The following is a 72089-nucleotide window of genomic DNA, read 5'->3' as shown; positions in this document are numbered from 1 at the left end:
TTGTTTCAAATGTGTATCTTTCCTGGTTTCTTGCGTTCTGCGTGGTTCTTTGATCTCTTATTTGAGAAGGGTTCTCTGATTCTTTGATTATTCTCAATGCACATTGCATATCTTTGTGTAACGTTCACTTTCCTAGTCGTGACTGCTCAATATTCTCAATCAAGTGGAGAATTTTCTGCCCGAGAATTGGATTCTTTACTTCAAGACCATGCTTTCAAGTCATTAATTAGGCCAAGAACCGGCATTGTTTATGATGGGAAATTGCCCACCAACTTCACCGGCATCGGAGTGACGGCGCTACGGCTGAGGAGCGGCAGCCTGCGGCGGAGAGGGGTGAGTGGTTTCAAGGAGTTTCGTGTACCAGTCGGGGTTATTGAGCAACCATATTGTGAAAGGCTTGTTTTGGTGTATCATAACTTGGGTAATTGGTCATCTTCATACTACCCTATACCTGGCTACACTTATTTAGCACCAGTTTTAGGACTTTTAGCTTATGATGCCACAGATTTATCTGCTTCAAGTTTATCCGAACTCGACATTCGGGCTTCCGAGAGTCCGATTTCGATCGAGTTCCCGGATGTCAATTACAGGGCAAATGGATCCTCGCCCATGTGTGTCAACTTCGGCTTGGATGGCTCTGTTGGATTTGACAATCTGGTGAGGGAAAACACTTGTTTGACAACTAATCAAGGCCACTTTTCAATTGTGGTGGAGTCTTTAGTAGCTCCGGCACCTTCGCCAACCAGCGAAGGTGTCGTCGGCGGTGGCGAAAAAGGTGGGATTAGGAAAACAGTGTGGATCATTATCGGGTGTGTGGTGGGAGCAATGCTTATATTGATTTTCTTGGGCATGCTCTTTGGTCACTTTAAAAGGTGCCGGAGCCGGAGAAGGATACGACGAATGGAGGAGGAGGCCGAGGAGGGCGTAGCGTTACCCATGAAGAACGTTGGGTACGCGAAGGCGCCCGCGGCATTGGAGACTCGGACTAGGCCATTTTTAGAGAATGAGTTTGTGCCTTAGCTTTTTGTTACAAGTTACGTGGACAACTACATTTTCTTCGTTTTTACTCACATTCAATTGGATATTTATTACTTTGTTTTGAAGAATTGATTATTCTTTCCTGGATTCCAAATTTATTTATATGTAAGCTTTTGGGAAAAAAATTATATTGGTTATTCGACTACGATAAATGGCATTTTGATCCCTTTAAATTATATAAAAATTTTATTATTAAATTTATTTTATATTGTTTATTTTATTTTTAAATTATAAAAAAAAATTTATTTTAATTTCGCTTTTAAAAACATGTGTTCCGAATTTTAGTCTCTTGAATTAATTAATTCCTATAAAATGAATAAAAATAATAATCAGTTTCGATATATCAAAATTTTAGCACGCATAATTAGCATATCGATAAATTTTAAAATAATTATATATATTAATTTATTATTAAATTTATTTTATATGAAATCATATGTACAGTTATAAAGTTAAAAATCAATATTTTTAAAAGCAAATATTATTATATTAATAATAATATTTTTATCAGTTAACAATTTAGGTATGATAAATGTATCAAATTTAAAAATTTTGGTACATACCTAAATACAAAAATATATATGTAAATAAAAAAATATATAATATTTTTAAACAATATATTTTAATTTAAAAAATATACAAGTTTGTTTTTCAATATAGAATTGTATATACTTCAAAAATTACAGTCTTAATCCGTTTCTTGATCTGATCAACAACATCTGTTGTCTGCTAGACTAACTCCGGTCCCTCAGTCTGTCTCTCCTCCACTTCTTCCCAGAAGAGTGGAGTACGACAACGTCGCCCGTACAACGCCTCAAAAGATGTCATCCCAATGCTGTTATGATAGCTGTTGTTGTACGCAAACTCAATCAATGGAAAATGATCCTGCCAGGCTGAACCAAAATCCATAGTGCAAGCTCGAAGCATATCCTCCAAAGTACGGATAGTACGCTCTGACTGACCATCTGTCTCCGGATGATAGACAGTACTCAAACTGAGAGTAGTGCACATCGCACGCTGAACACTCCCCCGAAACCTAGAAGTAAACCTGGAGTCTCGATCACTAACAATGCTCACAGGCACTCCATGAAGTCGAACGATCTCCTGGATGTACAAACGAGCCATACGATCTACAGAATACTCTCGGCTATAGGCAATGAAATGCGCTGACTTGGTGAGTCGGTCCACCACAACCCAGATAGCATCACAATTCCTCGAGGATACCAGCAAATCGGTCACAAAATCCATCGTGATAAGCTCCCATTTCCAATCAGGAATAGGCAGACTGTGAAGCAAACCTCCAGGTCGTCGGTGTTCTGCCTTGACCTGCTGACAAACCAAGCATTTCGAAACTTACTGATACACGCTGCGTTTCATCCCCTTCCACCAAAACCGATACGTAGATCCTTGTACATCTTGTTGCTTCCCGGATGAATACTCAACTTAGTGCGATGTGCCTGAGACAAGATCTCTTCTCGCAACTCTTCATCCTCCGGAATCACAAGCTTACCAGACAAACACAGAAAACCATCTGACTGATAGTGAAATCCAGAAGTGCAACCCTCGTTAGCTAGATGCGCAAAACGCTGGGTCTTCGAATCAGTCATCTGAGCATCCCGAATCCACGAATACAAAGTTGGATCAGATAGTATTGGAAACATCTGGATACTCTGCATACCTTTCTTGTGCTTGAAGGTATACCCTGAAGAACAATACTCCCCGATTGCACTAGACATCGAATAAGTCTGAAGTGCGGATAGTCGCACCTTGCGACTCAAGGCATCAGCGGTGAGATTAGCAGCTCCCGGATGGTACTTAATCTCGCAATCATAGTCCTTAAGCAAGTCCATCCAATGTCTCTGCCTCATGTTCAACTCCGTCTGAGTGAACAAATACTTGAGACTCTTGTGGTCGGTGAAGATCTCAAATTTCTCGCCATATAGATAATGACGCCAGATCTTTAAAACAAACACAATAGCTGTCAAGTCCAAATCATGAACTGGATAATTGTCTTCGTAAAACTTCAACTGTCTAGAAGCGTATGCGATCACATGCCCATTCTGAGTCAGAATACAACCTAACCCCTGAAGAAAAACATCTGTGTACACCACATACCCTCCAGATCCCGATGGTAATGCCACACTGGCGCAGAAGTCAACCGCCGTTGAAGCTCACAAAAATTCTCCTCGCACTCTGAGGACCACTCGAAATCAACACCCTTGCTGGTAAACTGCGTCAATGGTTGAGCTAGGTGTGAAAAGTTCGGAATGAAGCGACGATAATATTCTACTAGACCTAGAAAACTACGGATCTCAGCGACCGTCGTCGGACGCGACCAATTAAGCACAGCCTCGATCTTGCTCGGATCAACAGAAATCCCCTTCATGGATATGATGTGGCCAAGAAATACCACTCGATCCATCCAGAATTCGCACTTACTCAGTTTGGCGTACAACTGCTCATCCCGAAGATTCTGCAGTACCAACCGCAAGTGAGAAACATGCTTGTCCGCATCGCGCGAATACACCATAATGTCGTCAATGAAAACCACAACAAACTTATCCAGAAACTCCCTGAAAATGCGGTTCATCATATCCATAAATATAGCCGAAGCATTAGTCAAACCGAAAGGCATCACTAGAAACTCGTAATGCCCATAGCGAGTATAGAATGCAGTCTTAGCTATGTCCTGGTCTCGGACTCTTATATGATGATACCCTGATCTCAAGTCAATCTTGGAGTAAACCAAAGTACCCTGCAGCTGATCAAACAAGTCATCAATATGAGGCAAAGGATACTTGTTCTTCATAGTAACTCGGTTCAGCTGCCGATAATCAATGCACAACTGCATAGACCCATCCTTCTTCTTCACAAAGAGAACAGGAGCTCCCCAAGGAGATACACTAGGACGAATGTACCCCTTGTCCAAAAGATCCTGTAACTGATTCTTCAACTCTCGCATCTCTGACAGAGCCAGATGATACGATGCTCGAGAAATAGGCGAAGTACCCGGCATCAACTCTATGCCAAACTCGACTTCCCTAGCAGGAGAAAAACCCGGAATCTCATCAGGAAATACATCTAGGAATTCATTCACAACCGGAATACTCTCTATCCCAACGCTCTCAGCGGACAAATCAACTGTATAGATGAGGTAACCTTCCCCGCCAGAGTCTAGAGCTCGACAGGCTCTCAAAGCTGATACCAATGGCATCGGGGGTCGCGCTCCCTCACCATAGAAAAACCAGCTATCACTCCCATCCGGATGAAAGCGTACTAATCTCTGGTAGAAGTCCATTGAAGCTCGATAGGTAGTCAATATGTCTATCCCCAAAATACAATAGAAGTCATCCATCGCAAGAACCATGAGATTCGCTATCAGAATGTTCCCTTCGAACTCCAAAGGGTGTTGGAACACGGTCGTTCTCCGGATCGAAAAAGAAAATGATACCCGGTGCAGCGAAAGTTTTAAAATTTTATATGGAACGATTCCATATGGGTATCAAATTCCTACGATTAAAATTAATAACATAAAATTTAAACAATATAAATTTTACCTTAAAATCTCAAAGCGAGATTATGGACACCAACAGATTAATCTGCTCTTGTTGTATATCCCAGAATCTGATGAACGAACATTTCTTCAATCAGGTCCACGAACGGAAATTTAATCCCTCTGATAGACTGCACTAGAAAGTCTATCAGAAGTTTCAACGAAGAGAAAATTAACAGATTTGATCCGTTAAACCAGACTGCAAATTCGAAATTCACAGGCTGGATTTTTCGAACAGAGAGAGGAGAGGGGGCGGCCACACCTAGAGAGAAAAACTAGGGTTTTCAAAAATTTTGTGACCAGTTATCTCAATTTCTATACTGCAATAACTTATTTATAATGTGGGCTGCTAACAGCTTAGGACCCATTAGTCATAAGTTCAAGCCTGACAAGCAAAGCCCGCATGTTTAGAAATTAATATAAAATTCATCGTGACTCAGATTGATAAACCAATTTCACCAATGTGCACAGAAACCATTTCTGCATCTTTTAAAGTCAAGACAAATTTTCTGAATCCGAATTCAGTGGTTTCCAAAAAATGTCCATCAATATGTCATTTTAGGAAATCTTATTCCCTCTACTTTTAAATAAGAAGTCCTACTTCTTTATCCACTAAATTTAACTCTTTAAATTTAATTATCTCAACGGGGATTAGAAATTCATTACTTGTGTGACCCTCAATGGTTCAGGGATACAGCTAGCCGTGGGCTCACAAATCCTTGTGACTCGGAACAACAATTTCCGACTTGCCCATCGAATCATGGTAAGAGCGTCTAGCAACATCGCTCCATGATTCCCTAGGTATCACTGATAGTGCTTGCAAGAACCAGTAGATTTTGGTTAGTGTACAGTACGGTCCCTTCATCCATATATTCCGATCGAATCAACAACCATTGGTAAATCGAGAGTCGTTCGAGATTCGATAACTATGCAATGCATCTTGAAGATCAAATAGTGACATCGCATGTGCTACTAAGAAACCATTTCTTAAAACACATCATGTACTCTGGCCAGAGATTCGTCACACTAATATCTCCTCAAATTGCATAGGATATCCATACTCGCAAGTATGTGATGAATCCTTGACAACAAAACATCGACTCCTATATGCGTCGTAACTGCACCCAATCCCGACACCTGATGACCCTAATAGATTCGGTAAACGAGTCAAAGCACAGTACTAGAATATAGAGTCTCAATGATGTTTTAAGTAATAAGGACTAATGGTGTACAACCAAAACCGCGAACTATATCCACTCGATAAGTGATAACCACTTGGAAAGTCCGAATAGGGTAGTTTGATCATTCATCATATGAATATTCATTTGCATGCTTTGAACATCTCTATGTTCCATACCAATGAAACGTGGTACTCGGCATCGCAAATGCTAGTCTCAATCTCGAGCGATCCTTATCCTTATTTGTGGACGGCTCAATTGACTAGGAACTGTTTAGAATATACATTGAACATAAGATGTGTTTCATGACAGTGATCTCTCTATATTCACTATCTCATCTTACTTTAGTATATTCAAGGTCTTTATCAAAATAACAATAGTATATCATTATATAATAATAAGATAAAGTGAACGCCATTAATGAATGTAAATTATATTAAACAAAGATTGTTTATACATAGAGTCATAAAAGCCCTTAGCCACAAGTTGGCTAACCGGGCACCCACTCTTTAAATCTCCCACTTGCCCTAAAGCCAACTAGTCATACTACGTAGTCCCATTGCTTCGCGATGTTTGTCAAATAATGGTCCTGGCAAGGGCTTAGTAAGTGGATCAGCGATATTATCTGCAAAGGCCACTCTCTCGACAGTGATGTCTCCTCTTTCCATGATCTCCCGGATGATGTGGTATTTCCTCAGTACGTGTTTGGATCTTTGATGAGACCTTGGTTTCTTTGCCTGAGCAAAGGCACCCGTGTTGTCACAGTACACCGGGACTGGACCAACAGCTTCAGGAATAACGCCCAACTCTTGGACGAAATTCCTCATCCAAACGGCCTCTTTAGCAGCAGCTGATGCCGCAATGTATTCTGCCTCAGTGGTGGAATCCGCTGTGGTGTCCTGCTTGGAACTCTTCCAAGAGACAGCACCGCCATTGAGCATGAACACAAATCCAGAGGTTGACTTCGAGTCATCCACGTCACTTTGGAAGCTAGAGTCGGTATAGCCTTCCAATTTCAGTTCTCTTCCTCCATAAACCATGAATACATTCTTAGTTCTTCTCAAGTACTTAAGAATATCCTTCACGGCTTTCCAATGCATTTGACCGGGATTGGCTTGATATCTGCTCGTGACACTCAGAGCAAATGCCACATCCGGTCTGGTAGATATCATCCCATACATGATACTCCCTATGGCTGACGCATATGGTATGTGTGTCATTTTCTCTATCTCTTCGTCAGTCTTGGGACACATAGACTTGGATAGAGAGACTCCATGACACATAGGTAGATGTCCTCTCTTGGACTCATCCATTGAAAACCTTTTCAATATAGTGTCGATGTAGGTAGCTTGAGTAAGTCCTATCATTCTCTTAGATCTATCTCTATAGATCTGTATCCCTAGAATATAGGACGCCTCACCCAAATCCTTCATCGAGAATCTACCTGACAACCTTATGTTTGTTGACTGAAACATCCCTACATCATTCCCAATGAGTAAGATGTCATCAACATAAAGTACTAAGAATGTCACAACATCCTTAACTACTTTCTTGTACACGCACGGTTCCTCCGGGTTCTTGATGAAACCAAAATCCTTTATTGTTTCATCAAATTTCTGGTTCCAACTTCTTGATGCTTGTTTGAGACCATAAATTGATCTCTGAAGCTTACATACCTTATGCTCGCTTCCCATGGATATGAATCCCTCAGGCTGCATCATATAGATCTCTTCCTTAATGTTTCCATTAAGGAATACAGTCTTCACATCCATTTGCCATATCTCATAGTCATACCATGCAGCAATGGCAATAAGGATTCTTATGGACTTGAACATTGCGACTGGTGAAAAAGTTTCATCATAGTCAACTCCTTGTCTTTGAGTATAACCTTTTGCCACCAATCGTGCCTTATAGGTCAGTACATTTCCATCAGGCCTAAGTTTTTTCTTGTAGATCCATTTACACCCTATTGAAACAATTCCATCGGGAGGATCTACTAAAGACCAAACTTGGTTTGTATGCATCGAATCTATTTTCGACTGCATAGCTTCAAGCCATAAATTCGAATCCGCATCATAAATTGATTCCTTGAAGTTTCTTGGATCACATCCAATGTCGGGTTCACTTTGATCCCCTTCAAGAAAAAGACCATATCTAATAGGAGGCCTAGAAGTCCTCTCGGATCTTCTAGTAATAGGCGTGTCTTGTGATGATTCTTGAGGTATAGGATCGTTATTTTGTATCTCGGGTTCTTCTCGAATTTCTTCGAGTTCCATCATCTTGTCTTTCTTATCCAATAAGAACTCCTTCTCCAAGAAGGTGTCATTCCTTGAAACAAACACTTTTGTTTCAGTAGGATGATAGAAATAATATCCGATTGAATTCTTCGGATACCCTACAAAATAACATAAGGTGGATCGACTATCCAACTTATCTCCCACTGTCTGCTTCATGTAAGCAGGACATCCCCAAATCCTCAAGAACGAATACTTATGAGCTTTGCCATTCCATAACTCGTATGGTGTTTTGTCCACTGCTTTAGTGTGGACTTTGTTCAACAACAATACCGCCGTTTCAAGAGCATAGCCCCAAAACAAAGGTGGGAGCTCAGTGAAGCTCATCATAGATCGAACCATGTCTAACAAGGTTCGATTGCGACGCTCCGAAACACCATTCAGCTGAGGTGTCATAGGAGGAGTCCACTGAGAGAGAATCCCATTCTCTTTTAGATAAAACAAGAACTCGGTACTTAAGTATTCTCCACCTCGATCTGATCGAAGTGCTTTAATACTCTTACCTAGTTTGTTTTCTACTTCAGCCTTGAATTCTTTGAACTTTTCAAATGATTCAGACTTATATTTCATCAAATATAAGTACCCATACCTAGAATAATCATCAGTAAAGGTAATGAAGTAGGTGTGACCAAATTTTGTACCAATACTAAATGGTACGCAAACATCTGTATGGATCAAATCCAATAGATTTTGACTACGCTCTGGCTTCCCTTTGAAAGGAGATTTAGTCATTTTTCCTTTGAGGCAGGACTCACAAGTAGGTAGAGAGTTAATATCAGACATATCAAACATGCCCTCTCCCACTAGCTTGTTCATCCTCCTTGAAGAAATATGACCTAGCCTAGCATGTCAAAGGTTTGCCGGGTTTTGATTATCAATTTTCCTTTTATTTTTTGTTACCGGTTTATCAACATAATTAATTGGAACGTCTTTTAATTTTAAGTTATATAGATCATTTTCAAGTTGTCCACATCCAATTAAACATTCATTCTTTTAAATATTGCAAATCCCATTCACAAAATTGCAAGAAAAACCATCTCTATCAAGCATAGAAATAGAAATAATGTTTTTAACCAAATCTGGCACATATAAAACATCTCTCAAAAATAACTTAAAATCATTCTGCAAAATTAAACAAATGTCTCCCATAGCTTTGGCTTCAACTCGAGAACCATTTCCGAGCCTCAGCTGGGTCTCACCCATCCTAAGCTTGCGACTTCTTGTCATCACCTGCAAATCATTGCAAATGTGAGATCCACATCCGGTATCCAATACCCAAGAAGTAGTATTAAGTGAAACATTTATTTCAATATAAAACATACCCTTCGCAGTTCGCAACTGCTCGAGATATTCCTTGCAGTTATGTTTCCAATGACCGGGTTTCTTGTAGTGATGGCAAACATCCTTGGATTTTTCCATGTTTGAAGCCTTTGTCTTGTTCTTCTTCTCGGGTCCGGTTTTCTTGAATGGGGCAGAACGTTTCTTACCCTTTGTACTTGGCCCCTTCTTAGCAGAAGAAGAGGAGCCCACCAAGAGAACCGGTTTATCCTTCTTTAAAGTGGCTTCATAAGTTACAAGCATATTGACCATCTCTTCAAGGGAGGCCTCTATCGTGTTCATATTGAAATTCACCACAAAACCGTCAAACGATGAAGGAAGAGAGAGAAGTAATAAGTCCACATTGAGTTCATGCTCCAATACCAATTCAAGCGTTACCAACTTCTGAATGAGCCGAATCACGCATACCCCATGATCACGGACCGAAGTCCCTTCACGCATGCGACACGTCATTAACTCTTTTACAGTAGCGAACCTCTCAGCTCTCGATTGAGCCCCAAAAAGTTCCTTGAGTTGTGCGTGAATGTCAGCAGCATTCACGGTATCCTCAAATCGCCTCTGGAGTTCATCAGACATCGAAGCTTGCATATAGCATTTGGCCTTGATATCATGGTCCCACCATTTATCAAGTTTGGCCAACTCTTCCGGACTTATATCAGCTGGTGCTTCCTTCGGAGGAGATTTTTCTAACACGTAGAACATCTTCTCCGAGGTCAAGACAATCTTCAACTTACGGAACCATTCCGTATAGTTTGCGCCAGTCAGTTTGTTTTGTTCGAGAATAGAGAATAGTGTATTGCGCGAATTCATCTTAATGAAATACTGAAAAGAAACAGACAATAATCAGTGATTGTTTAATTAATTTACTAAGACATAAAATAAGGCAAATTTATTTTATGAATCTCACTTCCACTATTTTAACGATTTCACTACCCTCTAGTGAAAACGAGAAACATTTTCTTTAGTGGGAACATGGAGTCCAATTGACAAACTATAGTCCCGAATAATATCAGCCAACCATAATTTTCAAATGGTAGAGCCCAATTGCTTCCAAAGCAACCTCCATGTTTTTACCTCATGTCCAATAAGGGCCCAATAATATGACGCCGTTTATTGTGACACGTCAAGATGACCCATCAATATTATGTTGTGATGGACGGTCGTCATGTGGATCCCCAATAATATGAGCCAATCCCATGGGAGTTCCATCCAACTTACAACATGTGTCGATCCAATGTACAACTTTCCGACGAACGGGCCCCCCCAATAATATAAGCCGGACCGTATCCGCGGGTAGCATCTCATACATTGATCGTTGATGGAAGGTAGGAACATTTAAACAATATTTAAATGCCCTTTTGTTTATCTTGATATCAATTTTAAATCATATTTAAAATGAGGGATTTTAATTTCGAAAATTTGTCTCATTATTTAAAATTTGTATGCTTGCGGGATTCATACAATTTAGTCTAAACAGGCATACAACAATAATATCATATATTATTTTAGGATGATCGATTCCATTACTAATCGACCCGTGGTTGCCAATCACGAGTCTAAGTCCAATCCTAGGTAATATGCAAGTATGCAATGCAATCCTATTACATTGAGCTTCCAATTTACATTTTTTCGGTCTTTATTGTCTGCTGGGCCCACCTTTGTCTTCAAATCTTCATCTCCCACTAAGTCTAAAATTTACAATAAATTTCGATGACAAGCAGGGGATACATATTTAAGGGGTGGGAACGGGCCATAAATTAGGCCCACTTTTATTACATATGACAATTCATATTGGGCCATAAACCAGGCCCATTAATAAACCCAACAACAATTAAAACCAAATGTAAACAACCTAACATACACCTATAATATTGGTCATGGCAATCGATCATCCTTATCCAATAATATTTAATTCAAATTAATTCATTGGATATCATGCAATGACAATAAATTTAAATAGATAAAATCATATTTCATATATAAAATCTTATTTTATACATAAAATCATATTTTATCTAATTTATCCATAAAATTATATTTTACATATAAAATCCAATTTTATACATAAAATCATATTTTATTATCAATTGTACCAAAGTTATTAATTTTATAGATTTAATTTATTGGATTAAATTTATAAATTTCCAAAATTCATTTATCCAAAAATTAATTTTCTTAAAAATTTTGGGCTCAAACAATTTTGACCCATTGCCTCGTGGGCCAACTGAAACAATTTTCAATCGGGCCAAAAACTGGGCCCAAAACCATTTTGGGCTAGAATTCATAATTCAAGGAAAAATTTATTTTTAATAAAAAAAAAATTCTGGGCAGCCCGGGCTGGGCTGCACTCGTCCAGCCCAGCCGCTCCATGCGGCCCAGCTGCGCGGGCTAGAGCAACGCTTGCCCTAGCTCGCGTAGGGCTGCTGCGTGCAGCCAAGCTGCGCGCAGGGCTGCGCGTGGCGCTGCTCGCTGCCTTCGGGCAGCGGGCAGCCCCGAAAATAATTTTTTTTCCCTTTTTTTTCGTTTTATTTTTCTGAAAAATCGAGGCTTTGTACAATCGATAAAATTTTAATCGTAAAATCCGAGAACAACCTGGCTTTGATACCACTGTTGGAACACGGTCGTTCTCCGGATCGAAAAAGAAAATGATACCCGGTGCAGCGGAAGTTTTAAAATTTTATATGGAACGATTCCATATGGGTATCAAATTCCTACGATTAAAATTAATAACATAAAATTTAAACAATATAAATTTTACCTTAAAATCTCGAAGCGAGATTATGGACACCAACAGATTAATCTGCTCTTGTTGTATATCCTAGAAACTGATGAACGAACGTTTCTTCAATCAGGTCCACGAACAGAAATTTAATCCCTCTGATAGACTGCACTAGAAAGTCTATCAGAAGTTTCTACGAAGAGAAAATTAATAGATTTGATCCGTTAAACCAGACTGCAAATTCGAAATTCACAGGCTGGATTTTTCGAACAGAGAGAGGAGAGGGGGCGGCCACACCTAGAGAGAAAAACTAGGGTTTTCGAAAATTTTGTGACCAGTTATCTCAATTTTTATACTGCAATAACTTATTTATAATGTGGGCTGCTAACAGCTTAGGACCCATTAGTCATAAGTTCAAGCCTGACAAGCAAAGCCCGCATGTTCAGAAATTAATATAAAATTCATCGTGACTCAGATTGATAAACCAATTTCACCAATGTGCACAGAAACCATTTCTGCATCTTTTAAAGTCAAGACAAATTTTCTGAATCCGAATTCAGTGGTTTCCAAAAAATGTCCATCAATATGTCATTTTAGGAAATCTTACTCCCTCTATTTTTAAATAAAAAGTCCTACTTCTTTATCCACTAAATTTAACTCTTTAAATTTAATTATCTCAACGGGGATTAGAAATCCATTACTTGTGTGACCCTCAATGGTCCAGGGATACAGCTAGCCGTGGGCTCACAACTCCTTGTGACTCGGAACAACAATTTCCGACTTGCCCATCGAATCATGGTAAGAGCGTCTAGCAACATCGCCCCATGATTCCCTAGGTATCACTGATAGTGCCTGCAAGAACCAGTAGATTTTGGTTAGCGTACAGTACGGTCCCTTCATCCATATATCCCTATCGAATCTACAACCATTGGTAAATCGAGAGTCGTTCGAGATTCGATAACTATGCAATGCATCTTGAAGATCAAATAGTGACATCGCATGTGCTACTAAGAAACCATTTATTAAAACACATCATGTACTCTGGCCAGAGATTCGTCACATTAATATCTCCTCAGATTGCATAGGATATCCACACTCGCAAGTGTGTGATGAATCCTTGACAACAAAACATCGACTCCTATATGCGTCGTAACTGCACCCAATCCCGACACCTGATGACCCTAATAGATTCGGTAAACGAGTCAAAGCACAGTACTAGCATATAGAGTCTCAATGATGTTTCAAGTAATAAGGACTAATGGTGTACAACCAAAACCGCGGACTATATCTACTCGATAAGTGATAACCACTTGAAAAGTCCGAATAGGGTAGTTCGATCATTCATCATATGAATATCCATTTGCATGCTTTGAACATCTCTATGTTCCATACCAATGAAACGTGGTACTCGGCATCGCAAATGCTAGTCTCAATCTCGAGCGATCCTTATCCTTATTTGTGGACGGCTCAATTGACTAGGAACTGTTTAGAATATACATTGAACATAAGATGTGTTTCATGACAGTGATCTCTCTATATTCACTATCTCATCTTACTTTAGTATATTCAAGGTCTTTATCAAAATAACAATAGTATATCATTATATAATAATAAGATAAAGTGAATGTCATTAATGAATGTAAATTATATTAAACAAAGATTGTTTATACATAGAGTCATAAAAGCCCTTAGCCACAAGTTGGCTAACCGGGCACCCACTCTTTCAAAGGGCAATCCATCACTAGACGCTTAGCCAAAGCAGACTGGCCCGTCGGAGTAGAAACATAAACCACTATGTCTAGTGCAATGCATGGTAACTTATGTCTCTTAACAAAACATGCAAAAATTAAGGAATGAGATGCACCAGTGTCAATGAGTACAAGAGAAGGTATACCATATAGCAGAAATGTACCTACGATGACCTTCTCATTCTCCTCCACTGCCTGATCGTGCCTCAAGGCAAACACCTGGCCAGAAGTCCGTGGCTTCAAATGAGAACTCCCAGCAGACTGTCCCTGCGACCTCTGCTGAACGGTAGTCTGAGAACCCGATCCAGAACCAGAACCAGAACTGCCTCCCCCAGCTAATGGACAATCCCTCCAGAGATGACCAACCTCTCCACAACGGAAATATGCTTCAGAAGCTCTACGGCATTTGTCTGACGGATGGTTCTTCCCACAATGGTCGCACTTCTCCTTTTTTCCAAAACGAACAACACCACCGGAACTAGAGGAAGAAGAAGTAGATCCGGACTTTTTGAAAGACTTAGCACGGGGACCCAAAGAACTCGCAGGTCTAGAGAAAGACCTGTTATGCCGAATGCTATCCTCCGCTTGGTGACAACGGCTCACCAAACCCTCATAGGTCATATCATCACCGACCGCCACCCTGTCATGAATCTCCGGGTTAAGGCCCTAAAGGAACAGATTGCACTTCATCTCACAGCTGTCAGCAATCTTGGGGCAATAGGATAACAGATCAAAGACTTTCTGTTGATACTCATCAATCGTCATAGATCCCTGTCGTAAACTCAGTAACTTACCCGCCTTCGCCTGACAGAGTGCAGGAGGAAAATACAGCTTCTGAAAAGCTGTGCGGAACTCGGCCCAAGTAGCAACTCCTCTCATCGCAACGAATGATGCAAAAGTGAATCTCCACCACTTACGGGCTCGCCCATCCAGAAGATAACCAAGAGTCTCCATCTTCTGCTCCTCAGTACAGTGAAATGTTTGAAAACAAGTCTCCATGCGATCTAGCTAGTTCTTCGAATCCTCCGGAGTCTCGCCTTCGACCAAGGGCTTAGGACCCATCTGTAAGAATCGGCGTACACTGAAACGGTTCTCATCATGACGACGATGATGGCATTCCCGACGACGCTCCCGTTCACCATCGCCCCAACGTCCACCTCCACTACCATGGCTACTCTGATCATCGCGATCCGCCATCTCAAATACTATGCATGCTCTGATACCATAAATGTAGTGACCTTTACCGAGATCACCTACTAAACAGAACTTAAGCATGCAATTAACTTAATTAAACAGTAAACCAGAATTAAACTGCGGAAGCAATAACAATAAAATACAATTCCAAGGAAAGGAATCTGCAAATACCCAAATAGTTATACAACCATATCGAATACTATATCAACCCAATACAATACAACCCTAGGCAAAGCTCCAGCTGGACAATCCACTGCCTAGCCCCTCTTGGATCCGCCCGCCTCATCCAAACGCAAACCTGCCCCATGAAATAGGGTGTCCAAATACACAAAGTACGAGACGTGAGCATAAAATGCTCAGCACTAGAGTATGAATATACATGCATGCTAGTGTACCTCCTACTGACTAGAGGCCAAGAATCAGATAACAAAGACAGACCGGGCCCTGGTATGTAGCACTTTGTGCCGTCGCTTCAGGAGGTGGCTCACATACCGATAACCAGTGGATACTCCGGACACAAATCGATGGAAGTCCATCCACTAACAGGATAGGGTAAAACCCTAATAACAGACATCTCAAAGAGATAGCTCAAGATGCAAATGTATGCAGCATATAATCATGTCATATAAATCATGCAATCACATAATACATGCATACTCAGTCAGGATATCTCGAACAGTACTTTCGTACCTCAAATACTAGGCAAGCTCTACCAGCTCTAGGTCCACGCCTATAATCCGCACTACACTGCCAAATGATACTAATATCATTATAGTGCTCTAAAAGCCTTAACTAAGCTATTGCATACTCCTAAATATCTTTAGGAAGCAAAAGCTATACATGCGTCCGTCGTCAGCCCGTTGCTGTCGCTTGCCTCAAAACTAAGCCACAACTCTGCTACGATGCCTGGATCGCTACGCCACTATCGGATTCCCAATGGGATGCCTAGAATTTCCTAGATCTAAGCTAGAAGACTAAGGAATCGAGAAAAGATAGGTGAATGGTACATCTGAAAATGAATCTCGGCACCTATATTTATAGACACGGAACGGAACGTCTGTTCCTCATCGTTGCGTCCATTCGTCCGACAAACGTTGCTTCCGTTCCCCTTCGTTGCTTCCGATGTCCCATCAAGTGCATAAGCAATGACACATTCTAATGGCACGAACGTTACGTCCGATCCGCGGACGTTGCGTCCGTTCCTCATGACCCTCCGGACCATTTCTGATCATTCTGGGTCTATTCCCGGACTCCGTTTATCCATTAGAAGTCTCCTTAATCACGTTTAACTTAACTACATGATTTATTGGAGTGATTAACTCTTAATCACCAATTTCGGGTACGGGACACTACACTACCGTTCTAAAGAAACAATCTAAAACAAAGCCCAAAGTTCCAAACCGAAAAAAATTCCCATTTCTCTAGATGAATCGCCTCATCACTGGCACTAACCAAGTCAAATGAATAATTAGGTTAATCCTAGGAAAACACCGAGATTAACCCCATGTCAATCAGTTACAATCAGCTTAATCAAAACCTATGAGTGATAACAGTTGAACACTAATCAACTAACATCATGCCAAACTTTAGCAAAATCACTTGCAATCATTCACGATTTGTTGGATAAATAATACACGTATCATTACTACAAGTTATGTAAAATTTCTTTATTACAATCCCATGTAATACATACAGTATTCAAAATACAACAAAATGTACAACAGACATCTTGAAATGATACAACCGGAGTCTGATGATTCATACCAACTGAAATACTGTTTACAATTACAACAATACAATATTTCAGATCATCGTTCTCGTCTTTGTTTCTTGAGCATGAAGCTTCAAATTGACATACGCAGCCATACAAGCATCCTCCTTCCCAAATCTCTCTACCCGTCCTCCTGCAAAGACATCCGGAGAAATGGTACGTGCTGGCTAACCAGCTATGCTCTGCATCAATGCATGTCAGCTGACCTCTTCTGGTCATGATCTACCGTCATCGTTCTTCTTGTATTCATATCATGCTTTTGATCATGAAGTTTCCCGTGTGCCTACCGAACGCATCGATACAATCATACCGATAAAATCATGTCCTGCATGAATTTAATGACCTTACTCTCGAACTCAGTCATGCCTTAGCCACTTGAGGCATTCCCTGGTGAAGGTCTAACTGACAATCTCTCTAACTACGATTGGAGAATCTTCAGAGTAGTGTCATCATGGTAAGGACGGTACAGACGCAAGCTTCAAGTGTGTCCCAACCAATCCAATGCCACTGCCTTTGGCATCCGGTACTTGATCTAAGGCTGGGATCCACATGAGTATAAGTTTTGAAAACTTGGACACGATCTCCTGTCCGTACTTGATGAAATCTCATAAACCAAATCTTCAGAAATCCTGCCGATGATGATAGCCCTCGGGCAACCTAATCTCCACATCATCATCTCTTCCATGGTCTCATCCATCCTACAAGGATAACCCAAAGTTTCAATACTATATCCCAAGTCTCATGCATGCAGCTCTGATACCATAAATGTAGCGACCCGACCCGGATCCGCTACCTAATCAGATTTTAGAGCATAATTAAGCATGCATTAAATAAATTGCTGCAGAAGACTGAAATACAAGCAGACCGGCAGAATACAACCGTTTAAACAAATTCAATTATACAACCCAATCGAATAAACTTAAATAAAGCTACAGCTAATCCTGTTGTCTTCAAGGGTCACTAGCTTCTTCAAGCTCCGGATGCTCAATCCTGCACCTACACCTGCCCCGTCGAATAGGGTGTCCAGATACACAAAAAAAAATGGACGTGAGCTCTAAGCTCAATACGCAAATACGGATAAACATACAAATATGATGCATGCGAATGACAGGATATCCATATCTGGGATAACTATATACAAACTGCTCAGACTGGAGCCTGGGATATGGCTCGTCACATCGGGGTCGCTAACCACTGTGCGCGACCACTCACTCCCAAAACTCGGACGCGGACCACGGAGTCCTCTAGATACCAGTACCTAAGGGTACTCGATATCAAAACGTCCAAATAGGGTTGAGCAACCCTAACTGACTCATCTCAAAAGATATACAGGTACAAGATGATATGCACATGCCATATAACCATAATAACATGCAAACACATAAATGCAACATATAAGCATGCATATCCGCTGGCAATCTCAGTCAGTACCTACGTACCTTACTACAGGCAGTCCTAGCAGTCCCACTCTAGGTTCCAAGCCTATCACCAACTCTACAATGAAAATACCCATGCATCATTCAATAAGCTCTAAAAGCATTAACTAAGCTATTGCATACTCCTAAATAATTTAACGAGACCATAGCTATACCTGCGTCCGTCGTCAGCCCACTGATGGCGACTGCCTCAAAACTTAGGCACAGCTCTGCTAAGATGCCGGGATCGCCCTGCTACTTTCGGATTCCCAATAAGATGCCTAGAATTTCCTAGATCTAAGTTAGAAGGCTAAGAAATGAGAGAGAAGAGATGAGTGAGGAGAGTTGAAAATGAGCCTCGGAACCTCTATTTATAGACAAAGTTCGGAGCCTCCGAACTCGACTTCGGAGCCTCCAATCCGGTTCGGATCCTCTGTTCCAGACTTCGGAGCCTCCGATCCTGTTCGGAGCCTCCTATCCTGACTTCGGATCCTCCTAAGTCCCATTAGTGACGTCACCAATGACGTATTTTTCTCGGACAGCTGGCCATGCAAGTTCGGATCCTCCGATCTCATGTTCAGAGGATCCGAACCAGGTTAGGAGACTCCAAACTGGTTCGGAGTAAGGGACCCTCAAAACCTTCCCGGCCATTTTGAGTGTCCTGGATCCATTTCTGAACTCCGTTAATCCATTTGAAATTTCTTTAATCATGTTTTGCTTAATCTAACATGATCTCATGATTAAATACTCATTAATCATCAGTTTTGGATACGGTTCACTACAGAACAAATGCATACCAAGTTCTCAACATCTGGAAAATCTAACAAGATATCCACTCCCAAGAAAGAGATGAAATTGGAGTGCCAACTTATTGCTGATATTTTTGCTAAGTGTTTGTTGGCCACTGCTGGTTCATTGGCTGCTATCACTATTGAGAAGTTCCAGCTTATGGCTGCTATAGTGAAAGGGATGAAGGTCAAGTGGTCATCTATTATGTTCTAGACCTTGAAGGCAATGGTTTAGTCGGGTAAGCTATTTTTTGGATTTGGTATTCCTCTTAGCAGACTGTTTGAGGAAGCAGGAGTTCCTCTCAATGAACCTGTCAATCTACATAAGTTCAAAGTTTTGAATGCTCCCAACATCTTATCTCTGAGGCCCAAAGGACAGCCCCTCAACATTTCAACAACTTGTATGTTGGCTGTCAAGAAGGAAGTATGGGAAGAACTAAGTAAATCAACCAAGTCCTCTAAATCCAAGGCTTGTCAGGTATGGTTCCCAAGCCAAAACCAAAGAGAAAACAAGTCACGCAGTAGAGTGATTATGAGAAAACTCCATATCCCCCTCAAACAAGCCAATAAACACCAAAACCAGACTATTTTCCACCCCCATCAAGGCCTCAACTGTCCCATAAAATCCAAAGGAGAAGGAAACTGAGATCAAGGTCACCACACAACTACCTCCCAAATTCAAACTGATTGTAGTTGCTCCTCCTCCTCACACAATTCTCATGCCAACTGTTCTCCCACATCCTCAACCATCTAAAGGAGTGGTGATTCGAGAACCATTTGAGTATACCAGGTCAGGACTGTAATCAAAATTCTCAACCAAAGAAGTTGAAGGAAAAGATAAAGTTGTGATGTCAAAGGAAACTGAACCTATATGTGCTTTCAAAACTTAAATTGATTTACTTATGAATGAAGTCAATGATTATGCGGAGACAAGGTTGAATTATTTGATGAATGGGTAGAATTTCGAACAATTATATCTGTTAAGAAACTGAGAAAGAATATTGTTCTTGATAGATTTGTTTCACTTAGGAATGCAGTTTCGAAACAAGTGAAAAGTGTTGTAATTGCATGAAGCACTCCAGCGCAAGGAATATCTATTTGATCTTATGCGACGCTTGTTGTAATCTGTAAAAAACTAAGAGCAAACTACAATCCACTCCGTCCAACTGCATTCGATGATATTGCTATAGTCAACCAGTTGGACATGGATCTAGTGTCTCTGAAGATGAAGGTTAAAGTTTGGGAAGACGATCATCAGTTGCACGTGATAGTGTATCAAACTTCTAAAAACACTTCTTCAAATTAGGTCCACGACTAGTCAAACTAAATCCACTCTAAATATGCACTAGAATATTTGGAGCATTTTTTATTGAGAATTTCTTTTCCTTTTCTCCCAAGATGAAAAACAAAAATTGGAAAATATTGTGTGTGTAGTGTTTGGCCATATCCTTGAATGAGAGAAGGAATATTGCTTGTCTTGGTACTTAAAAAATATGTTATGACAAAAGACAAAGTATGCATGGAAAAAGTTAAAATATATATATATATATATATATATATATATATTTACATGATCCATGAACTTAATATTTAATTAATTATCAAACTCAAACCCATTTAAGTTCAATCAATTAATTAAATCTAACTTGAACACATTCAAGCCCACTAGTAGAATAAATATTTAACACTATTTCTATTTGGGCTCTACAAGACCCAATAGTTTTTAATTAATTCAACACTTGAATTAATTTAATTATTTGAACTCTACAAGGCCCACTAGTGTACAATTAATTCAACACTTGAATTAATGTAATTAAGTTCATAATAATAATTTTGAAAATCACAATTTTCAAAAATAATCATTTTTTCAAGTCAACTTTTAATCTTGAAACACATTCACAAATTAAAAGTTACTTTCCCATTTATTCTCCGTTAGAAGTCATACTTCTAATTTATCTCACTTATAAACTCCTTTATAAGCCGTTCAACACATTAAACTAATTTTATTCTCAACGGGATCTAGAAATCTAGTACTTGTGTGACCCTCAATGGTTCAATGATACTACTAGCAGTGGGTTCACATCTCCATGTGATTCGGGATCAAAAAGTCTCTTATATGAGCATACCCTAAATAGCTTCATTCTTATTTATCAACTTCTTGATAATAAAAACGTCAGAAAACTCAAGTCTGATGGTACTCAACCAATCATGTTAAACGTCTAGAAGCATCGCTTACATGACTCCCTAGGTATCAAATGATAGTATCTGCAAGAACCATTCAATTATGGTTAGCGTACAGTATGGTCCCTTCAACTCATATATCCCGACCGATTCGACAACCATTGGTTTATCGAGAGTTGTCATTGAATCGATAACTATGTGTCATGTCGTAGTTGCATCGAAGGTGTAATTCAAGAAACCCTTTTTTAATTATCACCTACTCTGATCAGATATTTCAAGCTACATATGCATGAGATCACATACGATATCCATACCCGAAGGTAACCGGTGAATCCCCGACTACAATGCATCAACTCCTTTATGTTTCGACACAACATCCAACATTGCCACCTGATGACCCCAGTTGAGTCGGTAAACAAGTCAAAGTGAAGCTCTAACATATAGAGTCTTCATGTTGTCCCGGGTCATAAGGACTAATGGTGTACAACCATAAACTAGAACATTTCCACTCGATAACTGAGAACCACTTGGAAAGTTCTTTAGGGAGGGTTGTTCAGTGCACTCTACAAGGAGCAACTATTTTCATGCTTGGACATCACCATGTCCCCTACCAATGGAACGTGGTACTCACATCGCAAATACTAGTCTCAAGCTCGAGCGACCTTTATCTTTTTTGTGGCGGCTGAATCGATTAGGAACGGTTTAGAATATACAATATTCCAAATTTGAGTTTCATGATAGTCATCACATGACGATCTCATATTCTTTCTACTATTTGTATATTCAAGGGCTTTATCTATGCAACTAGCATGAGTATACAGATAAAGGTGTGCCAAATTAAATAATGTCAAATATTATTAAAATAAATATTGTCATACAAGAGTTCTCTCAAAGACCATCGGCTTACACTTGGCTCGACGGGCACCTACTCTAAAAATATCCCACTTGCACTAGAGCCAACTACCAATATGTTTCAAACTCATTGATTCGCGATGATTTTCGAACAATGATCCTAGTAAAAGGCTTAGTTAGTGGATCAGCAACACTATCTGCGGAGGCGAATCTGTCTAACGACACCTCTCCTCTTTCCACAATCTCCCGGATGATGTGGTATTTTCTCAGTACACATTTGGATTTTTGATGAGACCTGGAGCAAATACATTAGGAATAACGTCCAACTCTTGGATGAAATTCCTCATCCAAACACCCTCCTTTGCTGCATATGATGTAGCAATGTATTCGGACTCAGTGGTGGAATCCGCATTGTTGTCTTGCTTGAAACTCTTCCAACAGACAGCAATATCATTGAGCATGAATACAAACACCCTCTTTTGTAACATTAAACAAATATCTTCTCGTGAAGAGTTAACTATTGCACGAAAACTAACATGGACTTAATATCCTCATAGTTCTTTGACAGGAGGAAGAACGTAGTGATCCGTCCCGGAATCACTAACTAAACAATGCTTAAGCATGCAAAATAACTTAAAATAAAATAATCAATTAAACTAGTGAAAACTTAATTATTTCAACTAAAAATTACCAGCAAGAATACAACCGACCCAAATAAAATATTGATAAATATTATACAACCCCAATGAAAGTAATGCTAAATTTCTCAAATGGAAACCTGGTACAGTACAATCAACCCTACTGTAGCTCAACAACCGCTACCTCCTGGTCCGTCCAATCTAAGTCCTGCCCCATAGAATGAGGTGTCCAGAACCAAAATCGAGGACCTGAGATAACAATACTCAGTACGAAAGTATGAGTATATACATGATATAAATTTTAAATACAAATGAATGGGTACCGGAAATCTATCACGGTAAAAACTCTTGCTCACAAATGGCGCCATGGAATGTAGCAAACTGGACCATCGCATCAAGAGGTATTCTCATACCATAAGAAATACTTGGAATATTCGGACTCAAATCCATGAAATCCATCAACAAAATCTCGGGAATAATCAACCCCTCTACTGGTAATATCAAGGTATAGGATCAACGTGATAATTCATGCATCATAATAATCGTGACATAATAAATGCACATAATACATGCCATATAATTCATGCAACATATAACATGCATACTCAACCAGGGTATCTCGGATATTACGTCTGTACCTCAGAAAAAACAACCTAGCTATACTGGCTCTCTAGTCCAAGCCTATAGGCAGACACTTACTGTATCATTACACGTCTACCAAAAGCCATAACTAGATTAATAGCTACTCACTGAAGCTAATCAATGTCTAGCAATATACCTGCGTCCGTAGTCAGTCTTTTGATGACGATTGCCCTAAACTCAAGACACAACACTGCTACGATCCCGATAGCACTTCGTCACTACCTGAGCGTTGAATACGATGCTCGAAAACCCTAAAACTAACTAGAAACGAGAGAGGAGCTTTGAGAAATGAGTGAAGAAAGTGAGGCTCTCGACCCCTATATATAAACCTCGATCGTAACGTTCGATCCCTAATTCAGAGCTTTCGAACATACTTTGAACTTCCGATCGTCTTTCCAAACTCTCTCTACTGAACGCGTATCTTTGATTGGACAACAAACTGCTACTGTAGTGACCCTGCATGGAATCACCTACTAACTCGCAACTAATATCATGCATTAAACTTAATACAGCAAAATACTTAACAGAGTAAAACATGCGGAAACATAATCCATAAATTACATATCAGCTTAGTAAAACAAGTTCAGACTTAATACTGTAGTGATACAACCATATCAAAAAAACTTAAAAGTAAACATTATACAGCTATATCGAATCCTGCTGTATAATTAACTACTCAAGGCTCATGCTCCCTAGTCCTGCCTTGAACTACCAGCTCCGTCCATCCTGCGACCTACCCCGTGGAATAGAGTGTACAAGATAACAACTAGGACGTGAGCGCTAACGCCCAGTACATAAACATGAGTAAACATATGTATATAATGCATGCAACATGATGAGTGGTAAAGGTTCATCTGAAAAGTCATGCTCAGTACCGGTGCCACATGAGTGTTGCCACCGCACGGATCAACCTCTGGGTGCAACCACACTCGTCTAGTACACCAGAGTAGTCAGACATACATGTCCCCGCTGTCGCGGTACTCTCAGTGACAGACTATCGAGTATAGAGCTGAGCGGCTCTATAATCAGGTATAACAAGGTATAGGCTCAACGTGTATATACACATGACATATGAGTATAGAAAGCGGTAAATCATATATCATGCCATATAATAATGCCAAATAAATGCAACATATAAACATGTATACTCGCTGGCAATCTCAGTCAATGTGTACGTACCTCTAGGCTAGTTCAAGTATAGTAGATCCTAAGTTCCAAGCCTATATTCAAAAGTTCACCGTATCACTACACAAGTTCTATAAGCCTTAACTAAGCTAATAAGTACTCCCAAAACTTAAATAGATTCCCAGACTATACCTTCATCCGTAGATAGCCCTTTGGAGTTGCTAGTCCCGGATGACTATAACCACACCTTGGTTATTCCAGAACCTATATTATAACCGAAAGGGCCCTCAAGTGTATAACTCACATTATATAACTGATCGAAGAAGGAAACTCGGAATTCATATTTGAAAATGAACTCCGGAGACCCCTATTTATAGCCAAAATTTCCGGACACGAACGTTGCGTCCGTTTGGGGTCGTTGTGTCCGTTCCTGCATGTTTGACACTTGTCAAAACTCGTAACTTAGTCATCAGGCCACCTCATGCCTGCCTGTATCTCAAGGAACATTGCGTCCGTTGAGGAACGTTGCGTCCGTTCTGCACCTCCATCATTGCGTCCGATGGCCAACGGAAGCTCCGTTCGTCAAATCATCTTTCTAGTTTATTAAGCGCCGAAATTGGTTAATTACTAACTCTTAATCATGTTTAACATATTATTACCTTAAAATGGGTTCTGGGTTACTACATTCTCCCCACCTTTAGACATTTCGTCCGCGAAATAAAATCTAAAGACAAATCAAGATAACAATATAAAACATCAAACCATGTTTTATTACAACAACTGTAATTACATCTTTACATGGTAATCAAAAGTATAAGGCAAACAACTCAGGATATTCTGCTCGCATATGGCTCTCGGTTTCCCAAGTTGCTTCTTCAACGCCTCGGCGCTGCCACTGTACCGTCACAAGTGGTATAGTCTTGTTCCGAAGCACTTTCTCCTTCCTGTCTAGGATACGGAGTGGTCGTTCAACATAAGACAGATTTGGCTCTAGCTGAATATCAAAAGACTGAATCACATGTGATTCATCAGCTATGTACTGTCGAAGTAACGACACATGAAAAACATTATGTATACTGGAAAGAGATGACGGTAACGCCAAACGATAAGCAACATCTCCGATCTTCTCCAATATCTGGAAAGGCCCAATGAAACGAGGTGATAACTTGCCTTTCACACCGAATCTCATCACCTTCCTGAAAGGTGACACTCGTAAAAATACATACTCACCAGGCTCAAACTGCAATGGCCTGCGGTGAATATTAGCGTAACTGGCTTGTCTATCTTGTGCATCTTTGATCCTCCGCTTGATCAAATCTACCTTGTCTACAATCTGCTGCACCAACTCAGGACCCTCGACTTGTCGTTCCCCGACTTCATTCCAGAATAACGGAGTACAACACCATCGACCGTATAATGCCTCGAAAGGTGCCATATCAATACTACGATGATAACTGTTATTGTAGGCAAATTCGATCAAAGGTAACTGATTCTGCCAAGATAAGACAAAGTCCATGACAGAAGAACGTAGCATATCTTCCAATGTACAAATCGTCCGCTCTGACTGCCCGTCAGTCTCTGGATGATATGCAGTGCTCAAACTCAGAGTGGTACCCAACGCCTGCTGAAAACTATCCCAAAAACGTGAGGTAAATCGCGGGTCTCTATCACTAACTATGCTCACTGGAATCCCATGCAATCGCACTATCTCCTGGATGTATAAGTGTGTCATGCGATCATAAGAATACTCCCGGTTGTAAGGAATGAAATGTGTTGATTTCGTCAAACGGTCAACAATGACCCAGATAGCATCACACTGACGTGAAGTCATAGGCAAGTGGGTGACAAAATCCATAGTCACGTGCTCCCACTTCCATTCGGGAATCTCAATATTCTACAGTAATCCACCTGGTCTTCGGTGTTCAGCCTTGACCTGTTGACAAACCAAACATCTCGAAACAAATTGATAAACACTCCGCTTCATCCCTTTCCACCAGAATCTGGTTCGCAAGTCCTTATACATTTTCATACTTCCAGGATGAACAGACAATCGACTCCTGTGAGCTTGAGAAAGAATATCATTCCTGAGCTCCGCAACATCAGGTACAACCACCCGATTAGATAAGCACAATAAACCATCTACCTGATAATGGAATCCAGATGTATTAACTCCATTGGATAGACGTGCCAAACGCTGAGTCTTAACATCAGATATCTGAGCATCTCTGATCCGAGAATACAATGCTGGCTCAGATAGAATAGTATACAATCGAAACTCATTTCTCCCTTTCCTGTGCTTAAGCGTAAAACTCAATGAACAACACTCTTGAATCATATGAGATATTTCACTAATCTGAAGTGCAGAAAGTCTCGCCTGCCGACTCAAGGCATCAACAGTAAGATTAGCAGAACCTGGATGATATTTGATTTCACAATCATAATCCTTCAAGAGATCCATCCAGCGTCTCTGTCGCATATTCAACTCCGCCTGAGTGAATAAATATTTCAGACTCTTGTGATCCGTGAATATCTCAAATTTCTCGCCATAAAGATAATGCCTCCAGATCTTGAGCGCAAATACAATGGCAGCTAACTCGAGATCATGTACTGGATAATTATTCTCATGCGTCTTCAATTGTCTAGAAGCATATGAAATAACATGTCCATGATGTGTAAGAACACATCCTAACCCCTGACCAGAGGCATCAGTATAGACAACATAACCTCCCGATCCAGAAGGTAGAGAGAGCACAGGTGCAGTAGTAAGACGTCTACACAGCTCGTGAAATGACTCCTCACAATCCGAGGACCATATGAAGGAAACATCTTTCCGAGTAAGCTGTGTCAAAGGCCTGGCCAACTGTGAAAAATTCTCGATGAACCGACGGTAATAACCAGCTAGACCTAAGAAACTACGAATCTCAGCAACCGTCGTCGGACAAGACCAGTTCAGCACTGCCTCTATCTTACTAGGATCAACAGATATCCCATCACTAGAAATCACATGACCGAGAAACACTACCCGATCAAGCCAGAATTCACACTTGCTCAATTTCGCTTACATCTGCTTATCTCGTAACATCTGTAAAACAATCCTCAGATGTTGTGCTTGCTCATTCTTGTCATGCTAATAGACAAGAATATCATCAATGAAGACGATGACAAATCTATCCAGATATTCTCGAAATACCTGATTCATCAGATTCATAAAAACTGCCGGTGCATTCGTCAAACCGAATGGCATCACCAGAAATTCATAATGCTTGTATCTGGTCCTAAAAGCAGTCGTAGAAATATCTGAGTCTACCCGCATCTGATGGTATCCAGATCTCAGATCTATCTTAGAGTAGACAGAAGTACCTTGTAATTGATCGAACAGATCATCAATCCGCGGAAAAGGATACTTATTCTTGATTGTGACACGATTCAGCTGCCTGTAATCAATACATAATCGCATCGATACATCCTTCTTCTTGACGAACAAAACAGGTGCTCCCCACGGAGAAACACTCGGACGAATATATCCCTTATCAAGCAGATCTTGTAACTGCTGTTTCAATTCCCTCATCTCTGACGGTGCCAGACGATAAGGTGCTCGTGATATAGGCGTAGTTCCTGGTACTAGCTCAATACCAAATTCAACCTCTCGAACCGGAGGAAAACTAGGAATCTTATCAGGGAATACATCAGGAAACTCGTTGACAACCGGTAACTGATCGATACTCAAACTACTTATGGACATATCAACTGCATAAATAAGGTAGCCCTCCCTACCTGACTCTAAGACATGACATGCCTTTAGAGCCGATACAAGTGGCATCGGAGGTCGCGCACCCTCGCCATAAAAGTACCAGCAATCACCCTCATCCGGATGAAACTGTACCAGACGCTGATAACAATCCACAGTAGCGTGATGCAAAGTAAACATATCTATTCCCAAAATACAATCAAAATCGGCCATCGCTAAAATCATCAGATTAGCCGATAACACATGACCCTAAAACTCTAGAAGACAACCCATCACTAAATTCTTAGTTACTACCTCCTGCTCCAGCGGAGTAGATACAACTAAATCCATATCTAATGATACATAAGGTAATCTATGTCTCTTAACAAAACGGCTAGAAATAAAGGAATGCGATGCTCCAATATCAATTAAAACAAGTGCAGGAATACCACATAACAAAAAGGTACCTGCCAACATGCGATCGCTTCCCTCAGTATCCTGATCCTGAGACAGAGCAAACACCTGCCCTTGTGACTGTGGACGGTAACCAGAAGAACTTTGTGGTGCTGACTGCTGACGTGGAAAAGTAGAAGCCTGAGATCCAACCTGTGATCCCGATCCACTAGCAGAACCCATATGCTGGGGACAATCTCTCCGCAGATGTCCCTGCTCACCACAAATATAACAAGCACCAGTAGCCTTCCGACATGAAGCTGCAGGATGCTTCCCACCACAGTGACTGCAAAACTCCTCCTTCTTCTTCTTTTTCCCAAAACGGAATGTACCTCGTGAACCACGAGAACCAGATGAAGTAGTAGTAGTAGAAGAAGACATAGATCCAGATTGCACAACAAATTGAGCCCTAGGCCCAAGAGATCGACTAGGCTGTCCTGGCATCATCAACTGTGCCCGCCTATTGTTGTTCTCCACTTGACGGCAACGGTTCACCAAAGTCTCATAAATGTCGGATCATCACAGACGACAACTTGTGAATAGATATCTTGATTCAAACCTTGCAGAAAGATATCATACTTGGACGCATCACTGTCATTAATATGAGGACTGAAAGGTAGCAGATCAAGAAATCGTTGCTGATATTGATCAATAGTCATTGATCCTTTCCTCAGAGTCAGCAACTTCATAGATCGTGCCTGTCGAACAGCTGGAGGAAAATATAGTTTCTGAAACTGCTGACAGAAATCCCCCCAAGTCACCTGTCCTCTCTCAGTACGTGCTTGAGTAGCTTTGGCATCCCACCATAAGCGTGCTCGATCCACTAGAACGAATTCTAGAACTTTCAGTTTCTGCTCTTCAGTACACTCGAAAGCTCGAAACGCACTCTCGAGTTTAGACATCCAGCCTCTTGCATGTTCCGGATTCTCGCCTCCCACCAAGGGTTTCGGTCCTACTTGCATGAATTTATTGATAGTGTAGCGACGTCTACCCTCATGAGGACGATACTGATCATCACGATGGCGATGATGACGATGATGACCACCTCCCTGGCCAACACTACCATGACTCTCGTCAGCCATATCTTGAAAAGAATTGCACATTAAAATCCCAAATGCGCAATAATTACTCAAGACTAATTCTAAATACCAATTACTAATCCCAAAACCTATGCATGCTCTGATACCAAAAATGTAGTGACCCTGCATGGAATCACCTACTAACTGGCAACTAATAGCATGCATTAAACTTAATACAGCAAAATACTTAACAGAGTAAAACGTGCGAAACATAATCCATAAATTACATATTAGCTTAGTAAAACAAGTTCAGGCTTAATACTGTAGTGATACAATCATATCGAAAAAACTTAAAAGTAAACATTATACAGCTATATCGAATCCTGCTGTATAATTAACTCCTCAAGGCTCCTACTCCCTAGTCCTGCCTTGAACTACCAGCTTCGTCCATCCTGCGACCTGCCCCGTGGAATAGGGTGTCCAAGATAACAACTAGGATGTGAGCGCTAATGCCCAGTACATATACATGAGTAAACATATGTATATAATGCATGCAACATGATGACTGGTAAAGGGTCATCTGAAAAGTCATGCTCAGTACCGGCGCCACATGAGTACTGCCACCGCACGGATCAAACTCTGGGTGCAACCACACTCGTCTAGTACACCAGAGTAGTCAGACATACATGTCCCCGCCGTCGCGGTACTCTCAGTGACAGACTATCGAGTATAGAGCTGAGCGGCTCTATAATCAGGTATAACAAGGTATAGGCTCAACGTGTATATACACATGACATATGAGTATAGAAAGAGGTAAATCATATATCATGCCATATAATAATGTCAAATAAATGCAACATATAAACATGTATACTCGCTGGCAATCTCAGTCAATGTGTACGTACCTCTAGGCTAGTTCAAGTATAGTAGATCCTAGGTTCCAAGCCTATATTCAAAAGTTCACCGTATCACTACACAAGTTCTATAAGTCTTAACTAAGCTAATAAGTAATCCCAAAACTTAAATATATTCCCGGACCATACCTTCGTCCGTAGATAGCCCTTTGGAGTCGCTAGTCCCGGATGACTATAACCACACCTTGGTTATTCCAGAATCTCTATTATAACCGATAGGGCCCTCAAGTGTATAAATCACATTATATAACTGATCGAAGAAGGAAACTCGGAATTCGTATTTGAAAATGAACTCCGGAGACCCCTATTTATAGCCAAAATTTCCGGACACGAACGTTGCGTCCTTTTGGGTTCGTTGCGTCCGTTCTTGCATGTTTGACACTTGTCAAAACTCGTAGCTTAGTCATTAGGACACCTCATGTCTGCCTGTATCTCAAGGAACGTTGCGTCCGTTGAGGAACGTTGCGTCCGTTCTGCCCCTCCATCATTGCGTCCGATGGCCAACGGAAGCTCCGTTCGTCAAATCATCTTTCTAGTTTATTAAGCGCCGAAATTGATTAATTACTAATCCTTAATCATGTTTAACATATTATTACCTTAAAATGGGTTCTGGGTTACTACAGCTCCCGACACAGTTCAGATCTACCAAACTCTAGTTTGGAGCTTCTGAACTCTTTCAAGTCCAATCACCAATCAAAACACATATCCTGTTTGGCTATCAAAAGATCGGATCTTCCTATCTCCAGTTCGGAAGCACCGAACTGCTTGGTACTTCCGATCAATAACACTGGCTCTAGAACTAGTTTGGTGCTTCTGAACTTATCTTCGGACCTTTCGAACTGTCCCAACGCTTGAAACTCTCGCAACCATTTTTTATTTTTTTTGAATCCGATTTTCAACTCGTTAATCATGTTTAGGTAGTAGATTAGCTTAATTAGGAATCGAGCTACTACAAAAAAAGGCCCATCATATTAATAGGATTGTTGATTGAATCAATATAAAAAAGTTCTTCATTGTAGTGACAACTACCAAGAAAATCGATATTCAAACTTCCATATTCAAAGTCCATTGTTGTAATGAAACACAAAATAACACTTGTAGTGATGGATCATGTGCTAGCATATTGAGGGTTTATGAAACTTTTGGGGTGATTGAGGACTGAAAAATAAAAATTAAAAATAAAAACTCTGATAAAACTGTCTCACGATCTATTTTATGAGATGGATCTATGACCTGATCCGAATCTTAAAAAAAAAAATTTATACGAAAAAAAATTAATTTTTATTATAAATATAAACCAGGTTAATCTAGTATCACAAATATAAATCTCTTGAAACTGTATCACAAGTCACGTACTCAATATAAAAAATAATCAAATGAAGGAACCCTTGGTATAAAAATCTGGCATGAAAGTGATTGGGAATTGAAAATAGGACTTGGGCTTCATAATTCCCTTTATTTTTATTTTTTGAAAGTGCAAAAAGTTAAATTAAAAAAATAATGATAAATAGATGCCTAAAACATAAAAATTATTGTGAAAAAGTAAAAATTTATGGTAAAAAATAAAAAACTCCAAAACTCAAAATATATCAAACTCTACACTTCACAATATTTTTTTCTCTCAATTCAATTGTGTTTTTTTCTACATAAATGGAGAGACCTATTTATAGATCTCATTTGGAGATTAGTCCAAATATTAATACATCATCATCTACATCATCACACACTAATTTTTCACATTTTACAACTCAATATTCAACATTCAATATTCAACTTTAAATAATAATAATAATAATAATAATAATAATAATAATAATAATAATAATAACATATTTTCAACACTCCCCCTTGTGATGATGATCGTGATATGCTGACTGTCTTTATTACGTGTTTTTGTACTGCCTTGTTAAAAACCTTACTAGAAAAAACCCAGTGGGATAAAAACCATAGCAAGAAAAAAAGAGTGCAGCCACGTAAACTCCCTCTCATGTTAACACAAGTGATTCTTCACATATTTCGCAGATTGCGCATCCCAATGTTATATATATGCTTTCTGAATATTATCGTAGGAAGTGCCTTTGTGAAGAGATCTGATGAGTTCTCACCTGATTGAATGTAACAGATATCAATATCTTTGTTCTTCTCAAGTTCTTGAGTGCAGACAAAGAACTTTGGGGGGATATGTTTGGTTCTGTCACTTTTGATGTATCCTTCTTTCATTTGAGCAATACATGCAGCATTATCTTCATACAGCGTCACGGGATTCTTGTCTACTGATAATCCACAAGAAATTTGGATATGTTGTGTCATTGATTTTAGCCAAACACATTCACGACTTGCTTCATGTAGCGCAATAATCTCAGCGTGATTTGATGAAGTTGTTACGAGTGTTTGTTTCTGTGAACGCCAAGAAATTGCGGTGCCTCCACGAGTAAATACATATCTGGTTTGGGAACGTGCCTTATGTGGATCAGATAAATATCCAGCATCAGCATAATCAATGATACTTTGATTGGTGTATTTTGAGTACAAAAGTCCCAAATCTGTCGTTCTTCGTAGATAACGGAATATATATTTAATTCCGTTCCAGTGCCTTTTTGTTGGATATGAGTTGAATCTTGCCAATAAATTTACAGCAAAAGATATATGAGGTCTAGTACAATTTGCAAAATACATAAGGGCACCAATGACACTTAGATATGGTACTTTTGGACCAAGAATAATTTCATCATCTTCACATGGACGAAATGGATCCTTTTCTATGTTTAATGATCTTACAACCATTGGAGTACTTAATGGATTTGATTTATCCATATTAAAACGTTTAAGGACCTTTTCTGTATAATTTTCCTGGTGAACAAAAATTCAACATTCCTTTTGTTCGGTTTGCAAACCCAGACAATACTTGGTTTTTCCAAGATCCTTCATTTTGAATTCTTCCTTCAAGTACATCACAACTTCTTGAATTTTCTTATTCGTTCCAATGATGTTTAAATCATCAACATATGAAGCAATAATTACACATTCGGGTGTTGTTTTCTTGATGAAAACACAAGGGCATATTGGATAATTTAAATATCCCTTTTTCATCAAGTGCTCACTTAACCGATTATACCACATTCGGCCGGATTACTTCAACCCATATAATGATCTTTGCAATTTCACAGAATAAAATTCTCTGAGTTTTGAACTTTGTGCTTCAGGAATCTTAAATCCTTCAGGGATTTTCATGTATATATCACTATCAAGTGATCTGTATAAGTAAGCTGTAACAACATCCATAAGACACATTTTCAAATTTTCAGACACTGTCAAACTAATCAAATATCGAAACGTAATTGCATTCATAATAGGAGAATACGTTTCTTCATAATCAATTCCAGGTCTTTGAAAAAAACCTTGTGCAACAAGTCTAGCTTTATATCTGACTATTTCATTTTTCTCATTTCGCTTTAAAAAAAAAACTCATTTGTATCCAACAGGTTTTACACCTTCAGGTGTGAGGAATATAGGTCCAAAAACATTACGTTTATTTAGCGAATCTAATTCAACCTGGATGACATCTTTCCATTTTGCCCAATCATGCCGAGTTTTACATTCACCAAAAGATTTTGGTTCATGATCTTCATTCTCATTTATGATGTCACATGCCATGTTATAAGAAAATATCTCATCAATATCTTCTATATCTTTTCGGTTCCATATTTTTCTAGTATTAATATAATTGATAGAGATTTCACGATGCTCGTCAGTTTGTGGTTCTGACAGAACATTTTCATCATCATGTGTTTCTTCTGGAACACCATTTTCTATTTTGTGATCATCGTGTTTCTTTATGAATTTTCTTTTCCGAGGATTTTTATCCTTGGAATCGACTGGCCTTTCACGCTTCAAGCATTTTATGACATCATGAATGTCTTCAATTTGTTTCTTTGGCATTTCAATTCGAGCAGGGGCATTTACAGCAGGTATATATGATTTTGTTACCCCTTTTGTGTCTGCAAATGCATCTGGCATTTGATTTGCAATTCTTTGCAAATGCACAATTTGCTGTACATCTTTCTCACATTGTTTGGTCCTAAGATCCAAATGTAACAATGATGGTACATACCATGTGATTTCTTTTTCGATGTGTTTCTTTTCTCCCCCTAACATTGGGAAGATTTCTTCATTAAAATTACAATCAGCAAAACGTGCTGTAAACACATCGTCTGTCTGAGGCTCAAGATATCAAATGATTGATGTGCTATCATAACCGATATAAATACCGATTTTTCTTTGATGACCCATTTTCGATCGTTGAGGTGGTGCAATAGGCACATACACCATACATCCAAAAATTCTCATATGAAAAATATTTGGTTCTTTACCAAATGCAAGCTGCAATGGGGAGAATTTATGATATGCACTTGGTCTGATGCGAATTAATGCCGCAGCATGTAAAATTGCATGTCTCCATATAGAAATAGGGAGTTTTGTTCTCATAATCATTGGTCTAGCAATCAGTTTTAGACGTTTAATCAATGATTCAGCTAATCCATTCTGTGTATGAACATGAGCAACATGATGTTCAACAGTAATTCCCATTGACATACAATAGTCATTGAAAGTTTGGAAAGTAAATTTCCAGCATTATCAAGTCTTATTTTCTTGATTGTATAATCGGAAAATTGATTCCGCAATTTTATTATTTGAGCCATTAATCTTGCAAATGCCACATTCCGAGTTGACAATAAGCATATATGTGACCATCTGCTAGAGACATCGATCAATACCATAAAATATCGAAATGGTCCACATGGTGGATGAATTGGCCCACAAATATCACCCTGAATACGTTCAAGAAATATGTGTGATTCTGTTTGGATTTTAGCTGGCGATGGCCTTATAATAAGTTTTCCAAGAGAATATTCTTTACATTGAAACTTATTATTCTGAAAGATATTTTGGTCTTTCAATGGATGACCATGTGTATTTTCAATAATTTTTCGCATCATTATTGAACCAAGATGTCCCAATCGATCATGCCAATTGGTTAATATTGAAGAACTATTAACCACCATATTTGATTCGATTGGCCTTATATATGTATAATGCAATCCAGTAGGGAGCATTGATAATTTTTCAACCACATATTTCTTTCTTGATTTATATGTGGTAAGACACATATATTTCTGATTTCCATCAGTTATCGTCTCAGTATCATACCCATGAGAATATATGTCATTAAAACTCAACAAATTTCTTTTTGATCCTGGTGAATATAAAGCATCATTTATCAAAAATTTTGTACCATTAGGTAACAAAAAATGTGCTTTTCCACAACCTTCAATCAAGTCTACAGGACCTGATATTTGTTGGTTTGAATTCGAAGAAATATTTTTATCTTGGAGAATAGTGTGCGGTGTACACCTATCGGGTATGCAAACTTCCATGAGATTATTTCTTTGTTTAGCTTTGCTCATACCGTTTTCCATTTTGAACTTTAAAAGAAATTATGCAATAAAAAAAATCAAGGATAATATATATATGCAAAATATAGCATGTTTCATAAGAATGCATGAAAAATATAGCATGTTACATTCCAGTCCCACCAATATATTAATCAATGTTCTCGAAATTATTTGAAAAATCGGCAGCATTGAAATAAGTTGAACCACTTAAATGGTTACTGTTTTCAACAAAATTGGTCTATTTTTTTTTTTCCTTTATCGATACTTTAAAGAGCTTACATAAGTGCTCAGGGGTACGTGACCAATGTCTTGGAGTGCCACATTTATAACAAGCACTCTCATATTTTTTTGAGTGATTTTTATTTTCACTCTATTTTCATGCTGCCTTTTTAGGTGGTTCGTGACGTTCTTTTGAGATTAGTTATTGAAGTAACTATCTCGATTATTTTCATATTCACGGTCGTGACCATGACCACGATCATTTCTACGTCCACGTTTATGACCACATCCTCGACCTCAACCAAAATCTAGTTTATGCCTTTGATTTTGGTTTTCATTTTTACTTACGACATTTGCTTCTGGAAATGCCGTAGATACATTGGGTTGGGATTGATGATTTCTCATTAACAATTCTTTGTTCTTTTCTAGTGATATCGAGAGCAACGAATTTAAGCTTTGCCAAATTTGACATTGTGGTACTAGAAAAATAACAATGCATTTTATTAGTTAATTTCTATTAATATGACAATACAAAATAATGGATAAACGATGAGTACAAGTATGTTTAAAAATAGATGAAATGTGTGCGGTGGATAATCGCCGGTGAGTACAAGACTCGTGAGCATGATGATCATAATCGTTATGAAAAATAACCTTAGAAATGTCATCATCTTTATCTTCGAAAAAAACCGAGGAGAAAATATTTTGAGAGAAATAATGAATTTTGGTGTGATTGAAAATGAGTTTGAGTGAACATATTTATAGGCAAAAAACTAGTCATTTTGTTACCGTTTGTGACCGTTGGGGGTAAGAAAAAGTCGAGTAAAAAATTCGTGATAATCATGTGATGCATATAATGATAATCATAATTAAATAATTATGTATATCATATCACATTATTATAAGTTCGGTGCCATAAACATCCTTTTATATAATAATATGAGATTATACGAATATGGTTAGTATATAAATATACAATAATATATATCATATCACGTTATTATAAGGTCAGTGTCATAGACAACCTTTTATATAATAACATGAAATTATATATTAATATAGTTAGTATATATACATAATAAATATATATCATATCACGTTATTATAAGGTCAGTGTCATAGACAACCTTTTATATAATAACATAAAATTATATATTAATACAGTTAGTATATATACATAATAAATATATATCATATCACGTTATTATAAGGTCGGTGTCATAGAAAGCCTTTTATATAATAACATGAAATTATATATTAATATACACACAATAAAAATATATAAATAATAAAATAAAAAATTCTTATTTGTTGAATATTTTTGTCTTTTCTTTGTGTTTTGGAGCGTCGAAAATTATAGAGAACCTTCGAGCGATCGTGCTGATAACGTGTTGTGAAAAAGTAAAAATTTATGGTAAAATGTAAAAAAACTTCAAAACTCAAAATATATCAAACTCTATACTTCACAATATTTTTCTCTCTCAATTTAATTGTGTTTTTCTATACAAATGGAGAGACCTATTTATAGATCTCATTTCGAGATTAGTCCAAATATTAATACATCATCATCTACATCATCACACATTAATTTTTCACATTTTACGACTCAATAAACATTCAACTTTAAATAATAATAATAATAATAATAACATATTTTCAAAAAAAATAAAATATTATTCTGCTAATAAAAATAAAATATTATTAATTTAATCAATAAATAAATCTAAGTGAGGCGGCGGTTGCTTATTTATATCTTCCTCCCGAAGAAAAGAGGAGAAAAGGAGAAAAAACCCCTAATTCCTCTTTGTCGAAGCCATGGCATCTGTTGCAATCCTCGATCCGAAACCCTACCCGTCGGATCCTCCGGCCACCCGACCCGTTTCAAGTTTCGACCAAACCGTGGACCTCGACGATGATCTCTACTCGCGGCTGAAATCGTTGCAACGCCAGCTTGAATTTATCGAGATACAAGAAGAGTACGTGAAGGATGAGCTGAAGAATCTCCGCCGGGAGCTGCTACGGGCGCAGGAGGAGGTGAAGAGGATCCAATCGGTGCCCCTTGTAATCGGACAGTTCATGGAGATGATCGATCAGAACAACGGAATCGTCGGTTCCACCACCGGATCCAACTACTATGTTCGCATACTCAGTACCATCAATCGCGAACTGCTCAAGCCTTCGGCTTCCGTCGCTTTGCACCGCCACTCTAATGCCCTTGTCGACGTGCTGCCACCCGAGGCTGATTCCAGTATCTCGCTGCTCAGCCAGTCCGAGAAACCGGACGTTACTTACAATGTAAGTGTTCTTTTTGGGGAGTTTCCTTTCCGTTGGGGCTGGTTTTGTGGGTTTTTGAATGTTCATTTCTAGCTTTTTTAATACTCTTCACTGATACAGTTAACTACTAATGTTGTGTGGTTTTAGGTATTAGGGTTTAATTTTGATTGATTCGGTAATTCAACCTTAGACTGAGGGACCAAGCAGATTTTTTGTTTGGAGCAACCGATAAATTACTGGATGAAACATCGTCATTTGGGGAGTCATTTTTATAGTCCTGAGAATTTTTTTCATCACAAAGTTACTCTTTTATAGAATCGGTATGTCAAGAATTATTTTTGTCAGAACGTTGCTTCAAAATGATTGTCTGAGACTGAATCTCATTTTGGTCATTTAAACTTCCTTGCTCAAATTCTTCCTTCCTCAATTGAGCATTTGTGGAACGTGGCCATCCATTTTGTGTATTTTTTTTCGGACTTCCAAACATTAAGGCAAGGTTTTCTTTTTAAGCTCTGCTGTGACTTACACATAGAACACACCAATTTCCTGCACACTAGATGTATAGTGTATACATTAGCATAATAAGAGCAATTTTGGACATAAGTAAAACCAAGACTTGTGTGTTTTAGGTGCAACTAATTGAATTGCAAAGCATAATACGAGCAAGTTTGGACATTAGTAAAACCAAGATTTATGTGTTGTAGGTGCTACTACTTGAATTGCTAATGAAACACATGGTAGGTGAATTAAGTATGAATTTCACGCATAGTAAATTCAGAATTTTTTGAATTGCTATGATATAATGCCATGAGGTGGCTTGCAGATTGCTATTGTCAAAACCTGGCATTTGTTCAACAAAAGTGACTGAAAACTTCCCTATCTCGTTCTTGTCACCAAAATTATATTTGACTGCTAACCCAAAGTACCTAGCTGTTATATTTGCTTGAAAGAGCGGGATTATGATCTTCAAAGGAGTTTGAGGGAGAATCTTTTGTCTCGGATTGTTATAGGGTATCTTGTTCTCTCTTTCACAGGCATGCTTTGCATTTCTCGTCTTTTCACATCTTTACTCATGTCTCGAGTATTTTGTAAGAAAACTTTGTTGTGCCATATCTCAGCTGCTATCATTCCACCTTTTTTTTAAATTATTTGGAAATTTGTAGGTGCCCATATTTGTTTCTGGTCTCAAAATTCCTAATCTATTCATATCTGTTATTTTGTCATCTTTCCACCATAGTTATTCCAAGCCTTCACATTAAATCATGTTCTCTTTTCACCATTCTTATTCCAGATAAGAGAGACTTAATTTTGATGTCAATGACCAAATATTTTTCACAAAATAGAAAGCTTTATTATGGCGCCAGGTTTCCTCACTCAATTTTTACCATTGCCTGGATTCACTCAGTCCTAGAGTTGTTTCATTTCGTAAATTTAGAGGGACGGGCAAAGAGAGAACATGGTGTTTGTTTTACCAGCCATGTGCATATTTAAGCAGCATTTCATATGCTTATGTTAACTTCTGATAGTTGGCATTTTCTCCTCTTTACACTGATACTGGTTTATCTTCTCCTCAGCACAATTCATATTGGCTTTAATCTATTCAATTGGTGGTTCTGTCAGGATATTGGAGGATGCGACATTCAAAAGCAAGAAATCCGTGAGGCTGTGGAGTTACCTCTGACTCACCATGAGTTGTATCAGCAGATTGGCATAGATCCTCCTCGTGGCGTTTTGCTTTATGGTCCTCCTGGTACTGGGAAAACCATGCTTGCGAAGGCTGTTGCTCACCATACAACTGCGGCCTTCATTAGAGTTGTTGGCTCAGAATTTGTTCAGAAGTACTTGGGTGAGGTAATACTGTTGTTTGAATTGATTATGCGTTGGCATTGTCAGCTATCACTTTTTTTGGGAAATTCCATATCATTGTATCTTTTCTCCCTATAATTGCTTTACTAATTGTGTACGAGTTGCTACTTTTTAATTAATTTTCAGATATTTTAGAGGAACTGATGTCTGGATTGTTTGAGCTTTTTTATTTTCCCCGTTGATAATTTGTTTTGAAAATAAAAATAAGTAATCGGGAACAATAAATATTTCAGTTAAAGCTTTGGCTCAATAGTCTTTGATATTTTATTTTAACCTTTTCCCCCATTTTGTCATTTTGTGGTTTGTCATTTTGCTGGAAAGCTAGCTTATGGCTTTTTAAAAAATTTATGGTATGATTATATTTCTGATCTCTCTTTAGGACTGAAATATCATGATAGAGGTATATGGTGATTCTATGTCCTTATTTTGATAGAATATCATAGAACTTCTTTAATAAATGTGCAGGGTCCGCGAATGGTTCGTGATGTCTTTCGGTTAGCAAAAGAAAATGCACCTGCGATTGTTTTCATTGATGAGGTAGATGCTATTGCTACTGCTAGGTTTGATGCTCAAACAGGAGCTGATAGAGAGGTCCAGCGAATTCTCATGGAACTGCTAAATCAGGTAGGTTTCGAAAGTTAGGCTTGACTCTTGAGTGAAAGATAGTGCGGCCATACAAGAATTTCAAGTTCTCTGATGTAAATGTCACTCTATATTTAAGGCATTTCGACGTCTTGCTTGTGTGAAATGGTGCTCATCAGAAGTATTTTTGCCTTGTTCCGCTTTTTTGACATCACAATGATTGTTTTTGCTTCTCGCAGATGGATGGATTTGACCAGACTGTCAATGTGAAGGTTATCATGGCAACTAATCGAGCTGACACATTAGATCCTGCCCTTTTGCGTCCGGGAAGGCTTGATCGCAAAATTGAATTTCCTTTGCCAGATAGACGCCAAAAGAGGCTTGTCTTTCAGGTGAACTTTATAGGACCTGTGTGTGGCAATTTTTTAGGAATGCTGTTTTGGTTCTCAAATTAGGAAAAGAAAGAAGGAAAGGGTAAAAACTTTGGGGGAGGAAAAGTTTTGCAGCAGCCGAGGAGTGTAATTTATTGAATAAGAATCAAAATAGATCCTAGACCTTCTCCATTTCCATAAGGTATAATTTTCTTATGTATTTGGTTTCATAGAGTAACAAAATGGCTGTCACGTTCAGGTTTGTACTGCTAAGATGAACTTAAGCGATGAGGTGGATTTGGAGGACTACGTGTCTCGGCCAGATAAAATTAGTGCTGCTGAGGTCAGTTGATGTACTGGTTTTTGTAATGCCTTATTACTCTTGATATTACACTGAAGCTCCTTATGTATGAGTGATTGTGATCGTAACTATGAAAAGGTCAGAAGGCACACAAAAACGATGTTCGAGGAGCTGCCCCTTCCCATGTGCTGAAGCAGGGGCACATCCTTTTAGGAAACTGTGTCTTAGTCATGAAGCATAGACCTTGGTGCCCCCTTTTATGGCTAGAGGCGCGCTTCAAATGCTTATATTGTGACAGTGAATTAGAGCGTGAAAGTTACTCATATTTACACGTATGCTAATAAAGTGTGCCTTAAATGCTTATATTGTGAATCAAAGTGAACTAGAGAGGGAATGTTACTCCCATTTACACACATGCTAATAAATGTCTACTTTATTATGGTTCAATAGCTTGTTAAATACTTAATTGGATTTTAAACAAAGTAATTCCCTCTTCATATAATTCACGTGCTTTGTTTTGTGGCTGGCGTTCCGGCTCAGAGGCATTATACTTTACAAAGCATCCACCACGAGCTGTCTTGAATGCCCTTAGTATATATAGACATACGTATGTACACACAGAAACATATGTATGCATTATATATACGTATAGACTCCTGCACACAGCTGTACACATATCTATGCACTCTGTGTAATATATTATGTTATATGATTATGTTTTCAATAATATAGAATGGGTTGAATATTTTCCATAATCTCTGTGCTTGAGGAGTGATGCTAAGCTCCATATTTACTGTTTCAGATAGCAGCTATTTGCCAAGAAGCTGGCATGCTCGCAGTAAGAAAGAACAGGTATGTAATATTACCAAAAGATTTTGAAAAGGGTTACAGATCAAATGTAAAGAAGCCCGACACAGATTTTGACTTCTACAAGTGATCTGCAAGAGTTTGCGTGGGGAAAAAATTGAAAAACATGTACTGTCGACCTTCTCTTCTGCTGTTTTGCAGCAAAAAGATTATTGTTCTGCGTTGAAACGTTTGTTCTGATGCATTTTACGGTAGCCGTGAATCGATCGTTGTAACAACGTACCTTTTGATTCAGCAATACTTGATTCTGTATGTTCAATATTATATTCATTGTTCTCCTGTGTTCCGCCCTTAATTTTTCGTTACGAAGTTACTCTGATTTTTTTGTGGCTTAATAGTTGGACAATCGGAGGGCACTATTTTAGCAAATATCTTGATGTGAGATTATTTTCAAAATCGAATTTGGAGGGAGATTCTTGGGAATAGTACCGGCAAAATTTTTTAGAACTAAAGAATTTCAAGTGTTTTCTTTTATCGAGTTTAAAGGATTTTTATCAGAGCACGTCTCGCATCCGATTCATATCTATTTTTGAAAGTAATATTTTTCATGATTCGAGATGGTCGAAGATTCATACAATAAAATTAGTCCATGATACAGATTAATAGGAGTTTTGTGGTGGTTTTAAGATTCTCCATTGTTTGTAGGAAATCAAAATTTAAGTTCAAATAGATTTTAAGTACCTTTGCGGTATTCTAGCAGCTCGCGTTAGATTTAGCCGTTTCGCTGTGGGCACTATGCACTGATGGTCTTAAAAAAACACAGGTGAGTTCCTCTATCGATATTTAGGTTTTGCTGGTCTCGGAGGGATAGAACATAGAAGGTTCCATTATTATTTATAGTTTTATACAATTGTTTTCATAATTGAACCGGTGATTGAACTAGTCTATATTAAAAACACAGTTCAATCAGGTTGGACTATTTTAACCCTACAATCGATCCGAAAAATCGTTTATAAAAACCGTTAATATAATATAATGAATATTATATTTTAAATTTTAAAAACCTAAAAAATGTATATAAATAGATAAAAAATTTATATTTACTTTTGAAAACTAATAACTATATAAATATATTCGAAATATCAATTATAGTTATAATTTTTTAAATAATAAGTTAATTAATTAAAAAAAGTATAAATTTAATATATATATATATATAAATATTAAATTTAAGGTTTAAAAAAATAACAAAATCGGAAAATCGGTTCAACAGTTTTAAAAAAAATAAAAAAATTCGGAAAACCTTGTTAGGATCGGGATGTGTGTGTGAAAAGGAAGGGGGTTGAATATACACTTTTAAAATTTTTTTTTCAAATGATAAATCGGTCGAGTAGACTACTTAACCAATTTTCACAACTTTTGAGGTTACTTGAATAACTAAAAATGCGGAAACAGTTCAGTAACCTTCAATGAAGTTCTTATACTCAAACAACAAGTAAGACAACAAAATAGATAATAAATATGAGAGAAAGGAACATAAGAGATATGAAATTTCGAAGGTTGAATCCTTCTACGTCTCTCTTTCTTTCACGTAGGAAGAAATACACTAGAAGACTTTGATTATTACAACGTCTTGTAACACACCCACTCCTATATTAGGACTTATCCAATGCCTAACTCGGAACTCCTAGTTTATCACAGGATAATATTACAGTTTTTATCAAACTATCACAAAAACAACTTCACTTGTTTGAAACGTTCAAGGATCTTGAGAAACCCTTGGTTGATCCTAGAAGATCTGATAATTTTCTTGATAAGTGAGGGTTGAAGTGAGCAAAAGTAGATATAACTTTTGCATGTGCTCGAGTAGGATTTCTAGCACAGTGAGAGATTCAAATCCTAAGAATAATGCTTCAGTTCTACTTCTCTCTTTTACTATCACAAAAACAACTTCAAACGTTTTGATCCTAGAAGATCTGATAATTTTCTTGATAAGTGAGGGTTGAAGTGAGCAAAGTGGATATAACTTTTGCATGTGCTCGAGTAGGATTTCTAGCACAGTGAGAAATTCAAATCCTAAGAATAATGCTTTAGTTCTACTTCTTTCTTTCAGAAATCTCTTATTTATTGTGTCTTTTGCATGGAGAGACTTAACATTCATCTGAAGATCATTAATGCAAATGTGTTGTTGATGTTTTCTTTTCTTGATGTATAATACGCTTCAATAAATGTGAGATTTGAATATTTTCCAATCAAGAAGGTAACAGTCGCAGACAGTCTTTGATCATCAACTTAAGAAAATATTTTGATTTTCTTGATTCTTTGTTGGTTGTGCACTCTAGAAAATATAGTTTTACTGAAAAGCAACGTATAGCTCTGATCAGTGTAGCTTAAATCATAAGACATCCCTTAAGACCGTTGTGAAATATGTACTTGTAATAGAGAACAATCGAGGGACCATATAGACCAGGCGAGTATATCTTGCTATGGTTGCCGGTTGAGTAACTTGAAACCAGGTGAGTGCTACAAGCAGAAGAGTGACTCTAAGTGACTGGGTGAGTGATCTTCAAAGCAAGCGGTCGACAACCTATTTTTCATAAAATATGCAGCAAATCTACAACAATGATTTATTGTTTATTATTACCAAAACTTAGGGATTTAACAATTTCTTCTTTTTCGGTGATGATAAAACTTATGCTCCAAATAGATAAAAGAAAGAAAAAGAAGGATGAATTCATTGAGAAAATTTGCATTGCAAACATGCGAGAAAGACCTATTACACCTACTGGCGAAAAAAAAAAAAACTAAGTACACCTACCTCCTAAACCAACTACTACCTCTGGATCCTCCTCCTTGTTTTCTCTTTTCATCTTCTTCCTTCTTCTTCCTTGCCTCCTCCATACGTTTTTCATGCGCCTTCTTAACCTCATCTGCCCGTCGACGCTCATGTTCTCCATTTTTGGCATCACCCTTGGAAAGATGATCAAGTAACTCACTGAGCTGAGCCCCTAGTGCTGCCTGTAGGGTATCCATGCGAGCATCTATCTAAGTTCCCAAATATTCTTGGAGTGTGTCCATCCGTGCATTCATGTTGGCGTAAAGTACTGTTCTATTTGAGTCAATTGGCTATAGATGGTGACAATAGCATTGTTGGTCTCCTTGTTAGTAATCTTGACTTTCTTTTTACACCCTTCGACATCTTGAAGCACATCAGACACCTTTGATATGATGACTTTGCGTGAGTCAGTCACCCCTGTTTCCATTGTAGAGAGATGAGCATCTAGAGATAGAATAATGTGTTTGATGGCCTCCATATGATCATACACAGCTGCAACCATTGCTTTATCTGTGGTCTGATCCTGAGAGGTGGATGGAATATTTTTGTCTTGATCATCAAAATTATCCGCATTTGAGCTAGAACTAGAGCTGTCATCATCCTGTTCCATACCGCCGTATCTATCTAGTATTCACGAAGTGTTTCACGTATCTCTGTTGATGCGGTGTGTGGCAGACGTGTCTCATGTTCTACATCCGTCCGAGGTTCGAATTAATGAGGATCTAACTTATGTGGAGAAACCGATTCGCATTTTGTACAAGAAATCCAAGGAATTGCGAAACAAGACAATTCCCCTTGTTCTAGTCCAGTGACATCACCGAGGTACCAAAGAAACCACTTGAGAACTAGAGAGTCGCATTGCGTACAAAACATCAAGAGTTGTTTTGAATTGTAATGTTTTGTTGTGTTTCGTAGTAAACCTCAGTTATAACATCAGTTCTATTGAAATAAATGATGTTTCGTTGTAAACCTCAGTTATAATATATGTTCTGTTGTAATAAATGTTGTTGTTCTAAAATTTTCCTGATTTTGAGGATGAAATATTTTAAGGTGGGGAGAATGTAGTAACCCGACTCCTAATCGATCAATTAAACTATCTAAGCATGTTTAAATGGTTAAAACATGATAAAGGAACCCTTATTTAATGAAAATAAGTAAAAATTCGGATTCAGGATATTCTTAAATGTCCCGGAGGGTATCTAGGGTCTGAGAAGTTCGGAAGGTCCAAACTAGAGCATGTGAAGTTCGAAAGATCTGAACTGGTTTGGATGGCAATGATTTGTTCGGATGTTTCGAACTCAAGATCGGAACGTCCGAACTTTCCCAGACAGACAGAGTATGAGTTTCTGATTGGTGATTGACTCGAGTGAGTTCGAAAGCTCAGAACCCAAGTTCAGAAGGTCCAAACTTTACAAGCATAATGGGTTTTCCAATCAGAGGACACATGTTCGGTGGCTAGAGATTGGAAGCTCCGATTGTGAGATTGGAAGCTCCGAAGTGCGTTCAGAAGCTCCGAACCAGAGATCAGAAGTTCTGAACTTTTGTGTATAAATAGGGGTCGAGACCATCATTCAGAACTTCCAATTTCCCAACCTCTATATCTCGTTCTTAGTCGATATTTGGGGCTTTTTAGGCGTCGTCTCGAGAGCCAAGCGATAGCGAGGCGCTACGGGGTCATAGCAAAGTTCTGCTTAGATATTACGTGCTTAGTAACTCTCCTCCCTCTTGCTAGCGCATGAAGCCCGAAATACTTTCTCAGTTGTACATATAGCTTTCTCTTGTCCATAGATATCTCATCTATTTTTTGCTAATGACAGCGTTTTTCGAGCGACATTAGGCATTGGTATTCACAACTGATTTTCCCTATAGGAAAGAGCATCCGGACAACAAATTAATTTTGAGAAATTGTCTCTATATTTTAGTCCAAACACCGATGATGATACTGCACAACTTATCAAAACAACCTTCTCGATCCCTATCGTACAGGACAACGAAGTGTATCTTTGCCTCCCGACTTTCACCATCAAAAGCAAGAAATTGCAGTTTCGTTACTTGGTTGACAGTGTTACGAAGAGAATAAAAGGATGGGGAAATCGATCCTATTCTGCAGGAGAAAAGAAACACTAATCAAGGCAATTCTACAATCGATCCTCGCATATGCCATGTCTTGCTTTCGTATCCCGATTTTAGTCTGTGAGGTAATAGAAAGGGATTGTAATTTTTGGTGGGGAATGGAGGGTGGAAAAAAGAGAATGCACAAGAAAACATGGAAATATATATATGCACTCCAAAATTCATGGGAGGTATGGGCTTCCACCACCCGGTCTCTTTCAATAAGGACTTTTTGGCGAAACAATTGTGGCGTTCCTGATCAATCCGTGTAGTGACCCACACCATGATCATCTAATAATCAGAAACTTAAGCATGCATTTAAACTTAACTAAACATAATCAGAGTTAATATACGGAAACTTAAAAAATTTAAAATCCAAAAAAACAACGTAAATTATTACAACTATATCGAATAACAATAAATACCGAATACAATCTTAATTTAGAAACCTCTGGTGACCCCTGATGCCAAGCCCTGGTCACCGACCAACCACTGATCTCGCTCCTGGTCAACCTGCAAACCTGCTCCGCCGAATGGGGTATCCGAGATAAAAGAAGGGACATGAACACTAATGCACAATACGTAAATATCGAATATACAAGTCTATATGATGCATGCAATATGAAATATAAATGATCTAGATAAACTGGGATCATATCTGGAAAATCATGCTCAGAACATAGGCGCCTCTAGTATGCGCACACTGCTCCGAAGATTTAATGGGTGCCACATATACTGAGCCCGATCTTGGACGTAGAATTGTCCTGGATAAACCGCAAATGCTGCCCCGTCGTTCGAGTGGGTGTCATATGGTACTCGATCGTACAATAAAAACAATCCTAGGACTGAGCGACCCTAGAACAACTGGCTATCTCGAAAGGATAATAGGCTCAACATTGTATGCAAATGCCGCATACAAATCGTGAACAGTATATCATGCATCTCATGACAAATAATAATGCAACACATAATCATGCAACACATAAACATGCATATTCAGCTGACTATCTCAGTCTGTACTTACGTATGATCACCACAATCGGTGACTATAAAGGAAGTCATATGATCACCACTCTAGGATCCAAGCCTACAAGCCAATATTTACCAAGTCACTATTATTGATCTAAAAGACTTAACTAGAATAATAGCTACTCCCAAAAGCTAACCATAGTCTAGACTTATACCTGCGTCCATCATCAGCCCACTGATGTCGAAGGCCTAACCCAGGCACAACTCCGCTACAAGCCCCGAAGCACCTCGCTAGTGCCCGACCCTCGAGAATATAACCCAAAACTCTCAAATATGGACTAATAGTTCAAAATCCCCTCAATTTTGCATCTGAAAATAAAGTTTGGACGCATATTTATAGGCCAGGGATCAGATGATCCAATCTGGGTTCGGACGATCCGATCTGCGCATGAATCCCACGTGTAGAGAGAATTTTGACATCTCAGTCTGCAGGGGAGTTCGGATGGTCCGAAATAGGATCGGATGATCCGAACTGCCACTTGTCCTAGCCACTTTGACACTTGGTTCCTGTTGAGTTCGGATGGTCCAAACTTCCGAACTGTTCGCTCTTTCCGAACTATTTTGGGTGCTTCCGAACTGGTTTGGGACCCCCCCCCCCCCCCAAACCCTCTATATCATTTTCGGAAGTTCCGGTGCTAAGTTTTTACTTATTTTCACCAAATAATGACTTTTTAATCATGTTTTGTCACTTTAAAAATTATATGTCATTTTCTAACATGTTTAAATCACTTAATCTTGTAAAATGAGAATGAGTTACTACAATCCGAACTCACTGGTTACTCGGGTTTTTAAGGCTAGATACTGCAGGCATTAGGATATTATGGAGGCGTCTCTAGGTATAAATACTTCCTTTATATGAAGATAAATTATATGGATCATGTTGTTATTATAAAAGGGACTGTTATGGCATGTGGGGAACGAGGAAATATATCAATCTTCAAGGACAAGTGGATCCCAAGCTAAAAATCATGCCTTCAGGATACTATGGGCTCAGGAAATTAAAACACGGTCAGCACACTTATTGGAAATAGGAGATGGAACAACTCTTTGGTGAACTCATTATTTCCTGCACACATTGTGCAAGGAATTCTCACCATCTTACTTACTTCCACTCTACAAGAATATGTGAGATACTGGTCTTTTTATGTGAAAGGGAAATACTCGGTGAAGGAAGGGTACAAAACGGAGACAGGATTCTATGAATCACAAAGAAATTGCTCTGAGTCAAAATCCAAAACCTGGCGGAAATATATATGGAGTCTATCACTTCCTCCTAAATGCGTTTTTTTTTTGTGGAGAGCGCTTCAGAACAGCATCCCAACGGCTGTAAACCTGCTATCTCATCAAGTCCCTATCAATAATGTCCACCCCATGTGTCAGATTGGCTATTACTCAACATTCCATGCTTTATTTTGGTGTCCAAAGGTTAAAACTTTCTTGAAGGAACACCATATTGGCCGCTCCTCAAGCAGGTTTGTCAACTCGAAATTTTGGACGTATATATTTGGATGAAGGGGCACTAGACAGAAAGGAATTTGAACATTTTGCTATCCGAACCTGGGATACTTGGAATGAAAGAATTCAGATTGTTCATAAGTATGACCGAAACGAGGCTGAATTCTCTGTAGACTGGAGCGTCACTTTTCTCCAAGAATTTCAACGGGCTCGCCTTTATCTCCAATTAGAACCGACCAATCTGCACAACATAGCTCCAACAATGTAGTAGCCCGTAACCAAATTAAGCTAATCCAATGTTTAATTATGTTTAATTGGATAAAACATGATTATCAAAGCTCCAAATGGATATAAGAAGTTGAAAAATGGATTTTAAACACTCGAAAATGGTCAGAGGGTCTCAAGCCCATAGGGAGATTGGATGATCCGAACTCCTAGATCGGAGGATCCGAAGAGGGGCAGTTCGGAAGATCAGTTGGGTTTGGAAGCTGCGAAGGGATCGAACAATCCAAATGCAAGATCGGACGATCCAAACTCAACTAAGGCCAGTTGTCCAAGGAATGAGGTCATCAAGGTTATGTCATAGGAGATCGGACGATCCGAAGTGTGCAATCGGACGGTCCGAACTCTGTCGGCAGCCAACTTTTTAGAAGATTGGACACGTGTTTGGTGGTGGTGGTTTGAAGGGGATCAGATGATCCGATCTTTGGACCATCCAATCTGCGCCTATTTATAGGAGCAGAGAGCTGCCCATTTCACTCGCACCATTTCCTGTCCTCTCTCATTCTAGCTCGGTTTTAGGGCTTTTTAGGCATCCTACTGAAGGGCCGGAGTGGTAGAGCACTGCAGGGATAGTAGCGGAGCTATGCCCAAGTTTTCAGACTATCGCCATCAACGAGCTGACGGCGGACGCATGTACGATGTCAACAAAAATGGAGGCACAAAAGAAGAAGTATGAAGAATATGTCTATGTGAAGACGGAATTGTAAGAGCTAAGGTGAAGTCATTGCAGTCAGTTGCTGCTCCTCTTCCGCAAAAAGAGGACAAGCAGCTTGAAAAATACAAGCAAATACTTGGTACTTCCAAGTGTGAAGATGTCTTCAGCTCTGAAGGTGTCTTCCTCCTGATGCTCATGAAGGAGCTTCAGATTCTACGCAATATCTACTCTTCTGCAGAGTTCCTGGAGGCTTTCGTAGGTGAACTAGGCACCTGGATGAGCTTTTGGATGATGGCAGTAGAATGAGAAATGGATATTGTACAATATCATCTATAAATAAAATCTATTTCTATTTACCTTGTTGTTCCTTTTATTTCAATTCATGAAATATTATTATAGTTGATCGATACTAACTTTGCATAAACATATTAGCAGTCGTGAAGCAAACTGAATTAATAAAGCTAACTAATACTTAAAATTTAAAATATAGGGATAAGAAAGCTTAGTATGGAATCAAAATATGATTCAGGTGCAGTCTTCAAGATTTATGTAATCCTCTGCAGATTTGTGAGACATAAGTTCCCCATTACTTCAATTTCCCTCCTAAACTGATTTTCTTTCAGTTTCTCTCTACTTCAGTTTGGGATGATATCAGTATACCTATTTGGTTTGTCAGTTTTTGTATGACCAAATTGGTTTCTTGCATCCTCCGTCCCTGTCACCTGTAAGCACAAAATCAAACTATGGTACTCAAGTCTACGTGCGTCGTCGATGGGTTATTCCTTTAGGAATCCAAACTTTGATTAACCAAACTGGTCTATCATTGAGTGTATCCCATAAGGTTTGTGCCTTGTATCTCGTGTGCTTGTGAGGTAAATAATGTGCATTAAACTATGAGTGATGTGTATAATGCTGAGCATTGTGCTGTGGATGATGTGTTCTTGAATATGCTTGTGATGCAGTGTGTGATTTCATCTTTCCCTCGTCATGAGTATTTATGTATCCTTTTGGATCAAGCCTTCTGTAGGGTCTATGGTTGCGTTGTTCCGTCACCGAGATGTGTTTGGCTTGAATGAATTTCCAGTATTCCTTTGCACAAGAGCTCTTTGGAACTTATCCAATTCCAAACTTCCGAACATTGTTCCAAGTTTCATCATTCTGTTGAGAAAGACTACTTTGTTCATGTACCAAACTGGATTTTACAAAGTGAATGCACTTTTCTTTGCACATATTCAGCTTAGGTTTAGTAATTATCTAAGTTGGTCTACAGTCCTTGTCACTAAACCCAAGACCGGTTTTGTCTCCTAAAGGCTTTTGTGACTCTTGAAATTCTAACAACAAAACTGAAGATTTATTCCAAGTTTGAATCAGTTCAGTCATCCTCAGATTCTCTGATTTAACTGCTGACTCTCAACTCATAGTTTATCATTATCAGCCTTGAGCTTAGCAATATCTGCCTCTAGACTGATCTTCTCAATTGACATCTCCCAGTCGGGTTCAGTTGAGCAGTCTGACAAGTCATTTTTCTTTGCTTTGACTTCCTCAAATGCTAAGCACAATATTTGGTACTCATTATCCATGTCATGCAGTGCTTCAGCTAACTCCTCTAGTATAAAATTATTGGATTAAAATCAAATACTTGTCCATTCGTTGAAGGTTGCTCTGGTGCTTGGTTGCTGACGGTTGGTTGATCATCATGAGCCATGAAGCAACTTTATTCATTTATATTTGTGGATTTTTCTGAGCAGCGGGGTTCTTCAATGATCTCAATTAACGGACTTCTGCTCTCCTCAATCTTTATCTCCTCATCTCTTAGCTCGATCAACTCTGTTAAAGATTCTTAGCCGTAGAACATGCCTCAGCAGTCTAGGCAGTGCAGTTGTCAACAGTTGTGTACTAGAAGCTCTTAGAAATTTTTCCGAATGCGTCCATTTGATATAAGTTCAGGAACGAGAAGGAGCCTCGAACAGATAGTGTTTCGTAAACTGCTTTCTTGATGGGATCGGTTTGGGTGTGAATGCTAATTTCCAAAACTGATCAGTACTGTAGCAGTTGACTCCTGAATCTTCAAAATTGAGTTCAGTTGAGGTTGGTCAACTGAACAGTTTTATTTACGCGTGTTGATATTAATTGGCAAACAAATATTATGTGTGGAATGATGCCAACTAACAGATTAGAACTAATGATCAAATGTCTTGATTTGAGCAGTGAGTGAGTGAGAGTGCTCGATTGAAAGTAAAACAATAAAGAAAATGCGCAAGTGTTTGTTTCTGGATGTTTGGATCTAAATCTCCTACGTCACCCCTTCTTCTACCTCGAAAGGATTCACTCTAGAAGATTTTGACTATTACAACACTTTGCAACAGCCCACTCCAAGACTAGGACTTACACTCAACTACTTAACTCAAAAATCCTAGACTCAAGAACTCAGCCCTCGACTGATTCTTGTTACAACGAGATTTGCAGTACCTCAACTGATAAACATAAATACAATACTTGAATTAAAACTCATCACTCAAGCACGATGTGATACTCACTGATCCGATGCTTAAATATGTGTGCTTATGTTCTTCGGCCTCTTGATGTATTCCTTTTATTGAGCTTTGAACTCCTCGACTGAATGTGTGTGAGTAAACTGAAAGTGATCAGTTTTCCTCTGATACCTTGAATATATGTGCGAGTTCTTTTCTAAGGAGCCGGATGCTTTTTCAAGCATTCTTTGATATGTATTTATACTTAGCGGGCAACGACTCTTTCAAATTCAAATTGAGGTCGTTAACTTTTCTTTCCTCGTACATTCTCTGAAATTATAATACGTTTTTTTTTAAAAAAAAAAAAAAAAAAAAAAAAACACCGCCGGAAGCAGGGGGTTAGGCAGACCCCTACCTGTATATAAACATAAAAAAGCGATACAAATAAAACCTAACGGAGGAGGGGGACTATGCCAAGACCTCTCCAAAAGGCTATACAAAGGTAATAAGAACATCAGAACAGCTAGGGTATCGAAAAATATACAACCAAAGCATCCCTAGGAAATAAGTATAAACAAATAACATCAAAGATAGCTAACTAAGTCAACGTCAGCAGTCATCCTGAGCAGCAAAAGATAGAAGAGGACCACAGCTCAGCCCAGCAAAATCAAAAACGGACACTGAGGCGCGAAGAGTGGCTGGTATCAACCTGTGCAGTAAAACCTAGAGGAGATCCACAACTCCAGGCCAGCAAAATCAAATCCGACACTAAAGCGCGAAAAGAGGCTGGCACCATCCAGAGCTGCACAACAGATCAAAGCTATGCAAGAAATATTTCCAAAAGTCATGATCAGCTGGGAAGTAACTATACATAGGCCGCGAGGAAAAAGAGGAGCGACCGCAAACCAGCAGACCCAGAGCAAAAAAGCAGGAAAATGGCGAAGGAAACTCAAGCCATAACCTAACTCCCAAGAAGACTGTAAATCCAAAAAGCGAGGGGCACGAGAGACCGCCCACAAAACATCCAAACAACAGCAAGAACCAGGCAAGGAGAAGCACAGAGAACGCCTGGTGATCCATCACCCTGAAGAAGCAAAGCAAGCGACAGGGGAACAGACTAACTCCAAAAACTTCGGAAAAGGGCCGGAGAGCTTTACCTGCAAAGAAAAATAAATAGCTACATATATCTAAATCTAGGATGACCTAGACCAAAAAGAAGAGCAAACAAAGAAAAAGAAAGCCCAAGAGAAACGGCTATAAGCGAGCGTGAGGCTTTAAAAAAACCTAGATCTAAGGTAAGGAAGCTCGGAAGAGTCAGAACGGGCCAACGCAGCGATGGGAGTGGTTAAAGGAACACCAATCTCCAACAAACACTGCCTATGATCATGAGCCTGTCGCGCCAACGCATCCACAACCGAATTCCCTTCCCGATAGATATGCGAGAAATGAACCGGCCTATTCCGCACCAAAACACGCGTCCTCGAAACAATATGGTCCAAATCCCAATGGCACCTCCGAGATCTAAGAATCTGAATAGCAATCTGGGAATCAGTCTCAATCCAAAGGGAAAAAAGGCTAAGGTCAGAACAGAGAAAAATACCCCTCCAAATCGCCCAGAGTTCTGCACGGACATTGGACCCCAAACCAATGAACTCACTAAAAAACGCCAAGACCCTACCAGAAGAATCCCGGACAACCCCCCCCCCCCCCCCCATAGACGACTCACCCGGGTTACCTCTCGAGCTCCCATCCACATTGAGCTTGAAGGACCCAGGTGGAGGCCTCAACCAACGGACGATCGCAGTCTTGTGAATCCGTTGGAGGCCGATCGAAATGCCCATCTTCCTCGCAGCCTGCAAAGCCCCCAGCCAAAGACGGGGCTTGATAACAGTTGCGGAATGAGCAAGTCTCAAATAAGACAAAATTTGGAACTTAACCTTCTCCGCAGAGTAGGGTAAGTGACGGTGCTTAGTATCATTGCGTGCAGTCCAAAGGAACCAAAGCACGACAAAAGGAATGAATTCCCTTACATTACCCCCCGAAGACCACTCGCGACCCCTTTTCCAAGCACTGAGAAATAGACTGAAGTAATTTTGTTCAGTCTGGGTAATTTTGTTTTGGCTTTGAGCAGTTTGGCTTTCAGAACAGTTTGGTCTTGAGAGAGACTGATTCAGTTTAGCTCCCTAAACTGAATGCAGTTTACTAAGTGAACTAAGTTGATTGAATCGACTACTCGATAAATTCATTTGGGCTCTGGTCAAAGTGAACTTAGTTTATCTATGCAGTTTTGCTCGAAAGCTTTTCCAGTCTTCTTCTTCATTTTTTCTCGTATAGTTTCGAGAACATCAAAACTACTTGTGCTCCAACATTTTTTCTCCACACAACATGTATGTGCTCGGACGCACCGATTCTCAAATTCACTTGGTCATTTCATGATTACAAGTCATATACGTGCTCGGGCTTCACAGCTCGTGGAATTCCAATTTATACTTAGCCATTTTTATGGTTTAAGAGCATGAATATGCTTGGGCCATTTGTGGCTCGGATGATTTCAATTTACACAACCAATTTATTTGTTCCAATGTAATGGTCACCCAGATCAAAATCCTGCCAGTCCATAGGACACGTCAATTTACTAAACAAGCACATAATAGGTGCAAATGGTACGCTAGCTAGGGCTGGGGATCCGACTGGACCACATGGTCTAAACTCCATACTTTATTTAGACCAAAATGGGGAGGTACTATTGATGCCCCTAAAAATATTAGGGTTTGGTTCGATCCGAGCCCATTAATCCACACCTAAGATATTTTTTCCAAATTCACATAGCCAAAAAGATAAGTTTATGGTTGAAGTCCATGCAGTTGGGCCCAAAGGGCCGGGCCCTGTGTCTCCCTCGAGAAAGGCGGACCCGAGCCATGTCAGGGTAGGGAAAAAGGCCGACTCGGGCCTAGTAGTTGAAGCCCCACTCAAGACTCTTGATTAATGAAAAAACTTGTGAATCTCTAAAAGATAAAAGGAGATCCTGATAAACTCGGGATTGGATCAAGATTACTAGGTCGGTTCAAGAGTCCTAGCTGCCATGGTGATTCAATACTACCGACATTATTCTCCTACCTTGGGTAGAGTCCTGCCTCAACAAGAATTCTATCCTAGCAAGGTAACTTACTCATCCTGCCTCTATAAATACCACATATCTCTTATAGTTTTACACATTTTCTTTTACTCACGCCCTGTAATAACTCGATTCCATTTTACAAGATTAATTTTCTAATCATGTTTTGAATTAATAAAACATGATTATGGGATTTTAATATAATCTAATGGACCAAGGAATTGGGTCCAAAACACCCGAAAAATGCTTAATGGGCTTATTGGGCCTAAATAGGATCGGATCTTTCGAACCAGGATCGGAACGTCTGATCAGATCGGAACCAATAAAGCCAGTTCGGAAGCAGCGGGGATGATCGGAATGTCCGATCAGGCGATCGGAGCCTCCGATCTGTATCATCCGGGACCTGGCATTAGAGCTTGTATACGTAGCTGCATACAGGAGATCGGAACCTCCGAATTGCAGATCGGAGCTTCCGATCGTATCCAATGGACACGTTGAATGCATGCACCGATCGGAACTTCCGATCGTGGTCTATAAATAGGGGTCATGAGGCTCATTTCAAATTGACTCGTAATGGCTCTATTTTAAGGGCTTCAAGACTCTTTATTTAAGAGTTGGAGTATGTATTAGTATATTTTTAGTTAACGGACAGTGTCCATAGTAGCGACCAAGCGGCGGAGCTTTGGCATGGTGTCCAAGGGTCGTAGCTAAAGGTGTCAAAATGGGCTAGGCCCATCGGGTTGGCCCGCCCCGCCATACAAAATAGGTGGGTTGGGTTGAAGATTTCTCAACCCACCTAAAATTGAGTTAGCCCACCCCTCCCCGCCTAATGGTGGGTTGTGGTGGGTTGCGGGTTGGCCCGCCAAAACCCGCCAAATTACACGTTGGCCTGCTGGTTGGCCCGCCCCGCCACCTAAAATAGGTGGGTTGGGTTGGTGTTTTCCCAACCCGCCTAAAAGGTGGGCTGGCCCGTCCCGCCCCGCCTAATGGTGGGTTGCGACGGGTTGTGGGCCGGCCAGCCTCGCTGTCCTGTTTTGACATCTCTAGACTCGTAGCTAGGCTATGCTCAGGCTCTGGGGCATGCGACATCAGTAGGTTGACGATGGACGAAGTTATGGCTTTGGTTTCCTTTAGTACATAGGGATTAGATTTTAGTTTAATTAAGACTTTTAAAGCATGATAGGTGATGTTTGGCATGCTAGATAATACATGGTATTTATGTATTGTAGTGATACATGATAGGCTTGGACCTAGAGAGGAGCTTCTAGGATCTGCCTTAGTAAGGTACGGAAGTATTATTCGATATATTCAGATTGATTATGCATGTATTAGGTGTTTGCATGATTTATATGATACAAAATTTCATGACTGTATGTTGCATACATGAGCATATTGATCCCATATCCTTGAGATGTCCTGTAGTAGGCTGCTCACCCTACTAGTTTGTGGATAGTTGGATACGTAAGTATTGTGTCAGGTCACCATTATGGTTGGACACTTGTACTAGTATCAGATCACCATTATCCACTGGGTATATGAGCCACCTCCTGAGGCGACGACGCAACGTGCTATATACCCTGGGCCCGATTTATGAGCTAGTTTTATTGACTTGAGTGTCTTGGTACCCAGTTTATTTGTATACATGCACATATAATTGTGTATACTCATACTCTCGTACTGAGCATGTTAGGCTCACTTTCGCTTATTTTTTGTTGTTTGGATACCTCATTCAATGGGTCAGATGCAGGTAGTTCTCCTGAGGACAGGGAGGTTAGGTGGTGACCAAGGCTGGATGGCAGGGTTGACCACTAAGATTCACTTTCTGGTATATAGCTTATTTAAAGTTTTGAATTTACTCTGATTAAGATTATTTAATGATTAATTGCATGATTAATTTCTGATTAATAGGTGATCATGGTGCGGATCGCTACATTTATGGTATCAGAGCATGCAATAAGATTCTTTGGGACATAATATTTATTTTGGGTTATCCTTTGTAGGATTGCAAGTTGGATTCAATGACGATAACAGTATCAAGAATTGGAATAGCAAGGTATATAGGCTTTTTCAAGATCTTCATTGCCAAGGTTGGCAGCAGAGGTTCATATTATGTGGATCCCAGAAGGATGGAACTGGAAGAGAAGATCCAGTTTTCAATGTCAGGCGCTTCTCAGGGTTGAATGGAATATGTGACATGTAGTCATCCATTCAGCTTCGACCAAGGAAGCCACCCCTAAAGACTCTCCACTAGTAGTTGGAGAGATTGTCAGAAAAATCTTGTCTCATCTACCAAATAAGGAACCCAACAATATTGGAATGATCCGGTAGATTAGTGATATTTAATATTTTAGATCTTGTGAGGAAGAAGGTCTGCTGACATGCCTGCATTGATGCTTTAGTGTATGGCAGATGGGAAATCTCATGTTCAAGATCACTAGACGGAATGAAAGGATTCCGCAAGAATTTAAATACTGTATTAAGTTTTGTTGTAAACATTATTTCAGTTGTAATCTTTTTGAATCAGATGTATTAAAAGATTTCAGTTTTGATTTACTAAGTTATTGTTGTATTGTACATCTTTTCAGTGTAATCTTTTGATTAAGTTATGTATTACATGAGATTGTAATAAAGATTGTATTCGAACCTGGATTAGTGGTTCAAGTTTTGTAATATTTGAAATTTTTTTGATTTTATTGAATAAATGATTGATCATTTGTTTAAATGTGTACTTGAGATTATATTATGCATGTTTCAGAAGAATAGTTCTAGATGCTTTACCTAGAATATTCTAGTAAGTTAAGTGTTTGCCAGGAATGATGAGTATCATCAGGGGCATAATGAAAAATTATACAAAGTACTGTGGACTGTGTGAATAGATGATTAGATTGAGGAAGAAGCGCGACCCTAAGTTTGAATTAATCTAGAAGTCTTTTATGTTTTCAGATGGTTATTCAGGGGGAGGCTACCGTAGTCTAGTATTTTGCAACATTCACAGTGAAGGTATAATGATATTGGAAGTATCTCGTGAAGATTTAAGAGATTCGATATTTAAGGCAATTTGTTTCAGTCTGATTTCTTCAGAGATACATAGCGAGAATTTCTGTTGTCAGAACAGTCTTGGAAGGGATTTTTCCTTAACAGGTAATTGTTATGAGCAGATAAGTTTTCAGTTTTGATTTGGGATTTTGGGATTTAATGCAAGAGTTTAGTTGAATTGGTATTCAACAGGATTGAATTGTCAGATGCTTGCAGACTCGGGATTTGAGTTATGCTTCTATAAAATTATGAAAGTTTCCTTGACCAATGATTTTGGTCCAGATAGGAATGTTGCTCAGTAATGATGGAAATCATCAAAGACTCAGGGATGAGTTATGTTAGGATGCTGATAACTGTCGTGTTTCGAGATGGTATAGTAAGTGTGACCTTACGCCGGTGTACTCTGGAAGGATTTTTCTGTTTCAGTTTGGAATTTTAGGAAGACTTACCTCAGTCTCGATGTATGCACAGTCATAGCAATGAGAATAACTATCAGGAAAATATTCAGGATTTATTTGAGTCTTCTAGAAATTATTCTTGATGCTGGATTAGTGTCAAGGGTTGTGATGAGTTCTCATCTGATTTCTTCAAAGTTATAGATTTTGATTCCGTGGATAGAATAGTCTTGGAAAGGATTCCTTGACAAATGTATATTCTGGACGGATAGTTTTCGCACGTGCTACTGGGGGAGAACCAAGAGGTTTGATCAGTATTATCTGATTCTATCAGAAATGTAATTAATGATCAGGGATATGATCATCATGATAAATTGGGATATGATTTTTGGATTTTCATCAGGACAACGAGATGACTTATACTGGGAGACGTGAGATGTGATCAGGACTAGACATGGTGGAGTATATTTTCAATGTTACTCTGGAAGTCTTTTGTACTTCAGAGGGTTATGAAAAATTTACCCAGTCTAGAGATCATCGCAGCAGTTAAGTTAAAGTATAACTTAGTGTCAGTATGATAACTTTGTGAAAGATACTTTATCTTATTGGTGGATAGAATTGTGATGGGATAAGTGTTTCCTGACTAGGAACATTTTGAGTTTGGTACCAGATGATTGATCTAGTTAAGTGTTTGACAGATGTCAAGAGCCTGCTAAGTTATAGCATGGATTCGGTAGTATGAGAATTCACTTGGATAGTAAAAATTGAGCACTTAGGTGTTCATGTTTGCTTTGAAATAGTTAGTTTAAACTGGTACAAGATTAGTACCCAGTGAGTATTTGTAACTATCTTCTAATGAAGACGTAGTTGTTTCCAAGAGGAATATCAGATATTATGGAACAAGTATGTGTTTCGAGAAAGTGATTAAGATGTAATAGAGTTGTTGGGATGGTTTATTCTGATAATTACATCTACATGATTATAATGGTGTCATCAAGTATTTAAGATCTAGTATCGTGATTAAGAGATATCTTTAGTTTTGAGATATGATGATACAAGTGACAGTTTAATCTTTAAGAGACTTGAATCTGGATTTGAGTATTAAATTTAAAAGAATTTCAGTGATGTTGACCAGTGTTTGGATCAATGGAATGTCAATGCTAGAAAATGATTAAGTTTTTTATGCTTGTTGCGAATAGTGATGATCTAGAATAATTGATATCAGTTGAGATATCTGATGACCATATGACTGATCATGGAATCTAGTAGGATTGCATCAAGTGTTTTAGACTTAGGAGAAGACAACAACCGAGACATGCATATATATTTATATCTGGCCTGGCTGGATCGCTAATTCTCTTGAGCGTCTATTGGATGCGTTAGATCGTCATATGATTGGATATAGAATTGATACAAGCAGAGTTACCAATTTTTAATTATCAAATGACGTTGCTTGTAGATTAAGATATCCAGAAACAATTAGTTAGGATTCAGTGAGAATCTGAGTAGTTCAAAAATCAAGAAGTATGGACAATAACGTTGTCACAAGTATTATGACACGGTACAAGTCCTTAGTGTAAGGATTTGAGTACTCGGTTTTGATAAAAAGGAAGGGAGAATTTTAGTACTAGAATGTTTTCTTGATGTTGAGTGAGTCAACAGATTTAGATTGAACATCGACAATCCAGAGGTTTGTATCATAAGTATCGATTCTTGAGTGGAAATAGGAATTCTCACAATGAATTTGTGAACCAATTGCCGGTATTCTCGAGGAATTATGATACAATTAGGATTGTGATGTACTGACTCACCAAGTAAACATAATGATTTTGGGTAATCGAGATATCACTTTTGACAGTAGTGATTGATTACACATTCAAGAGATCGTGAATCTTCATGGCATATCTGTAAGCATTTCAAGCAAATGAGGGTTTAGAATTTGTTTCCAAATTCTAGGGGAGTTTTCAGCATGTTTTTAGAATTACTCTCAGTAAGAGTACAGCCGATCATCTGGAGATTGATGATCAGTCAGAATAGAGAATCTGTATTTTGATTTTATATTACGAGCTTGCATTATGGACTTTGGCCAGCTTGACAAGATTAGGTTCTGATAATTGAAGTTGGGTGAAATACCAGTTATTACAGCAGTAATAGTATGACACCATTTGACAAGTTATCACAGTAATAATGGTAAGATACCATTTGGCAAGTTGTGCGAACAAAGATATGATATTGCAATGTTCGGGAGAGAAATTTTGGGAAAAAATTTACATTGAGAAGCAAAGAATTAATTTCTCAGGGTGATACTAGAGCTGTTTAACCAGGAAAAATATCTTTGGAATTTATTTGTCTAATTAGTATATTGGAAAATATGTGAGATATAGTTCAAGTAAGTATTGCAGTTATATTGGTCTCGTATCCACGAGGTTTTTCATGTATCACTGTTAAGATGATTTGTGATAGATGAGTATTACATCTTACAATTACCCTAGGTATGGTGAATACAAATTTGACATGTGTGGAAAGACCATGTTGTTTATTGAATCATAAGAAAGTATTGAGGAATAAGAATTTTCCTTCTGATTCAGTATTGAGACACTACTAGTGACTTGAATTTAGATAAGATCTTGTAAAATGATATGGGAGAATAAGGAACCTGCTGTTCTTATTCAAGTTCGTAACAATACTTCAGATTTATTTCGAGAACAAAATTATCTTAAGTGGGGGAGAATGTAATAACCCGATTCCATTTTATAAGATTAATTTGCTAATCATGTTTAGAATTAATAAAACATGATTATGATATTTTAATATAATCTAACGTACCAAGGAATTGAGTCCAAAACACCCAAAAAAATGCTTAATGGGCTTATTGGGCCTAAATAGGATCGGAGCTTCCGAACCAGGATCGGAACATCCGAACCAATATCGGAACCTCCGATCAGATCGGAACCAATGAAGCCAGTTTGGAAGCAGCGTGGACAATCGAAACGTCAGATCAGGTGATCGGAGCCTCCGATCTGTATCATCCGGGACGTGGCATTAGAGCTTGTACATGTAGCTACATGCAGGAGATCGGAACCTCCGAAGTGCATATAGGATCTTCCGATCGTAGCCAATGTACATGTTGCATGCATGCAATGATCGGAACTTCCGATCAGGGGATCGGAGCTTCCGATCATGATCTATAAATAGGGGTCATGAGACTCATTTAAACTTCACTCCAAAACCTTTCCTTTCCCATAATGACTCTATTTTAAGGGATTCGTGACTCTTTATTTAAGATTTGGAGTAGGTATTAGTATATTTTTAGTTAACGGACAGTGTTCGTAGCGGCCAAGTGGCGGAGCTTTGGCGAGGTGTCTAGGGGTCGTAGCTAGGCTATGCCCAGGCTCTAGGGCATGCGACATCAGCGGGCTGAGGACGGACGAAGGTATGACTTTGGTTCCCTATAGTACTTTAGTTTAATTAAGGATTTTAGAGCATGATAGGTGATGTTTGACATGCTCGATAATACATGATATTTATATATTGTAGTGCTGCATGATATGCTTGGACTTAGAGGGGAGCTTCTAAAATATGTGTAACGCCCCGTTTTTATCTTAAATGAGTTTATTTGAGTCAAACGGAGATTGTAGAGTTCAAGAGCCGACTTGATTTTGATCAGGATCCTTTTTGCAAATTTTGGATTTTTCATGGACTAAAATGCAAATATCGGTTTTATTAGATATTTATAAGGGAAATGACTTGTATTATTCATTCATCACCTTCCCTTAGCCGCCTCCCCTCCATTGAAACGCTTTAAACGTTTCTCCAAGCTCCCAGATTTCAGTCCGAGCTCGATCCGTCCATTGGAATTTATTTCTGAAGGCAGATTAGCGATCACTGCAGCGAGAGATCCGTTATATTGTAAGTTTATCTATGATCAGATACATTCTAGTTTTTGGATGTCTTTAGAATCGTTCGAGATTCGAGTATGTTGTTCTTGACAGAGTTCTGATCGTTTATATTCCGTCGATTTTGAAATAGAGCGACGTTCGAAATTGTTATGATTTTTGGAAGCTATTTTCGAAAGTTTGAGTTTTGTGATGTGTTGGGTTTGCCTTGTTATTGTTGTTTTGGGCATTGATATGAAGTTATATCGGTATTGAACTGCTGTCTGCGTTTTCGGTTTGTTCAGTTTATAGCCGTTATGCCGTCGGTTTGAGTTTTGGAGATTTTGAATCGTTTTTGTATTGATTGAAGCCTTGGCTTGTGAGTGATCATGTTTGTTGATCAACTCTTGTATTCGTACAGATTTGTTGGAGTTTGTCGAGCCCTATGTTAGCAGCATTGTTCGTCGAGAGTTGAACGAAGAACGGTAAAGAGATTTCCTTGAACCGTTGTTGTTGTTTAGGTTGTATAGTTGTTGATACAATCTTTTGTTGTAGCTTGTCCGGAGTTGGATCTACGACATTGAAAGGTAAAATCAGTCATCGTAGCGGGATAGCATACTCGGGAAAGTTGGTTCTCGAGTTTTCCCTTTTAAATCACATATTGCATCTACACTTGTTCTAGCATGAGGAACTTGTGTCTTGTTGGTTTTGCTTGAGCCCTTGTTACATGGCTATGTTTTATGTTTCTGTTATGCATTCATCTTGAGCCAACTTTGACTTCAGCGGGCAGAATAGCCCTTTTTGTTAGACGTTTGGGAACTATGATTGAGTGGCCTAGGTCGTAGTCATTTCGCCTAGTGCTAGCATACTCATTATAGTTGCTCAAAGTCTAGAATAAGTGTAGATGCAATATGTGATTTAAAAGGGAAAACTCGAGAACCAACTGTCTCGAGTATGCTATCCCGCTACGATGACTGCTTTTACCTTTCAATGTCGTAGATCCAACTCCAGACAAGCTACAACAAAAGATTGTATCAACAACTATACAACCTAAACAACAACGGTTCAAGGAAATCTCTTTACCGTTCTTCATCCAACTCTCGACGAACAATGCTGCTAACACAGGGCTCGACAAACTCCAACGAATCTGTACGAATACAAGAGTTGATCAACAAACATGATCACTCACAAGCCAAGGCTTCAATCAATACAAAAACGATTCGAAATCTCCAAAACTCAAACCGGCGGCATAACGACTATAAACTGAACAAACCGAAAACGCAGACAGCAGTTCAATACCGATATAACTTCATATCAATGCCCAAAACAACAATAACAAGGCAAACCCAACACATCACAAAACTCAAACTTTCGAAAAATAGCTTCCAAAAATCATAACAATTCCGAATGTCGCTCTATTTCAAAACCGACGGAATATAAACGATCAGAACTCTGTCAAGAACAACATACTCGAATCTCGAACGATTCTAACGACATCCAAAAACTAGAATGTATCTGATCGTAGAGAAACTTATAATATAACGGAGCTCTCGCTGCAGTGATCGCTAATCTGCCTTCAGAAATAAATTCCAACGGACGGATCGAGCTCGGACTGAAATCTGGGAGCTTGGAGAAACATTTAAAGCATTTCAATGGAGGGGAGGCGGCTAAGGGAAGGTGATGAATGAATAATACAAGTCATTTCCCTTATAAATATCTAATAAAACCGATATTTGCGTTTTAGTCCCTGAAAAATCCAAAATTTGCAAAAAGGACCCTGATCAAAATCAAGTCGGCTCTTGAACTCTGCAATCTCCGTTTGACTCAAATAAACTCATTTAAGATAAAAACGGGGCGTTACAATATGCCTTAGTAAGATACGGAAGTATTATTCGAGATATCCAGATTGAGTATGCATGTATTATGTGTTTGCATGTATTATGTGATTGCATGATTTATATGATACATCATGTCATGACTGTATGTTGCATACATGAGCATATTGATCCCATATCCTTGATATGTCCTGTAGTAGGGCGCTCACCCTACGAGTTTGTGGATGGTTGGATACGCAAGTCTTGTGTCAGGTCACCATTATGGTTAGACACTTGTACTAGTATCAGGTCATCATTATCCACAGGAAATATGAGCCACCTCCCAAGGCGACGACGCATCGTGCTATATAACCTGGGCCCGGTTTATGAGCTAGTTTTCTTGACCTGATGTCTTGGTACCCAGTTCATTTGCATACATGCACATATAATACTATATACTCATACTCTCGTACTGAGTATGTTAGGATTACTTCTGGTTATTTTCTGTTGTCTAGATACCCCATTCAATGGGGCAGATGCAGGTAGTTCTCCCGAGGACAGGGAGGTTAGGTGGTGACCAAGGTTGGATGGCAGGATTGAAAGAGTGGGTGCCCGGTGAGCCAACTTGTGGCTAAGGGCTTTTATGACTCTATGTATAAACAATCTTTTGTTTAATATAATTTACACTTAATGGCAATGACTTTATCTTTCTTCATATTGTTATATTGTGATATACTATTGTTGTTTTGATAAAGACCTTGAATATACTATAGTGTATGTAAGATGTGGTAGTACATGGGGATGACTATCATGAAACACATCTTATAGTCACTGTATATTTTAAACAGTTCCTAGTCGATTGAGTCGTCCGAAAGTAAGGATAAGGATCGCTCGAGTTTGAGACTAGCATTTGCGATGTCGAGTACCACGTTTCATTGGTATGGAATATAGAGATGTTCAAAGCATGCAAATGGATATTCATACGATGAATGATCGAACTACCCTATCCGGACTTTCCAAGTGGTTATCACTTATCGAGTGGATAAAGTCCGCGGTTTTGGTTGTACACCATTAGTCCTTACTACTTGAAACATCATTGAGACTCTATATGCTAGTACTGTACTTTGACTCGTTTACCGACTCTATTGGGGTCATCAGGTGTCGGGATTGGGTACAGTTACGACACATATAGGAGTCGATGTTTTGTTGTCAAGGATTCACCACATACTTGCTAGTATGGATATCCTATGCAATCTGAGGAGATATTAATGTGACGAATCTCTGGCCAGAGTACATGATGTGTTTTAAGATATGGTTTCTTAGTAGCACATGCGATGTCACTATTTGATCTTCAAGATGCATTGCATAGTTATCGAATCTCGAACGACTCTCGATTTACCAATGGTTGTTGATTCGATAGGGATATATGGATGAAGGGACCGTACTGTACGCTAACCAAAATCTATTGGTTCTTGCAGGCACTATCAGTGATACCTAAGGAATCATGAGGAGATGTTGCTAGGCGCTCTTACCATGATTCGATTGGCAAGTCGGAAATTGTTGTTCCGAGTCACAAGGAGTTGTGAGCCCACGGCTAGCTGTATCCCTGAACCATTGAGGGTCACACAAGTAATGGATTTTTAATCCCCGTTGAGATAGTTAAATTTAAAGAGTTAAATTTAATGAACAAAGAAGTAGGACTTCTTATATCAGAGTAGAGGAGTAAGATTTCCTAAAATGACATAGGGATGGACATTTTTGGAAATCACTGAATTCGGATTCAGAAAATTTATCTTGACTTTAAAAGGTGCAGAAATGGTTTCTGTGCACATTGGTGAAATTGGTTTATCAATCTGAGTCACGATGAATTTTATATTAATTTCTGAACATGCGGGCTTTGCTTGTCAGGCTTGAACTTATGACTAATGGGCCCTAAGCTGTTAGCAGCCCACATTATAAATAAGTTATTGCAGTACAGAAATTACACAACAGAGGCATAATTTTCGAAATTCACTAGGGTTTTGAGACCTAGTGGCCGCCGCCCCCTCTCCCCTCTCTGCTCGAAAAATTCCAGCCTGTGAATTTTGAATTTGCAGTCTGGTTTAACGGATCAAATTCGTTAATTCTCTTCGTAGAAACTTCTGATATATTTTCTAGTGCAATCTATCAGAGGGATTAAACTTCTGTTCGTGGACCTGATTGAAGAATTGTTCGTCCATCAGTTCCTGGGATATACAACAAGAGCAGAGTAATCTGTTGGTGTCCATAATCTCGTTTCGAGATTCAAGGTAAAAATTTAAATTGTTATTTAATTTTTACACGCACAATTTAATCGTAAAGTTTTGATACCCATGATATGGAATCGTTCCATATAAAATTTTTAAACTTCCGCTGCACCGGGTATCAATTCTGATTGATCTGATCACCGTTTTCCAACACGGGTTGACCACTAGGCTTTAATTTCTGGTATATATCTTATTTAAAGTCCCGCATTTACTCTGATTAAGATGATTTAATGTTTAATTGCATGTTTAAATTTTGATTACTAGGTGATCACGGTACGGGTCACTACACGCCCTTACTCACTCACGCTCTCTCATTTCTATTATGCTCTTCCTTTTCATAATATGAGAACCAACTTAGGAATAGGAGTGGTCACGCCGAACACACCTTTGGCGCCCCCTAACCCTGTTTTTGTCTGTGCAGAGCCCTATTTGTCCGACCCGACCCATGTGTTGACAGATTGGAAGATCCGCTCTACCAGATCGAACTCGAGGTAAAATTTTGGTTACATCCCCTTGGATATATTGACAAATATGAATATAGGCTTTTTATAATTAAAATATAAAGGGAATTTTAAATTTTTAAAATGAAATTTAAAATAGTCACCCCAGGAGAAAAAAATGTTGGCTTCTACTGTTTCATGTGCAGAATGCTATAAAAATTAACACAATTTTGTTAATTGAAATAGAACTCACATACTACAACAAATAATAACACATAAATATTCAAAATTTTAGATGAAAGGTATGACAAAATCAAAATACAATAACATGGATATATTGACGCATATGAATATAGTCTTATTGGTAATTGAGAAAGCGATATTTTAAATTTTAAATGAAAATTTAAATGCACGAAAAAAAACACAACCTACTGATGTAGATGACAACAACAAAACTTGAATACCTAAAAACAAATTTGATCTTCAAAATTATAGTCAATGAATATTGTATGGAAAAAAAATTTATCTATTTATGAAATTCAAACAGAACTCAAACCTCACTTTGATGGGGATGGTCGGTTAAGGGTGTGTTTTCTAAACTGCTGGGTAAACTGATGCCTTAAGTACACTGTAGCAGTTGACCCCTTAAATCTTTGATTATGATGTTCAGTTGAGGTTAGTCAACTGAACTTTTTTCTTCTCGTGTGTCGATGCCAATTTGCAAACAAATGTATGCGCGGAATGATACCAACTGACAGATTGAACTTAAGATTCAATGGATTGTGTGTGTCGGTGATAAAATGAAAATAATATTGCACGGTGATTGTTTATGGATGTTCGGAGATTTAAAATAATCCTAAGTCACCTATTCTTCCACTTAGGAAGGGTTCACAATAGAAGACTTTGATTTATACAACTATTTTTACAAACCCGCTCCAAGACTAGGGCTTACACATACAACCTATCCTAGAACTCCTAAAAACACTTCAAGAAAAATAGTTTGTGACTGCTTCTTGTTACAAGAGGTTTGCAGTACCTCAAATGATATATTACAACACTCGTTGTTACAACACTTAGCACTATATGATCTTGCTACGCTTGAATGCTCTTGCTAGTGTTCTTCGACTCTCAGATGATGATTTTCAAGATGCTCTCTGCTGGGTTTCTCGATTGAGTGGGTAAACTAAATGAGCGAGTTTACTCTAATAATTTGAGTGTATATGCGACAATGCTTATTGAGTCGGATGATTTGAAGTGTCCCAATGATGAGTATTTATACTCTGCGGGTAATGGCTCATTTGAATTCAAATCAATCCTATTAACTTGTCTTTTCCGCAGAAATTCTCTGATACGATAGTACACTGTGAGTGTCCCTTCTTTTTCGGCGCTTTGTTTGATACGAAAAAGATTATCCACAAGAGATTCGTTGATTTGGCTTGGCTTGCTCAGTCTCTTGATTGGTTTCGATTTCAGTTGAGTTAAGGGCCGACTGATTCAGTTTACCTCTGTAAATTGAATCTAGTTATCTTCATTCTATAAGTTTAGCTCAGCTCAACTGCTCAACTTCTCTGATGACTGAGTGACACTAGTTCTTCACTTAATTATGTTCAGTTTCTCTCTTCTTCTTTGATATACTCTGGTCAACGATCAACTCAGTTGATCTCTTCTTTTGTCTTGAAGTTTTGATCCATTTATGTCTCTAATGCTCGGCACTTGATAACATCGGTTGACCTATGAAATAGACTGAATTATGTTCATATCAACACTCTGTAGCTCCAACAATTTCCCTCCTTTTGATATAAACATAATCTACTATCAATTTTTCTCTTTTCAAGAAATTATTCTTTACTGTTGTATGTCAAGGCTTTTCATCAGTTTTTTTTTTCGAGATTCTTCAGATTTTAAATTTCTGCTTCAATTCTCTGAGATATATCTCTTCTGTCGTTTCTTGATATTGAATACATTATTTTTACAGCATTTTTCCCATGAGTGCTTTTCTTCTGTAGTGTACGACTTTTCTCTTTTTATGTCTCTTGATCAATAGTTTTGATTTGATTGATCTTTATCAACTGACATTACTTGTGAGCAGATGTGTTGGGAATAGCTGTTGTCTCTTACTGTTCACAAGAGTTCTTGTACAGTGAAACATGTGAGCACGTGATTGAATTATTGTATTCTCATCTTTATCTATAAAATAAGATGTTTATATCTTTTTATCTACAATATAACTAGACATGGAGATGCTCAAGGAGAGATACAAGGATGAAGTTGCAACAAGGATAAAATTTATTGGAAGTTAAGATTAAGTTCACGAAAAATATTCTGGTTGTTTATACTAAGGAGATTCACTATAAGTTGGAAAATTACAAACGACTACTTGGTACAACCAAGTATGAAGATGTATTTAGTCTTGAAGGCATCCACATTCTTTCACTCATAAGGCGTTTTAAAGTTCTTTGTAACATTACTACTTATCCAGAGTACCTAGAAGCTTCAACTAGTGATCTGAGTTTTTGGATAGATTATTGGAAAAAAGCAATCCTCAGGGAGATATGTAGTAACCAGTACCAAAAAATAATGATTAATCGATAATTAATCAAGTGATCATGTTTAGATTGAGTAAAACATGATTAAAGGATTTCCAAAAGGGTTTAAGAAATTCAAAAATGGATCCAGAACACTAAAAAATTGCCCGGGAAGGTTCCGAGGGATCAGATGCACCAAACTAGGTTCGGAGGGTCCAAACATAGAACGGAGCCATTACCTATAGAACGGACACACTGATGGGTTCGGAGGCTCCGAACTCAGATCGGATGCTCCGATCTTGCATGGCCAGCTATTCGGAAATAATTCTTCATTGATGATGTCATTGAGGGGACTTCGGATGCTCCGAAGGTGGATCGGAGGCTCTGAACTATTGTCGGCAGGCGTCCTTTGGAAGCTAGACACGTGGTTGGCTGGGAGAGATCGGACGCACGGATCGGATTCTCCGATCCGAATCGGAGGCTCCGAACTCGAGATCGTACGCTTCGATCTCCGCCTTTATAAGGGGGTGCCGAGCTCATTTTAAGATGCACCGAGTTCCTTTCTCCTCTCTTCTTCTTAGAAATCTTTTAGCTTTTAGGGGTTTTCTAGGCGTCCTATTGATGAGCCGGAAGTGGCAAGGCGCTACGGGGATAGTAGCGGAGCTGTACCTAAGTTTTGGGACTGTCGCCATCAACAGGTTGACAACAAACGCATGTATAGCTTTGGCTTCCTAAAAATATTTAGGAGTATGCAATAGCTTAATTAAGACTTTTAGAGCATGGTCAATGATGCATGGGAACTTTGTATTGTAGAGCTGATGATAGGCTTGGAATCTAGATGGATGCTTCTAGAACTGCCTTTAGTAAGGTACAGACGTATTATCCGAGATAGCCTGGTTGAATATACATATTCTATGTTTGCATGTTTTATGTGGCATTGATTATATGTGAATTTGTTATGCCACGGATATTATGCTGCATGCATGGACATGTTGAGCTTTATGCCTTGATTGCATAGCTGTAGTAGAGGTCGCTCAGCCCTATATATGTTAGTGGATGGATTCCATGGATTTGGATCCAGTTATATCCATGGTTTTTATGGTATGTGAGCCACCTCTCGATGCGACGGCCCAGTGTGCTACATACCATGACGCCTTTGACTGAGCAGTGTTCTATCTATGATAGGTTCCCGGTACCCATTCATATGCATTTGTATTTGCATTCATAGCATGTGTATATTTGTACTCTCGTACTGAGCTTTAGTGCTCACGTCCAGTATTTTTTTCTGTGTTGTCTGGACACCC

At 38.8% G+C, this 72089-nt stretch overlaps 2 protein-coding genes across 2 annotated transcripts in view; both read left to right on the top strand.

Annotated features, from left to right (window-relative positions):
- LOC140893068 (uncharacterized) overlaps window positions 1-1094 on the top strand; it is a 1397-nt gene extending 303 nt beyond the window's left edge. The window contains exon 1 of the mRNA XM_073302141.1: window positions 1-1094. This exon is cut by the window's left edge and continues 303 nt beyond it. Within this exon, the coding sequence (XP_073158242.1) occupies window positions 97-1020 (924 nt within the window). The 5' untranslated portion in view covers window positions 1-96 and the 3' untranslated portion in view covers window positions 1021-1094.
- Window positions 1095-38007: 36913 nt separating this feature from the next.
- On the top strand, window positions 38008-42801 carry LOC140887500 (26S proteasome regulatory subunit 6B homolog). Its single transcript, XM_073294760.1, has 6 exons — window positions 38008-38554; window positions 40154-40384; window positions 40865-41023; window positions 41221-41373; window positions 41612-41695; window positions 42456-42801. The coding sequence occupies exons 1-6, from the start codon at window positions 38075-38077 to the stop codon at window positions 42588-42590; spliced, it is 1242 nt and encodes a 413-aa protein (XP_073150861.1). The 5' UTR covers window positions 38008-38074; the 3' UTR covers window positions 42591-42801.
- Window positions 42802-72089: the final 29288 nt, after the last annotated feature.

Source organism: Henckelia pumila, chromosome 3, assembly GCF_033568475.1.
Source record: "Henckelia pumila isolate YLH828 chromosome 3, ASM3356847v2, whole genome shotgun sequence".
Taxonomy (NCBI): Eukaryota; Viridiplantae; Streptophyta; class Magnoliopsida; order Lamiales; family Gesneriaceae; genus Henckelia; species Henckelia pumila.
Note: the sequence above shows the minus strand (reverse complement) of the source record. Positions and strands in the feature narration are given on the sequence as shown.

Bases quoted from the DNA above. Each gene is read 5' to 3' on its own strand.
- LOC140887500 (XM_073294760.1), top strand. From the start codon at position 38,075: ATGGCATCTGTTGCAATCCTCGATCCGAAACCCTACCCGTCGGATCCT. The intron at 41,024-41,220 runs GTAGGTTTCGAA...TGCTTCTCGCAG, and splicing joins TCATGGAACTGCTAAATCAG to ATGGATGGATTTGACCAGAC. The intron at 41,696-42,455 runs GTCAGTTGATGT...TTACTGTTTCAG, and splicing joins ATAAAATTAGTGCTGCTGAG to ATAGCAGCTATTTGCCAAGA.